The 68,111-nt window shown below is 63.1% G+C and overlaps 3 protein-coding genes across 5 annotated transcripts in view; 1 reads left to right on the top strand and 2 right to left on the bottom strand.

Annotated features, from left to right (window-relative positions):
• TMPRSS3 (transmembrane serine protease 3) overlaps positions 1-11,447 on the bottom strand; it is a 16,846-nt gene extending 5,399 nt beyond the window's left edge. The window contains exons 1-10 of the mRNA XM_051831501.2: positions 11,430-11,447; positions 10,134-10,272; positions 9,306-9,464; positions 8,414-8,530; positions 8,037-8,160; positions 4,825-4,950; positions 4,293-4,336; positions 3,672-3,837; positions 1,742-1,911; positions 312-407 (exon numbers count right to left, since the gene is read on the bottom strand). Coding sequence (XP_051687461.2) covers positions 312-407; positions 1,742-1,911; positions 3,672-3,837; positions 4,293-4,336; positions 4,825-4,950; positions 8,037-8,160; positions 8,414-8,530; positions 9,306-9,464; positions 10,134-10,272; positions 11,430-11,447 — 1,159 coding nt within the window. The remainder of the gene's footprint in view (positions 1-311; positions 408-1,741; positions 1,912-3,671; positions 3,838-4,292; positions 4,337-4,824; positions 4,951-8,036; positions 8,161-8,413; positions 8,531-9,305; positions 9,465-10,133; positions 10,273-11,429) is intronic.
• Positions 11,448-15,960: 4,513 nt separating this feature from the next.
• UBASH3A (ubiquitin associated and SH3 domain containing A) lies at positions 15,961-45,146 on the top strand. 2 transcript variants are annotated; one of them, XM_002724219.5, is made up of 14 exons: positions 16,086-16,389; positions 17,815-17,868; positions 21,331-21,517; positions 23,454-23,652; positions 25,578-25,747; positions 28,376-28,584; positions 34,916-35,042; positions 36,406-36,505; positions 37,828-37,950; positions 40,869-40,961; positions 42,039-42,183; positions 42,569-42,675; positions 43,486-43,595; positions 44,780-45,146. In XM_002724219.5, the coding sequence occupies exons 1-14, from the start codon at positions 16,277-16,279 to the stop codon at positions 44,915-44,917; spliced, it is 1,875 nt and encodes a 624-aa protein (XP_002724265.3). In that variant the 5' UTR covers positions 16,086-16,276; the 3' UTR covers positions 44,918-45,146. The 2 variants fall into 2 exon arrangements, with proteins under 2 accessions (XP_008251754.3, XP_002724265.3); XM_008253532.4 differs by lacking the exons at positions 42,569-42,675; positions 43,486-43,595 and having other exon boundaries at positions 15,961-16,389; positions 44,780-44,977.
• Positions 45,147-55,632: 10,486 nt separating this feature from the next.
• Positions 55,633-68,111, bottom strand: part of RSPH1 (radial spoke head component 1) — a 21,511-nt gene continuing 9,032 nt past the window's right edge. Inside the window, exons 4-9 of one of the 2 annotated variants that reach the window (XM_051831503.2) lie at positions 67,728-67,818; positions 67,112-67,247; positions 64,757-64,828; positions 58,734-58,893; positions 58,129-58,263; positions 55,633-55,769 (exon numbers count right to left, since the gene is read on the bottom strand). In XM_051831503.2, coding sequence (XP_051687463.1) covers positions 55,717-55,769; positions 58,129-58,263; positions 58,734-58,893; positions 64,757-64,828; positions 67,112-67,247; positions 67,728-67,818 — 647 coding nt within the window. In that variant the 3' untranslated portion in view covers positions 55,633-55,716. The remainder of the gene's footprint in view (positions 55,770-58,128; positions 58,264-58,733; positions 58,894-64,756; positions 64,829-67,111; positions 67,248-67,727; positions 67,819-68,111) is intronic. The other variant, XM_051831504.2, reaches the window with a different exon arrangement.

The following is a 68,111-nucleotide window of genomic DNA, read 5'->3' as shown; positions in this document are numbered from 1 at the left end:
ACCCCCCAAAGCGCCACAGGCAAAAATCTCACTGGCTGCCGGCTCTGCTCTGAATAACAGGGCGAGGGTCGGCCCCCGGTAACAGGGAAGGGAGCGGGGAGGTGGGCACCCCGGTGGATCAGCGAGGGTCTCCCCTCCTAGGGTGCCCACGGCTCCTCTGCCACCTCCTGCTGTCCTGAGGTGAGCAGAACCCCGGCCCCACAGCCCCTGGCCAGTTGTGTGTGCTGGGTGGTTGACCAGTTGGCCAGCTGCCCCACACCCCAGCTGGGACCCCTGGGTTTTGAGTTTGGCTCTGATCTGAGACCACTGACCTCCATCCTCCGTAGCCCCCCATCCCGACGTCCAGCACACTTTCCCATCCGGGAAGTTCTCCTCGGAGTTGGGCAGGCACACGGGCTGAACCAGCTCTGTGAAAGCAGGACCCTCAAGTCAGTGATGCAGCCGTCGGAGGGAACGCCTCCATGTCTCCCGGGAAGGCGGGGCCCTGGCTCGCAGAGGCTCCGCCCCCCAAGCCCCTAAGACCCTCAGACAGCCCTGCACTGCACGTGGCAGCCTGACTGTGGAGGCCCAGACAGGAGACGGCTGAGGCTTTGGGGGCCCCACGCTCTCGGCCGCAGGTGCAGGGAGACGATGGGGTCCAGCCAGGACTCAGTTGTATTTGCCCACCTGCAGGCAGGGGTCAGACATGGCCGTGGGCATGCTGGGCGCTGCACGGCTAGGCCAAGGGCATCTGTGCCGTCTCACAGGCCACACAGACACACGCCAGGGCACGGCTGTGACACAGAGTGCCGTGTGTGCCAGAGCTACGTGCGCCCTTGCTCTGAGACGTGCCAACCCGTCATGGGCAGGACCGGAATGTGGGTGCAGAGGGGATAAGGGGGCCCTGGGGTTTGTATCCCAGTCCACGTGCTGGCCCTCACTTGGTGACCACCGCCAAGCGCATGGACGGCCCAGCTCCGCCCTGACACACCTCTCTGGGGATGTCTGCTGTGAGGGTGTGCGAAGCGGCGGGCCAGAGCTCCAGCTGCTCCCGGGCCTGGCCGCTGCTCCAGGCAGAGGGGCGTCCACCCACGGAGCCCTCCCTGCCCCCCAGGCGCCTGCCTTCCTCGGGAAGGGAAGGGGGCTTTGGTTGACTTGGGAGGAGGCTTGTGGCCGCAAAGTGCTAGAAAGTTCTCTGATGTCACAGTGCTGGTGTCTGTCCAGGGGGCGGGATCTGACTTTTTCAAGAAGCAAAGCTGGACTCAGCTGCTGGCTGGCAGAGAACTTTCTGGAGGGCCGGCCTGGGAGGGCTCTGGCAGGCGTGTCCCATACTACAAGCACCTGGACAAGGGGGCACTTTGTCCACGTGGGCAGGTGACTTCCCACCTGAGACGGGGTGGGGGGGGGGCCTGGAGAACCCCTCACTGCCTGCAGGTGGCGCCAGCGGGGCACACATGGCAGACCAGGTGCAGGGAGGAAGACTAAAGGTGTCACTGTCCCCACAGCTCGGGGGCGGGGCCGGGATCCCCCAGCTGGTTCTAACCCGGGAGAGCCCCTGCCTCCGCAGGGCATTGTACGGGATTCGGTCTGCTCCCCAGGCAGCCACCACCGAGAGTCCCTCGTCACACAGAGCAGGGCAACCTCAACTCCAGGGAGAAGGGACAGCCGGACGCCGGGCGCCAGGACAAGCAGCTCCCCTAAGGGGCTCCCCCGAGGTGGTCCTGGGCTCCCCTGACGTGGACAAAGACAAGCATGGACGCACCGTCGAAGGTGAGGGGCCCGGCCAGCTTCATCAGGGCGATGTCATTGCCGAGCCTCTTGGGCTTGTACTTGCTGTGGTAGACGATTTTCTCCACCAGGTGGGAGGGGGCCGGGCTGTCCAGCAGGGAAACCAGACCCACCTGGACGGCCCAGGACGTGGGGAGGTTCAGGCTGCAATGAGAAGAGCCGGCCATGCAGCTCCTGGCCGCCCAGGCTGGGTGGGTGCTCGGCCCCCCAGGAGCACCGCCCCGGGGCCCACGGAGTCCTAGCCAGGCCCCGGCAGGACGCAGCGGCCCTCAGGCAACAAGCAGCCGGAGGAGGCTGGGACGACGGAGGCCGTCATGGCCATGTTCTCCGTGGCTTTCTTACATGCTAAGGCCCCATAGAGATGGCTCTGGGGAGACGGGGTGCCCGCCACGTACCCTCAGCTGGGGCTGGCAGTGTGGACTGGCGAGTTAAGCTGCCACCTGAGACACCCGCACTATATCAGAGTGCTGGTTCGAGTCCCAGTCACTCCACCTCAGCCCAGCTCCCTGCTAATGCAGCTGCGAAAGCAGCAGAAGATGGCCCGAGTGCTTGGACCTCTGCCACCCACCCCGACGGAGCTCCAGGCTCCTGGCCTCAGCCTGGTCCAGCCCTGGCTATGCAGCCATTCAGCCAGCTGGGATAAACTGGCTGATGAAAGATCTCTCCCCCCCTCCCTCCTTCTCCCTCTCTCCCTCCCTCCCTCCTTCTCCCTCTCTCCCTCCCTCCCTCCTTCTCCCTCTCTCTCTCCCTCCCTCCCTCCCTCTCCCTCTCTCCCTCCCTCCCTCCTTCTCCCTCTCTCTCTCCCTCCCTCCCTCCCTCCCTCTCCCTCTCTCTCTCCCTCCCTCTCTCTCTCTCTCCCTCCCTCTCCCTCTCCCTCTCCCTCTCTCCCTCCCTCCCTCCTTCTCCCTCTCTCTCTCCCTCCCTCCCTCCCTCCCTCTCCCTCTCTCTCTCCCTCCCTCTCTCTCTCTCTCCCTCCCTCTCCCTCTCCCTCTCCCTCTCTCCCTCCCTCCCTCTCCCTCTCCCTCTCTCTCCCTCTCCCCCTCCCCCTCCCTCTCCCCCTCCCCCTCCCTCTCCCCCTCCCCCTCCCTCCCCCTCCCTCTCTCTCCCTCTCCATCTCCCTCTCCCCCTCCCTCCCTCTCTCTCTCTCTCTCCCTCCCTTCCTCCCTCTCTCCCTCCCTCCCTCTCTCTCTCTCTCTCCCTCTCTCCCTCTATCCCTCTCTCTCCCTCTCTCCCTCTCTCTCTCCCTCTCTCCCTTCCTCTCTCTCTCCCTCTCCCTCTCTCCCTCCCTCTCTCTCCCTCTCTCCCTTCCTCTCTCTCTCCCTCTCCCTCTCTCCCTCCCTCTCTCTCCCTCTCCCTCCCCCTCCCTCTCCCCCTCCCCCTCCCTCTCCCTCTCCCCCTCCCCCTCCCTCTCCCCCTCCACCTCCCTCTCCCCCTTCCCCTCCCTCTCCCTCTCCCTCTCCCCCTCCCCCTCCCCCTGCCCCTCCCTCTCTCTCCCTCTCCCTCTCCCCCTCCCTCCCTCTCTCTCTCTCCCTCCCTCCCTCTCTCCCTTCCTCCCTCTCCCTCTCCCTCTCTCTCCCTCCCTCTCTCTCTCTCTCTGACTTTCAAATAAATAAGTGAACCTTTTATTAGAAACTGTGCCCCGCCCGCCGTGGCACCACTCCCTGAGTGTCGGTTGCAGGGTCCTCAGGGATGAGCCAGGGTCGCGCCCAGGGTCTTCTGCTTTGCTGGGCGTCTTCCTGCACAAAGCACCCCTCCTCCTCCCTCCCGCTTATCAAATGAGCCGCGGGGTCCCCAGTCACTCGCAGCCCCCAGTGCTGGGTCTGTGGCCGGGGGAGGGGGGGGGGACACTGCTCCCGCCTGCCGCCCGCGCCCCAGCTGACTCAGGTCGGGGTCGGGGTACTCACTCGTAGACACAGTGCGCGGCGGTGACCACCCACAGGGGCGTGATGACCGAGCCCCCGCACAGGTGGTAGCCCTGGAACTGGAGGCTGACCTGCCAGGGCCACTGCGCCAGCGCCGACGCGTTCCCGCCGACGATGCGCGCCCTGTAGCCCAGCCTCAGGCCGCAGGCTGTGGAGGGAGGGCAGGGGCTGTGGGGACTCCACAGGGCCTCGGCTGGAGGTGGAGACGTCCCAGAGACCAGAGGGCAAGCGGGGAGGAGCCCCGCGCAGCAGGGACCCCGCTGGTGGGTGGGGCCTGCCCCTGTCCGTCAGCCAGGTCCCCCAGTGCCCGGGGAGCGAGGACAGCACCAGGACTGCCTTGTGCTGCCCTGACCCCTCAGACCCTGTGCCCAAGCAGGACCCTGCCCTCTGCCAGCAGCCAGGGGCGCCCGCCCTGGGACGGCCCACAGTGACGGGAGGCCGTGGACCTTCATCCTGCGGCTGCTCAGAAGTCGCCCCAGCCGTGTCTGCTCCTGCAGGTGAGGCGGCCACGGCTCCCCTGCTCTCCCAGGTCAGGGCACCCGGTGGGAAGGGACTCGGAGCCTGGCAGGGGGAGGGCAGGGGCCTGGCTGCCCGAGGTCTCACCTGTGCACTTCAAGGCGACCACACGACCCGAGGCACATCCCTCCCTAGAGAGGGAAAAGCGGGCTTGGTGATGCCTGGCCGAGGCCCATGCAACGGCACCTCTTAAAACCCTAACCTTGGAGTAGAGGAAACGCAAACTCCGTCCACCTCGTCCTGACGCAGGCCACCAGTCTACGGGGTCCCGCGACTCATCGGAAGGCCGTGAGGCCCAGCTGAGCTCTGAAGGGCAAATGCATCGACAGCCGTGGGCAGGGGCGGCACCTGGCCCGTGCCAGCGGCACTTGCCAAGGGCTCATCCGTGCCGGGCACACCGATCCTGGAAACCCTCCTTCTCCCTCCCCCTCCCTGCCCCCCGCTCACCTGCTCCCGCCCCCAGGCATCCCTGCACCGCCCACTAGGTGTTCCTGTACCTGTCGCTAACTCTCTTCCCTTCTCTGGTGGGGCCATGAGGTTGGGTTCTCTCTGAGCCCCCACCCTGGTGTCCGCACCCTGAGCCGACCCCCGCCCGCCTCTCGCGTCCTCGCGGACTGACCTCACGTACACGGAGTGCTGCAGCGCCATCACCTTGTCATCCGGCAGGAGGTGATTGACGGACACGAAGTCCCCCTGGAACTGCTCCTCCAGCAGGTGCACGCTGAGGTCGTCGGAGCTCACGTAGCTGCGAGCACGAGGGGGACGGGCGGTGCTCAGCCGACCGCGGAAGCACTCAGGTGCCACGGCCCCAAGTCACCTTGTGCCAGGAGTCGCGCTTGGTGGAGGTCACTTTGTCCCCACCCCTTCCCCAGGCCATCAAAGGCCTCCTTCTGCTAATAGAGTGATATCCACACGCCTCAGCAAGGCCTCGGATGACCCACACCCTGCCCGCCCACCCAGCTGCAGCCACTTCCTCCTGGTGGGGCAGTGACCACGCCCTGACCACGCTCTGCCCACCCGGCTGCAGCCATGTGCAGGGGGTCCACCTCCTCCTGGTGGGGATAGGTGGCCACACTCTGCCTGCCCAGCTGCAGCCACGTGCTGGGGGTCCACCTCCTCCTGGTGGGGATAGGTGCCCACATTCTGCCTGCCCGCCCAGCTGCAGCCACGTGCAGGGGGTCCACCTCCTCCTGGTGGGGATAGGTGCCCACATTCTGCCTGCCCGCCCAGCTGCAGCCACGTGCAGGGGGTCCACCTCCTCCTGGTGGGGATAGGTGCCCACATTCTGCCTGCCCGCCCAGCTGCAGCCACGTGCAGGGGGTCCACCTCCTCCTGATGGGGGCAGTGACCACACTCTGCCCACCCACCCAGCAGCAGCCACGTGCAGGGGTCCACTTCCTCCAGGTGGGACAGTGACCACACCCTGCCCGCCCACCCAGCTGCAGCCACGTGCAGGGGTCCACCTCCTCCTGGTGAAGGTGGGAGGTCCCACCCCGAGGCAAATGCTCTTTGATGTGAAGCAACCCCGGGGGCAGCTGGCGGTGTGGAGGGAAGCAAACGTCCCAGTGGGAGGGAATGGGTCTTCTGGGGAGGGGCTGGGACGTGGGACAGGACATGTGGGAGGAGCCACACCAGGGTGGCCGGGAGTAGCTGCCACCTTCCGTTACTCTGCACGAGACCAGAAGGCGCCAGCGGGCACTCCTGGCAGACACAGCAGCCTGCGATCTAGGGTGTCACCCGACTCCAGCCAGTGCTGCGGGCAGAGCTGCAGGGAGCAGCCGGGGCCCGACTGGCCCTGGGCTGGAGGAAGACGTCCCCACGGCAGCAGCCATGGCCATCGCGGGGCCCCCTCCCCCTGGTGCTGTTCAGCCTGCGTGTGGGGCAGTCCTGGCATGGGAGAGCTGACCGTGGCTGCCACAGCCATATTGTGCGGGTGGCCAGGGCGATGGGTGGGGGCTCATAGACCCCGAGTGCCACAACTGGGGGCCCACACACGGCCCACGGCCCAGGGTGATGGTGACAATGAGCACAAGCTCTGACCGTGTGTCCCTCGAGCCAGGTCCACCCCCACACACCTCTGGTCACTGGGTCCTCACAGCCTCCCAGCTGGTGCTAGCACCGTCTCTACCACTTGGGGGAAACTGAGGCATGAGTACTAAAACTTGAGCCCAGGCCCTCTGTCTTCGGGAAGCAGGTGCCTGGCCCGTGACGTGGCTAAGCAGAGAGGGCTACACAGAGTCATGGAAGAGGAACGGGGCAGGCAGTGCCCCTGGGCCTCCCCCACAGGCCACGGAGGAACACGGGGCCACCAGGCTGGGGTGCAGGCCAGAGCTGACGAGGGGGCCCTGACACTGGCATAGGGGCGGAACTGAGGGCATCCGCTGACCACGGGGTCCTGACGGCTCCTGGGGAAGCGTGGAGCCCCTGCCTGGGGTCTGCTGGGTGGGGAGGGGGCAGGCCAAGCCCAGCTTCCCCGCCTCAAGGAAGAGAGGCCCTAGGGTGAGGATGGGTGGGGTGGGCGGTGGGGCAGGAGGAGAAAGGGGCGCTCCTGGTGGTGGGTCCCAGGAAGAGAGCAGCTCAGAGGGACCAGACATGCCCGTGGGGGAGCACTCGGCTGCTTGCCACAGGTGCAGGGGTGTGCGTGTGTCTGTGTCTGTGTCTTTGTGTGTCTGTGTGTCTCTGCTTGTGTCTGCGTGTGTCTGTGTCTGTGTTTCTGTGTCTATGTCACTGTGTCTGTGTCTCTGTGTCTGTGTGTGTTTGTGTCTCTGTGTGTGTGTCTGTGTGTGTTTGTGTCTCTGTGTGTGTGTCTGTGTGTGTTCGTGTGTGTCTGTGTCTGCATGTGTCTTTGTGTGTGTGTTTGTGTGTGTCTGTGTCTGTCTGTGTTTCTGTGTCTATGTCTCTGCGTCTGTGTATCTGTCTGTGTCTCTCTGTGTGTGTTCTGTGTGTCTCTGTGTCTGTGTGTGTCTGTGTCTCCGTCTATGTCTCTGTGTGTCTCTGTGTCTCTGTGTGTGTTTGTGTGTGTCTGTGTCTGTGTTTGTGTGTGTCTGTGTCTCTATGTGTCTGTGTGTGTCTCTGTGTCTGTGTGTGTATCTGTGTCTCCATCTATGTCTCTGTGTGTCTCTGTGTGTCTGTGTGTGTGTGTCTGTGTGTGTCTGTGTCTCTGTGTCTGTGTGTGTGTCTGTGTCTCTGTCTATGTCTCTGTGTGTCTGTGTGTGTGTGTCTGTGTGTGTTTGTGTGTCTGTGCTGTGTCCCTGTGTCTGTGTCTGTGTCTCTATGTGTCTGTGTGTGTGTTTGTGTCTCTGTGTCTGTGTGTGTGTCTGTGTCTCCATCTATGTCTCTGTGTTTCTCTGTTTCTCTGTGTCTCTGTGTCTGTGTCTCTATGTGTCTGTGTGTGTCTGTGTCTCTGTGTCTCTGTGTTTCTCTGTGTCTCTGTGTCTGTGTGTGTGTCTGTGTGTCTGTGTCTCTGTGTGTCTGTGCTGTGTCTCTGTGTGTCTGTGTGTGTCTCTGTGTCTCTGTGTCTCTGTGTCTCTGTGTCTCTGTGCTGTGTCTCTGTGTCTCTATGTCTCTGTGTGTCTCTGTGTCTCTGTGTGTGTGTTTGTGTGTGTCTGTGTCTGTGTCTCTATGTGTCTGTGTGTGTGTCTGTGTCTCTGTGTGTCTCTATGTCTCTGTGTCTGTGTCTCTGTGTGTCTGTGTGTCTGTGCTGTGTCTCTGTGTCTGTGTGTCTGTCTCTGTGTGTGCCGTGTCACCCCCTCCTCGGGGCCCGGGGCACCCGTGTCCTCCCACAGCTATCGTCCCCTCCACCTCGCCGTGGCTGGACATGCTCACGCTCACCTTGGGAAGCCCAGCTGGGCGCAGGCGACCTCGGCGTGGCGCGCTCTCCAGTCGTCGGAGCACACGGTCCTCCACGCAGAAGCCGTGAACACCTGCAGCGCCGCGTGCTGGCCGCTCACCCGGACTGGCCGACGGACAGGGCGTGTCCCACGAGTGGCCAGGCAGCGACTCCCAGCCCTCCTCCCCCACGGCCGACACCCGTCTGCACCCCCACCCCCAACGCCCACCCCGAGCTGAAGCTGAGCCCCTGGATGCCCCTCGGCCGGGGCCAGGGCCGCTGCGTCCCAGCTGGGCAGGTGGCCGACACCAGCAGTGACCATCTCCCAGCCGGGAAGCGCGAGGCTGCCTTCTGCCGGCTCCTCCGAGGGCGACCTTACCGCACCGGTACTCGTCCTCCCCTTGCTTGCAGTCCGAGACCCCGTCGCACCGCGCGGACAGCTCGATGCACCTGAACGAGGAGCGGCACCTGTACTTCCCAGAGCAGTCGAAGTGGACTGAGAGAGGCAAGGAGACGGGGCGTGAACCGACGGCTCTGGCAGTGCACGACCCTGACGGCTGGCCCCTGCCAGTGCGTGCCCTTGAACTTGCCTCCTACTACGGAAGCCTGTCCTGAAATGGCAGCCCTGCCCAGTGTCTGCTGAATTCCCGGGCGGGGGCTGGGGAGGGGGACTGCCACTCCCCGCTTTGTCTGCGGAGCCACAAGTTAGGGCTCAGGGTCAAGAGAGGGCCTGCAGGGCCGCGGGCTGACCAGCCGAGCCGGCCGAGCAAGGCGCCCCTGCCGAGACCTGCTCGGCGTCCTGCCCGCTCTCACTGGGGGCGGAGCAGGAGTGGACCGTGGACCCCGCCTCCAGGGAGGGGCCACGCAGTTATCTCAGAGAGACGGGGAGAGAGGACCCTCCGTCCAGACGCCCCCCTCTTCCCAAAAGCCACATGCACCTTGCGATAAACATCGCTGGCTTGCCTGGCACAGCGTGAATGGGGCTCTTTGTGGCTTCCACCCTGGTGGCTCCCCCGCCCCACCCCGCCCCCTCGAGATCCTGTTCCACTGCTGCCTCTGGGCGCTGCTACCTGGGCAGGTGACCTGGTGACGAAGCCCCGCGCCCGGCCAACAGAGCCCCTGCCTAACCCAAGGTCCGCAAGCCAGGACAGCTTGCCGCCAGTAATTAAGGCTGCGTGGCCGCGGGGCGCTCGTGAGAGCCGGGGAGCTCATGAAAGTTTGAGCTCCTGGCGCGGGCGTCCGAGGGCCTCTCAATAATGCATGGTACTCACTGCCCAGGCCGACGGCCAGCGCCAGAATCAGCGCGATGATCCCCACGACGAGGACTGGAAAAAACTTCAAGGGCAGCAGCGACAGGATCTGTGCAGCCACCGCGTCTGCGTCTGCGAACCAGAGAGGAGCAGGCGTGCAGGGCGCCGTGCAGCCTCGGGCTGAGGATCCAAAGCCTTCAAAGGCAGCCACTCGCCCCCACCCGCCTCTGTGCGGGGATCGTCCCAGAGGACTGTCCCCAGGGTAGGGGTGGTGCCCTGCCTTGGCAGCGTCCCCAGCACAGCTACCTGGTGGTCCCAGCCCCCAGGACCCCAGGTTGCCATCCCATCTGGGAACAGGTCGTTAAGACAAGGTCCAGTGTGTCAGGCGCTTGACAGGGGACATCAGCTCGCAGAGACGCGGGAGGGGGCGGGCACAGAGCCGCACGGTGCCCTTGCAAGCCGAGGCCCAGCCAAGACCGTCGGCCAACACCAGGAACCACGGCAGCATCGGCCGCTGCATTTTAATCCAGGGTCTCTCACTTCTGGTGACGTCAAGTTTAAGGTTCCTGGGAGGGTGGGTGGTCCGGTGGGGCTTAGGATGTCCTGGCCATGGTCCACCTCCCCGGGGACTGATGGGGGCGGTTACACCTCCCATGGGAGAATAAAACCCCCATCCCTGGAGTGCCAGTTAGGGGCTGCACCCAGTGGTCCCCTCTCAAGTGGCCTTGGGGTCCACAGTCGCGAGGGAGAGCAGATGTCCCTATGCTGGGAAGACATAGGGGAGACCCCGCCCTGCCTGCCGCCCGCAAGGCCGGGAGGGGGCTCTCAGAGCCGCCTGGGTCCACCTACCCGGCGCCACAGGACTTATCTTCAGGTCGTCAAGGCCAAAGAGCGAGCGGAAGGAGAAGGGAGCTTCGGCGGCCGGCGGGTCGTTCTCGCCCATGGTGACGATCTCAGGGCCTCTGAGCTCCGGCTCCAGCTCCGCCTCCTGCGCCCAGGAGGAACAGGCCACGTTTGTTCCCCGATCCCGGGGCTGGCATCGGGTGCAGATTGTAAACCTTTGAAATCCACCAGGCCACCCCCAAGCGCATTCAGCGCCCGCCAATCAGAAGCGCTCATCTGGTGGGAGCGCGGCCCGCGACACAGGAGCTGCTGGGTCAGCGAAAGAATTCACGCGGAGTTCTGGCCGAACGGGGCCTTGCCACTGCCCCCGAGCCGGCCTGGAGGCCCGCGGATAGCGCGTTCAGAGAGAGGCCCTTGAACCAAGGTGCCGGATATTAGTCTAGGGAAGATAAGTCACCCCCAGAGCACCTTCCTGGCTGGTTTTAACCGGTGCCACACAAGCTACGCCCTCCGTCCACGCACACATGCGGTCAAGCCTTGATGCCCACATAACCTCTGCACCCCCAAAACACAGATGCCGCCGGGGGAGGGACGGCACCAGCGGCTCCCATAAGCCCAGCCCTGGCCCCGCTCACACAGGCCTGACCTAATTCAGAACCGAAGTGACCGAGCGTCCGGGCCAGTCCTCCCTGACACAGACGAGGGAGGTGCTGCCGGGAGCCCCAAGGTTTCCCAGGGAGAATTGCACTCTTCCCTACGGCCGTGCCGAGGGGGGGGCGGGCCTCTGTCCCGGCGGAACAAGGAAAGCAGCACCTGTCCCCAGTGAAATCCCGGCTCCCTCTCCCGGGCATCAGGCCCGGCTTCCGTGGGAGCCTCGGAAGCCCCAGCAGGCGCGTAAACCTGAGTGCTGAAAGCGTCCGTTTCTATCTCCTTTGTGTCTGAAGCTCCGGGGGAAATCGCCAAGCCGCTGACTACAACACCTGCACAAAGCGTGCTGAGGTTCTAAGCAAACGTGGGTTCCAGCCCCACATGCGTGGCTTTGAGGAAAGTCAGAAAGCCCCAAGTCATGCTCAGCCGGTTTGGGCGTCCGCTTGCTATCACCAGGTGGCAAGTTACGTGGTTTAGCTAAGGAACGGAACAAGAGCGCTCTCTGGGCGCTGGGGCGAGAGACTCCCCTCCCAGGCAGGCCATGGCTGGAGGCCGGCCCACAGGACAGCACCTGCCCCCGGCCAGTGCCCCGGCCAGCGCCCCCGGCCAGCACCCCCAGCCAGCGCCAGCCCTCCCCAGGCCCACCGCACTCACCACATCTGGAGCCGCCATCGTTCGAGGCAGGGACGAGCCCCTTTCTCATGATATAGGTGAGCGTGGTGGGCAGCAGGCCGCCCACGGGTCAGTCCGATCGGGCAGTATTTCCCCGAGTCACTCGGCCCCGTCGCCTCGGCCGTGGCAGCCAATGGCATCAGTGTAACCCAATCTGGACACGGCTATCAGGTGGCCCTGGTGTGCGGCTCCGGGGGCCGGGGAGGGACGAACGTGGCTTCCCTTTAATTAGTAAGCAAGGTACACGCCTTGCAGGAGCCGCCAGCCCCCGCTCTATGTAAAACACCGGGGAGGTGGGAGCCCCGCGGGTTCCGCAGCCCACTGGGCTCCCGGCAGGGTCCCGAGCACCCTCTGCACACAGAACTCTTAAACCTTCCTGGAGGGCAGGGGCCCCTTGCTGCGGGGAAGGGGCCAGGAGCCTGCCGGGCTGGTGGGGACTCCACCGCTCTGGCTGAGTCGGGCGTCTGGGTGCCCGGGGGACAGCAGGGGGACAAAGGAGCAGTGTGGGCATGGTGGGGGAGGGGAGAAGCGCTAGGGAGGGGTCAGGTAGTGAGGGTGAGAGAGACGGACTCTGGGGACAAGTGACATCCTAGCCGAGCCCGCAGGGACGGCACACCGTGAGTCCTGGGCTCCCACCGCAGCCGCGGAGGCCCAGAGCAGAGGCCACACTGACGGTGTCTGGAGGGCCCCGGGAGGGCCCGTGTGCCTGGAGAGCAGCGAGGAGACACAGCAGCCGGGGTGCGCAGGTTTATTTGTTTCAAAGGCAAAGTTACAGAGGTGGGGTCAGGGAGGACCTTCCATCTGCTGGTTCACTCCCCAAATGGCCACAACAGCTGGGGCTGGGTCAGGCGAAAGCCAGGAGCCTGGAGCTTCTTCCAGGTCTCCCACGTGGCTGCAGGGGCCCAAGGACTTGGGCCATCCTCCACTGCTCTCCCAGGCCACAGCAGAGAGCTGGATGGGAAGTGCAGCAGCCAAGACTCAAACTGGTGCCCGTATGGGAGGCCGGCACTGCAGACAGCGGCCTTACCCACTGCACCACGACGCCGGCCCCTGCTCCATTTCCAGGCAGTGTCAAGGCAGTGCTCCCCAGGAACCTGGTGCCACATTAACCCTCACCTCCCCAGACTTGTCCCAATGTCCCAGAGTGGCACCACCACCTGCTCTTCTGAGATCCCAGGCAAGCAGAAAACCAGCAACCCCAAAACTGGCAAAGGGGGTACCGTTTAAAGAGGAAAGACCCATCCAGAAGCAGACAGCCAATGCAGACCCCAGATACAAAGTTTACAAAGATCAGAAAGGAGGAGAAGAGATGTCATTATTTGAATATTACATCATTATGGACACAGGAGATCCAAAAGAATCTACAAAATATTAGAATTATTAAGTGAATTTAGCAAGGTCATAGGCTGTGAGCTTGATAAATAAAATCAGCTGCATTTCTTTCTTTCTTTCTTTTTTTTTTTTTTTTTTTTTGACAGTCAGAGTGGACAGTGAGAGACAGAGAGAGAGAGAGAGAAAGGTCTTCCTTTTCCATTGGTTCACCCCCCCAGTGGCCGCTACAACCAGTGCACTGCGACCAGCGCACCACGATGACCTGAAGCCAGGAACCAGGTGCTTCCTCCTGGTCTCCCATGGGGTGCAGGGCCCAAGCACTTGGGCCATCCTCCACTGCACTCCCGGGCCACAGCAGAGAGCTGGACTGGAAGAGGGGCAACTGGGACAGAATCCGGTGCCCCGACCAGGACTAGAACCCGGGGTGCCGGCGCTGCAGGCAGAGGATTATCCTATTGAGCCGTGGCGCCAGCCAACTGCATTTCTATACATAACAATTAGAGATGAAATTATTTAAAATACCATTTACAGTAGCATCGAAAACATAAGTGAAAAACCTGTGAACACTGAAGCCTTACAGAGAGAAGCAGCATAGAGATATACCATGTTCATGGAGCGGAAGATCAAACATCGTTAAAATGCAGTCAGAAACTGTTGAAGTCCACGCAGTCACCTGATTTGTAAGAATGTTCTGCCACTCACTGGGTGTTCAATGGGAAAAAAAATTTAACTTCTTCCCACCTCACACCATACAGGTACTTAAAAAGTTGGTGGAAGGAGGGGTCAGCATTGTGGTGTTGCTAATAAAGCCACTGCCTGTGGCAACAGCATCCCACACAGGCACTGGTTCACGTCCCAGCAGCTCCACTTCCAATCCAGCTCCCTGCTGATGCACCTGGGAAAGCAGCAGAAGATGGTCCAAGTGTTGGGTTCCCTGCCACTCACCTGGGCGACCTGTAAGAAGCTCCTGGCTCCTGACTTTGGCCTGGCCCAGTGATGGCCATTGCAACCATCTGGAGAGTGAACCAACAGATGGAAGATCTTTCTGTCTGTCCCTCTCTCCCCCTCTCTGTCTAAAACTCTGACTTTCAAGTAAATAAATAAATCTTAAAAAAAATTGGTGGAAAAATTGAGTTAAAAGATAAATTTATTTTGTTCAAAAAAATTTTGAAATTCACTCGTAGTTTTTCATAATACACAATTCATGAAGTTTTTGAAGACCTTTCATACATAAAACTAACTCAAATGGATCACAGAGATGGACAGGAACAGTAAAAGCAAGAGAGTTTCCAGAATGAAACACGAGAGACCGTCTTCATCAGTTCTGGGTTAACGACGAGGTCTTCAGCAGGGGGCAGAAGGCTCTAACCGGAGCCCCCACCCGTCAGCAAGAAGCAGCGAGCAACCCAGCAAAAACGCGAGCAGGCACTCCCCAACATGCACCGCCACCGGGAGGCTCTGTCTTCCAGAGCAGGGCAGATTAGAAACACAGGGAGACCACTGCACCCCCCGGGCACGGCCGGAATGACACCACTGCTCCCCCCGGGCACGGCCAGAATGACACCACTGCACCCCCCGGGGATGGCCGGAATGGCACCACTGCTCCCCCCGGGCACGGCCGGAATGACACCACTGCTCCCCCTGGGCACGGCCGGAATGGCACCACTACACCCCCCGGGGACGGCTGGAATGACACCACTGCACCCCCGGGCACGGCCGGAATGACACCACTGCTCCCCCCGGGCACAGCCGGAATGAAAGGGGCTGAAACACCAAGCATGCACCAGGGCTGGGAGCCTGCACGCCCGTCCCCAGTGCCGCGTGTGCCTGCACTGGGCGGACAGAAGTGCACACCCATGTCCACCGGGACAGGGACGCCCTCGGCAGCACTCTTCCTGGTAGTCCAGCCACAGAAACCACCCAAATGCACACGGCTGAGAAGTGGACGATGGGAGGGCGGCGGGTTTGTCCCAGATGACACAGAGAGACCCCAACTGCGTGAGCGTCACAGAGTCGGACGGAAGCATCCAGACCCGAGCAGGCACCTGCTCCGTGGTTCTGCCAACACGAGGCTCAGGAGCAGCCTCGGTGAACACACAGCGGGGACAGCGGCTGCTTTGTGGCAGGGAGGGGTGACGGGGGGCTTGGCTGGGCAGGTGCCGTAGAGGCTCCGGGAAGGTGCTAGAGCCAGGGTCCTCCAACTTTGCTTTACTGTTCTTTGTAAAGTCATTTATTTTTAATTTTTAAGATTTATTTATTCTACGTATCTGAAAGGCAGAGAGAGAGCTGTTCCGTCTACTTCCTGTTTCCGGGCTGGGCTGAGACTGGGAGCTGGAAGAGACCCCACCCAGGTCTCCCACGTGGGTGGCAGGGACCCGAGTCGCTGAGCCATGCCCACTGCCCCCCAGGATGCAGAGTGGGGCCAGGGCTCAGACCTAGGCACTGGGATGTGGAGCCCAGCTGTGCCGAGCGGCGTCTTCCTGGCTGCCCCAGTCACCCACGCCAGTGTCACAGACGTCTGGGGCCGGATCACAGTCGTACAGTCCCCGCCCCTCGAGCTGTGACATCTAAAATGTCCCCAGCTCGCACCTGCTGGCAGATCAGCGCCACTGCGGGCCCTGGGAGCTTGGGGTGAGCTCACTTCGCAGAGAGCCTGGGGCTGCGTGCGTGTGTGTTTGTCAGCCTTTCTGAACGCCTGTTAAACTGCAGGCTTGTACAGCCGACAAACCGTCACTGGATAACTGAGAGAGCCACCAAGTCTTAGAGCGGGAGGGACAATGGAAATGGGGTTGTCCCAGGGTGGTGGGGATTAAGTCCAGTGCCCACGGCGGACGCCCAGACCTGCAGCGCTCCAGCCCCTGATACTTGCATAAACGGTGTGTTCTGCGCACAGACCCGCGCACATCCCGCCGTGAGCTGGGAGTCACCTGTGCGCTCACGCTACGTAAATCAGGCGAACGCTTTGTTAACGGTTGTTCTGCGCGGCAAGGGGCAAAGTCATCCTGCTCAGCACAGGCGCCCTCCTTCCATCTGAGCGGGTTGAGTTCTTGGACGCAGACCCCGTGGGGGTCGGGGGCTGAGGGCAGTGTGGCTGACGTCCCCTTGGCTAATGCCCAGACAGCTCTGTGTGGCTCGGGGGAGGCAGCGGGCGCAGGGGAGAGGCCCCAGCCCCGATGTCCTCTGCTCCCGCTTCCCTGGGCTCCCACGCATCCCTGCTCCCACTCCCGCGTCAGTGTGGGCGCCGGGCTCCCTCCAGGCCGTGGCTGGACTGCAGGGCCGGCCCCGCGGGGGGAGCAGGGCCGGTGGGCGCTGCACCCAGCCGTCTGCAGAATGATCCTGACGCCAGAGCTCATGCAAACAGGATATCGGTTTCTGTCAGAGAGATCACAAGCAGCTTGAGGTTTCTCTGCGGGCCTCAGCCTCCCCTCGCTCTCCTCCCTGGCTTTATCTGCTCGGCGCAGCGTGCCGACTGCCGCGTGCGCGGCCGGCAGGAAGCGATGGCAGCAGGAGAGACGCAGCTCTACGCCAAGGTCTCCGGCAAGCTCAAGGGCCGCAGCAGCCCCTCGCTCCTGGACCCCCTCCTGGCCATGGGCTTCCCGGTGCACACCGCGTGAGTACCACCTCCTGCAGGGCTGGGGCCCACCCCTGCGGCCCTCCGCCCCAGAGCGGCAGCCGCTCGGGCCCTGACTTCCTGTGCAAGCAGCCGCCCGGCAGAGCAAGATGGTGTCCCCCGCGGAGACCCCTCGTCCCTCTCTGGCTCTGGGAGGACGGCTCTGCAGGCTGCCCAACGGGGGGACTTGTGGACGGGCGAACGTTAGCAGCCGTGTGTGGCTCTGGGGCCTGGGGACGCTGCGGGTGACATTTCCAGGTCTAGGGAGAGCCCTGGTCCTCAGGGAGACTTCTGAGTGCCCAATGATGAAACAGAACAGTTGAGGAACTACATAGGCTGGTCCAGTACCGCCTGCTGGTCCCCAAGGCCAAGGCCAAGGCCTGCCGTGGACACGGGCGCCTCGGGGAGAAGTGATGAGCTATGGCTTCCCGAGCAAGCCGGCGTCACGTACCTGGCCTTGCTGTTGGACAAGCAGGGAAAATACGACAGAAATGCGCTGTGGGTAACCTCGGCTTTGAGAGGGCGCAAGACCTCCTGACCCCAGCTTCCTCCCTCCCCTGGGAGGCAGCACTGACGGCTCACGTGGCTGGGGTCCTGCCACTCACGGGGAAGCCTGGGGCGAGTTCCTGGGGCCTGGCTGTGGCCCCTTAGCTGCTGTAGCGTGGACCCAGACTCAAAACTCCGCTCGCTTAGAAATGTGTTCTAAGTTTCTCACCTACACCTCCGTTCGAGACTGCACGCCAGGCCTCTGCGGGCAGCCACGTCCTGTGGGTGTTCCCCAGATGGCAGCGTGGCCAGCACCGCAGTGTTCCTCACCGAGCCCACCCGTTTCCCCCTCTCCCGGGCTGGGCTCCCTCCGGTTCAGTCTCAGTTACATTCAATGCAACGCATCCACCTTTCTGGCCCAGGGACAGTGAGCAAAGAGACCCCCGGGCTCCCACACAGCGTGACGAGCCCATGGCGAGGGTCCCTGCAGGGGGGGCTCCAGGGGCTGAGGATGCACCTGCCTTAGGCAGAGACATCACCCAGAGAAGGGGGCGTGACTGAGCCGAGCCTGGAGGGTGAGTGCCGATCTGCTGAGGGAGACTGGCACAGGGCTGCGTGTGTCAGGGTCCCAGCCAGGGCCCTGTCCCATCGAGGCCACCCCGGCGTCCACCCAGGGCGGTTTTTCTTGGGTGCAGAGTGTGGGGCAGTGCAGGGGTCGGTGTCCAGAGCTTGGACCCAGTACCCAGGCTGGAGCTGGGATGACTGGGGGGAAGCCAGCAGGAGGATGGGAGCAGCCTCGGGGGAGGGTCCTGGAGGATGGGGGAGAGGTGCCTGGCGAGAGAGACCCCCGCCCGGGAGTCACGGGGGGCTCGGCCTGCTACGTCTGCTTCCGAAGGAGCGGAGGCCCAGCCCTGAGTCTGCTTTCTGCTGTGTCTCCAGGCTAAAAGCATTGGCAGCCACCGGGAGAAAGACGGCGGAGGAGGCCTGCAGCTGGTGAGTGGGGCCGCTGGGGGCGTGGGCGGAGCTGGCCCGAGCCTGTCGGACCTGGCTCTGCAGGGGTGGCCGGGAAGCGAGCCGACCTCCAGCCCCCCCCCCCCCAGCACACACCACACAGCCCCCATGAAATGGAAAAACGGAGACCTTGGGACATAAAATCTGATTTAATCGAACTCTGTCGACACCGACAAGGACCTGCAGCTCCTTGGAGACGCCCGGAGCAGCTCTTGTCTGCCCACAGGGGTGGGGGTGGGCGCCCCGAGGCCTGGGCACCACGAGTGGGCTCCCCGAAACCCCGCCCCCAGGAGGGTGCCGTGGAGTCTGGTGGGACAGTCGTCCCGCTGTGACCTAGGACAGCCACAGCGAGCACCAAACGGTGACAACAGGGCCCGTGGGGCACAGGCAGGGGGATTGTGAGACTGCGAGCCCTGTGTTCTTAGGGAGGTGCCTCCCCCCAAAAAAACTCCAAGCTAAGGGCGGCACTTCAAAGCCCCCACAGGGCTCTGGGAAGCCCCCAGCCCTGCAGGCTCCTGCACCCCTGAAACCTGTGGCCTGGAGCCACGCCCACCGCTGGGAGGGGCACAGCCCAGAGCTGCCAGTAAGGAGCCGGGTCCTAGGTCCCCCAGACTCAGCCAGAATGGGCCCCACTAGCCAGGGAGGCCCAAAATGACGCCACTGGCACAGAAGAGGTGTTTGGGGTAGCTGGGGTGGGGGCGGGACCCGAACTTCGCTGGCAGCCCCGGGGGAGGCAGCGGTGCCTGTGGGTCCCGAGAACACGGTGGCCTCAGCACTCGGCAGATCCATTCCCGGCATCCGCTGAGAGAAACTCACAGGGCCTGGAAGAGGTGAGCCAGCCTTGGGGGACTTTCGTGTTTTTAGGATCTATTTATTCATTTGAAAGGCAGAGTTACAGAGAGAGAGGATGAAATAGAGAGAGCGAGGTCTTCCATCTGCTGGTTCACTCCCCAGATGGCTGCAAAGCCAGGGCTGGGCCGGGCTGAAGCCAGGAGCCAGCAGCTTCTTCCAGGTCTCCCACGTGGGTGCAGGGCCCAAGGACTCGGGCATCTTCCTCTGCTTTCCCAGGCACAGCAGGGAGCTGGATCGGAAGCCGAGCAGTGGGAGCTCAAAGCGGCTCACCAGGATGAGATGCCGGTGACGTGAACAGGGGTTAGCTGGCTGCACCGAAACTCCAGCACCAGCCCCACGTTTTGTGTTTTGTTTTGTTCTTTGTTTTTAAAAAATAATGTAAATGTCCATTCCAGTGGGAATGACAAGTGCAATGTTATGTAGGAGAAGACTTAAAAAGTTTATGGAAAATGGAATTTCAAGATAAGCTTACTTCAAAGTGCGAAGAATTGTGAACCCCTGCGAAGAGGGCTTTCTAAGAAGTTCACAGAAGCGTGCAGTATGGAAAGTCGTGCATGGATTTCAAAGTGTTTGCACCAGAATAGATTCATCTCCCAACTCCATCTCCACGGGCTTTCTGAAGTGCTGTTGTGTGAAAGTAACGGGCTATGCTGCGGCCTTTGAAAGATCCACGCTGGGGCCGGCGCTGTGGTGTAGCAGGCAAAGCCACTGCCTGCAGTGCTGGCATCCCATATGGGCGCCAGTTCATGTCCCATCTGCTCCACTTCCCATCCAGCCCTCTGCTGCGGCCTGGGAAAGCAGTAGAAGATGCCCGAGTGCTGGGACCCTGCGTGTGCGTGGGAGACCTGGAAAAAGCTCCTGGCTCCTGGCTTTGGATCGACACAGCTCCGGCTTTTGCAGCCATCTGGGGAGTGAACCAGCAGATGGAAGACCTCTCTCTCTCTTTCTCTCTGTCTCTCCTCTCTCTGTGTAACTCTGACTTTCAAATAAAATAAACAAATTTAAAAAAGAAAAGATGCACGCTGACAAAGCTGAGCGGAGGGAAAGTTCAGGGGAACCGCAGATCCGCACTGAGGTCCAGGCGCACGAAGGCCGGACAGCAGTCTGCGGTTTGTGAGGCACACGGAGAGCTACCTACTGGCTTGTTACTTAAGTTTCTTTATTTTAATATTTATTTTATTTATTGGAAAGACAGAGTTACAAGGGGGAGGGGAGACAGAGACACACACACGCACACACACACACACACACACACACAGATCTACAATCTGCTGGTTCACTCACTGCTGGTTGCAACGGCCTGGGCTGAGCCAGGCCAAAGCCAGGAGCCAGGAGCTCCTTCCAGGTCTCCCGCATGGGTGGGTGGCGCAGCACTTGGGGCGTCGCCCGCGGGTGAGTGGCGCCACGTGGGCCGTCCTCCGTGCTTTCCCAGGGGCATTAGCCTGCAGCTGGGTCAGAGGCGGAGCAGCCGGGGCTCCACCTTGCACTGCTCCGTGGCCGCCGGCGTCGCAAGCCGCAGCCTAACCAGCGACACCACGACGTCGGACACCTTCCATCCCTTAGAAATACTGCTAGCTGGACAGGTGGAGAGGCTGTCTACACTGCTAGCTGGACAGGTGAGGAGGCTGTCTACACTGCTAGCTGGACAGGTGGGGAAACTGTCTACACTGCTAGCTGGGCAGGTGGGGAAGCTGTCTACACTGCTAGCTAGACAGGTGGGGAAACTGTCTACACTGCTAGCTGGACAGGTGGGGAAACTGTCTACACTGCTAGCTGGACAGGTGGGAAGCTGTCTACACTGCTAGCTGGACAGGTGGGGAAGCTGTCTACACTGCTAGCTGGGCAGGTGGGGAAGCTGTCTACACTGCTAGCTGGACAGGTGGGGAAGCTGTCTACACTGCTAGCTGGACGGGGAGGGAAGTTGTCTACACCGCTAGCTGGACGGGGGGGAAGCTGTCTACACTGCTAGCTGGACAGGTGGGGAAGCTGTCTACACCGCTAGCTGGACAGGTGGGAAGCTGTCTACACTGCTAGCTGGACAGGGGGGAAGCTGTCTACACTGCTAGCTGGACGGGGGGAAGCTGTCTACACTGCTAGCTGGACAGGGGGGAAGCTGTCTACACTGCTAGCTGGACAGGGGGGAAGCTGTGTCTCGTGGACGGTTCTGGTCCGTTTTTGTGACCAGTGGGAAGCAGCAGCTCCTGTGGGGTTTGTCGTTCTCCTTCGTATTCAAAATACCTTCCTGAATGGAAGGAAATGGAACAGCCACCTACACTTGGCCTAGTTTTATGGTTTGGGCTTTTACATTTAATTTCAAGTTTGCGGTAAAACGAAGACATGAATATTTTTCCACTAAATGTGTCAGCTCCAAGGCTTTGGCATCGGATAGGCACGGGCCTGAGTGCAGGTGCACAGGGACGGAGGCCACACACTGGCCCCGCTGGGTGCGGCTCAGCCAGGGCCGGCCGGACACTCGCTGCCGCCGCGCGTGCCCGTGACAGGCTCAGCACATCCCGCCAGGCTGGGCAGGGGTCCTGGCAGCTGTTGGTGCTCGGGGCAGACTCCCGGTTGATGGCCTGGTCTCTGTTGCAGGCTGCGCTGCCACTGTGACGACCCCTCGCTCGACGACCCCATTCCCCAGGAGTACGCCCTCTTCCTCTGCCCCACGGGGCCCCTGCTGGAGCGACTGCAGGACTTCTGGAAGGAGAGCAGGCGCCAGTGTGCCAGGAACAGGGCTCACGAGGTCTTCCCGCACGTGACCCTCTGCGACTTCTTCACGGTGAGCCGGCCCAGGGCGTCCCGGTGGTCCCTGGGCAACCAGGCCGTGGTATGGGGCTGGGCGTCCCAGCGGCCCCCGTGCAATGAGGCCAAAGCCGATTCGTCCTGTCGGGATGTAGGGGGGCTGCCTTTGCCGTCGCTCCCGCCTTCACCCGCTGGCTCCTGCTCGTCCTGACACCCAACTCACAGCCCCTCCCCCCAGCACCCAGAGACCAGGGTGGGGGGCTGCCCTCCTGCTCTTCCTCATGCCCAGCTCACAGTCCCTCCCCCCAGCACCCAGAGCTCATGGCCCCTCCCCCCAGCACCCAGAGCTCACAGCTCCTCCCCCCAGCACCCAGAGCTCACAGCCCCTCCCCCCAGCACTCAGAGCTCATGGCCCCTCCCCCCAGCACCCAGAGACCAGGGTGGGGGGGCTGCCCTCCTGCTCCTCCTCACGTCCAGCTCACGGCCCCTCCCCCCAGCACCCAGAGCTCACAACCCCTCCCCCCAGCACCCAGAGACTGGGGTGGGGGGTTCCCCCCATGCTCCAGCCTCCGTTCTGACTGCAGGACCCACAGGTGCTCCACCCACCTGTGCCCCGAGACCAGCACAGGGCCTGAAGCAGGGCGGGGCTTCCTCCTGCCGAGGTGCCGGGACTGTGGCTGGCACAAACCCAGGGCTTGTCCCAGAGAGTGCGCAGGGGTTGTGGAGCAGAGCATACCCCACCGTGTGCTACACTACCCACTACGAGTCAGACTGCAGGCTCAGGGCAGGCCATCACTGGACTGGGTGCTGATGCTTGGTACTCCGGATGCTACAGCAGGCTACACACTCTTCCCTACGCCACACTGTATACTTTCTTTTTTTTATTATTATTTTTTGACAGGCAGAGTGGACAGTGAGAGAGAGAGATAGAGAGAAAGGTTTTCCTTTGCCGTTGATTCACCCTCCAATGGCCGCCGCGGCTGGCGCACCGCGCTGATCCGAAGGCAGGAGCCAGGTGCTTCTCCTGGTCTCCCATGGGGTGCAGGGCCCAAGGACCTGGGCCATCCTCCACTGCACTCCTGGGCCACAGCAGAGAGCTGGCCTGGAAGAGGGGCAACCAGGACAGAATCCGGCGCCCCGACCGGGACTAGAACCCGGTGTGCCGGCGCTGCAAGGTGGAGGATTAGTCTAGTGAGGTCTCCTTGCTTTTTACTCCTCCTTATTTGGTAGAGCCGTTAATCCTTTCATCTGAATTCCGAATATGCTCTGTCACAAACATACCTAAAGCATCACACCCTAAAATAAAGGAGCCGGGGGTCTGGGGTGAGGCAGGGGCTGGCAGCCGCTTCCCTAAGCCCCGCTGGAGGGACCGGGAGAAGGCACAGCTGCCCTGCCCCGCACTGGCCCGGCCGCGCTCTGCTGGCAGCAAACCAGCCGCTCCCCCAGGGCAGGAGCCCCAGCCCTGCCCAGCTCGGTGCTCGACACCGAGGGGAAACCCAGCCTTGGCAAGGAAAAGCTCCGCAGGCCCCCAGCCATCACCGTCTCTCCGGCCTGAGTCTTCAGGACCCCGGGGACCCAGGGCTGATGACAAAGCCAGCAAAGCCCACTCCCCTGGGGCTCTGAGCCCCTCCGCCACCTCTGAGGCTGCCGGGAGCTTCCAACACCACGTCCGGCCACTGAGCAAAGCTGTGACCCGGGGGTGGGCAGGTGGGAGGGAGAGGCCTGGCCGGGCGGGGGTGGGGGGCACAGAGCAGGGTACAACACACAACAGTCACATGTCCATTGGCATCTCCAACGCAGGCGCCTCCAGGCGCTCTGTTCCTGGAAGCTCTCAGGATCCCAGTGCCAGACGGGGGCAGAGGCAGGGCCTGGCGCACGGGGTGGGGGGGGGGGTGCGTCCCTCCACCCGCTGCACGGCTTCTGTGGGAGACACTGAGCGGGGAGGAGACCCGAGCTCTGTCGCATGCCCACAGTGCGAAGACCAGAAGGTGGAGTGTCTGTACGAGGCCCTGAAGAAGGCCGGGGACCGGGCCCGCGCCTCCTTCCCGCCCGCCTTGCCCCTGGCTCTCCACTCCTCCGGCAGCTACCTGGGCTTCTTCATCAGCGACGGCCCCGCCGACCTCATCCGCGAGTTCGCCATGGTGTTCGCCTCCGAGGCCTCCGTCTTGGCAGGTGGGCGGCGAGCCCGGGGCGGGGGGCTGTGCGGTCTCCAGCCGCTGGGGCTCCTCGGGTGGGACACCTTTTTGGGATATTTACAACCTGGTTCGTGGGTTGCACAAAGTTGCTTAAAAATGAGCCCTCTGGTGCTTTGTTGAATTTCGGGTTCCGCCCGTGGCTGCTTAGCAGGGCCAGGCCAAGCGATTTTGTGGCCTTGTACGGCCTCTGGTGGCCAGGCAATGCCCACCCCAGAGGTCAGCGTGGCTCCTGCTGTCCCGAGGCCACACGTCCAGTGGCGTCTCGCCTACTCCTCCGGGGTCTCCTTGGCCTCTTGAAACAGAGGTCATGCCTGCCAAGGGTGAGGGACCTGCGTGGGGTCCCTGGGCTGGGCTCAGCCTGTCCCCCGAAACTGAAGTCCACCAGGGGCCTCAGCTGGCTCCCTCGCGTGGGGCCCTGCCCGGGTAGGCAGCAAGGCTGGGTTTGGTTTGGGTGATCATCACTGTGCAGTGCCTGGTGCCCGAGGAGGCGGCCCTGTGGCAACCCAGGCAGACTGCAGTGAGGCAGCCATGCCGGGGGCTCCTGGGGCCACAGGAGCTGGGAGGGGCAGGAGAGGACCCTCAGAGGGTGCATGGCCCTGCCCACGCCTTGGCTTGGGAGATCTGGGCTTGGAGGCTGGGAGCATCTAAATCTCCCTTGACCGCTGCAGAAGCCCTAGGGAGCCGCTGCCCTCACCAGCCCTAGTGGAACCTGAACTTGAACCCTGCTCTCGTCCACGGCCTGGGTTTCACACTGACCGGCCCCACTTCCTGGGAGCGCCGGCTTTGACCTCACATCCATGTCCCTGCCCTGCCCTTCTCCAGCCCGTGCCCTCGGCCTGACCCTGAGCGGATTAGGAGGGGTCCCCTTGGGGACAAGCTGCCAGTCACGGCTCAGGTCGTCTTGGGTCCCCCTCGGGGCCAGGGTAAGACAAGGGCCCGTTCAGAAGCGGGTGAGTCACCGAGCCGGCGAGGCTGGTTCTCTCCCAGGTCACGCTCTCTCACCTGGCAAGCCCGTCCTCTCGCGCCTGCTGGAAATGTCACAGCGGGAATTCCCTGCCGACCACGCGGGCCTCGGGCTGCGGCCAAGCGGCTCAGGGGCTGCGACCCAGCAGCCCGCCCACCCACGGCGGGCAGGCATCGGGAGCCCCCAACCTCCTGCTGGCCTCCTTCCAGGGCATCAGACCCCGCGTGTCTGCAAGGGACTTGCGTGGCCAGGCCCCCGGTCACAACTGCCGAGAGAACTCTGGAACGGGCAGCTGGCCAGGCCCCGGTGCTCGGCCATGGTCCCCCTGCCCACAGGGGCCGAACGAGGCGTCAGTCTGGTCCCCTGGGTGGTCGAGCCAGAGCAGCCTCCGCGAAGGCACCGACTGCCTCCCCCAGGGTAAAGCTGCTGACCCCAGGCCCAGGCTGCCCCCCGACCTGCAGGGAGCAGCTGGCTGGGCTCAGCGGCCCCAGGCTTCCTGCTTAACCAAAGCGAGGTGTCCATCAGAGGTGCTGGGTGCTCTCCGGGGACTCCACGGCCAACCATAAACTGTGGGATGGGAGCTCAGCCAGGGGTCCGGCCGCCAAGTCGTGTACACAGCCTGGGGTGGAGAAGCTTCCTGCTTTGCCCGTCCTAATCCTTTCTTTGGACAACTCACTGGCAAACGGTTGGGCCCGAGACCCTGACCAAAGCTCCACGCCTCCTCTTTCCTGCGTCTGGAGAAGCCTGCAGGATCCAGGCGTCGCCATGTGTGACCCCAAGATGCCGCAGACATCCAAGCGAGCTCACAGGGAGAGTGGGGCGGGGCGGGGCGGGTGGGGAAGGAGGTGCTGCCTCGCGGGGCTGAGGGGTCCCAGGCGAGCGGCCCTGGCTGTCTAGGAGAGGGCGCCCCTCACGCCTGTGCGCCCCTCACCCCACAGACTGCACCGTGAAGCCCTGCACCAAGCAGCTGCACCTGACCCTGGCTCACAAGTTCTACCCCCACCACCAGAGGACGCTGGAGCAGCTGGCCAGAGCCATCCCCCCGGACCCCAGCTGCCAGTGGACGGCGGCGCTCTACTCGCGAGACATGCGCTTCGTGCATTACCAGGTGGGACGTGGGCCCCGTGTGTGTGCTGCACTGGCCCAGGTGGGACGTGGGCCCATGCATGCGGCTCTGTCAGCCCAGATGGGGACGCGGGCCCCGTGTGTGTGGCTGTGCCGGCCCAGGTGGGGACGTGGGCCCATGTGTGTGGCTGTGCCGGCCCAGGTGGGGACGTGGGCCCGTGTGTACGGCTCCGTCAGCCCAGGTGGGGACGTGGGCCCATGTGTGCGGCTCCGTCAGCCCAGGTGGGGACGTGGGCCCATGTGTGTGGCTGTGCCGGCCCAGGTGGGGACGTGGGCCCGTGTGTACGGCTCCGTCAGCCCAGGTGGGGACGTGGGCCCGTGTGTGTGGCTCCATCAGCCCAGGTGGGGACATGGGCCCATGTGTACGGCTCCGTCAGCCCAGGTGGGGACGTGGGCCCGTGCATGCGGCTCCGTCAGCCCAGGTGGGACGTGAGCCCGTGTGTGTGGCTCCGTCAGCCCAGGTGGGACGTGAGCCCGTGTGTGTGCTGCACTGGCCCTGGTGGGATGTGGGCCCCGTGTGTGCGGCTCCGTCAGCTCTCACCATGGGAGGCGAGTAAGCGCACAGCCACCCCGACGGCACTGCCCTGGGCCCCCACGGGAGACGTTTGGGTAGAAGACAGGAGCTCTCTCTCTACAAGCATGACGTCCTCATGCAACTGCAAGTCAGCATCTCACACACACACACCACACACACGAGCCACAGGTGCACGGAGATCCCAGGACAAAGGGGGCACTTCCGGTTCAGAAAGCCCACTGGTGACGGAACCGAGCCGCGTGGTGGTGGGGTGCGTCTCCAGGACTTCTGCCCTGCGAACCGAGTGGCTGAGAAAGGAACCACATGGACCAGGGACTAGGACCGGAGAATCCACCATGCCCTGTGCACGGGAGAGCTGAGGGAGCCTGTTTAAAAAAATGTTTTTTGGCTGGCGCCGTGGCTCCCTAGGCTAATCCTCCGCCTTGCGGCGCCGGCACACCGGGTTCTAGTCCCGGTCGGGGCACCGGATTCTGTCCCGGTTGCCCCTCTTCCAGGCCAGCTCTCTGCTGTGGCCCGGGAGTACAGTGGAGGATGGCCCAGGTGCTTGGGCCCTGCACCTCATGGGAGACCAGGAGAAGCACCGGACTCCTGGCTTTGGAGCAGCACAGTGCACCGGCTGTGGCGGCCATTTGTGGGGTGAACCAACGGAAGGAAGACCTTTCTCTCTGTCTCTCTCTCTCACTATCCACTCTGCCTGTCACAAAAAATGTTAATTTATTTGTTTGAAAGGCAGAGTCAGAGAGAGCGAGCGAGCGAGAGCCCCTCCATCTGCTGGTTCTCTCCCTACATGGCACTGACAGCCAGGGCTGGGCCGGGCGGAAGCCAGGAGCTCGGGCTCCACCCAGACTCCCGCGTGGGTGGCCGGGGCTGGGCCGTCATCCATGCTTCCCAGATGCGTTAGCCGGGGGCTGGATGGGAAGTCAGCAGCTGGGAATTCAACCAGCGCTCACACGGCTGCGGGCAGTGCAGGTGGCGGCTTAACCGGCTGGGCCACCACGCCAGCCCCTGTGGACCTGTGGACGTGAACGCGCGTGAATGCCTGGTTACCCGAGCAGAGCCTTCATGTAAGAAACGGCCAAGTGCGTGGACGCAGGGCGCGGGACGCACAGCGAGCAGGCGCGGGGGTCTTCAGTATTCCTGAGAAATACGTGTGGCGAGGAAAGCGCGTGGTCATTTCGCACCAGAATCACCATCTTTTTGTACCATTTATTCACAAACTTTTTTTAAAAAGATTTTATTTATTTATTTCGGGGGCGGAGTTACAGACCGGGAGGGAGAGACAGAGAGAAACTCCCTAAATGGCCACAACGGCCGGAGCTGGGCCGATCTGGACCAGGAGCCAGGAGCTCCATCCGGGTCTCCCCCGTGGGTGCAGGGGCCCAGCTCCCAGGCCGTCTCCCACTGCCTTCCCAGGCCATTAGCAGGGATTGGGTCTGAAGTAGAGCAGCCAGGACTTGAACCAGCGCCCATATGGGATGCTGGCACCACAGGTGGAAGCTTAGCCTACGACGTCACAGCACTGGCCCCTTTTTCACAAACTTTTAAAAAAGATTTATTTATTTATTTGAAAGACAGAGTTTCAGAGAGGCAGAGAGAGAGAGGTCTTCCATCCACTGGTTCACTCCCCAGATGGCTGCAACGGCTGGAGCTGGGCTGATCCAAAGCCAGGAGCCAGGAGCTTCTTCCGGGTCTCCCACGTGGGTGCAGGGACCCAAGCACGTGGGCCATCTTCCACTGCTTTCCCAGGCCACAGCAGAGAGCTGGATCGGAACAGGAGCAGCCGGGACTCGAACCTGCGTCCATATGAGATGCAGGCCACAGCTTTACCTGCTACGCCACAGGGCTGGCTCCTTCTCACAGACTTCTCAAAGTGCCCTCATAGATACCAAAACTTATTTTTGAGTCTCCCCGGAGAGTTCCATGCCATCATCTCTGTCACGTGTCACTAGACAAAGGCACGCGTGGGGTCTCGGGGACCCCGGCCGAGCCCCGATGCCGGCCCCGAGCCGGCCTCCTGCCACGGAGGGCCCCACAGAGGCCCCGGCTCCAGACGTGAGCGCAGTCTCCACTTTCCAGACCCTGAGGGCGCTGTTCCGGTACGAACCGCAGAACGAGGACGAGCTGGCGCTCAGCCCCGGCGACTACATCTTCGTGGACCCCACGCAGCAGGAGGAGGCCAGCGAGGGCTGGGCCGTGGGGACGTCGCAGCGGACCGGCTGCCGCGGCTTCCTGCCGCAGAACTACACGGAGAGGGCCAGCGAGGCCGACACCTGGGTGAAGCACAGGTGAGCGCCGCCCCGCCCCCGGCCCCGCCCTCCCTGAGCCCCGGTCTGGCGGGGGCCACAGCGGCCACGCGCCCCAGACGCCCCGTCACTCACACAGCTGCCTTCTGGGTCCTAGGAACCCAGGGGCTTCCTCGATGGGTCTGAGGCTTCTGCCGATGGTGTTTAGAAAAAGCGAATGATTCCATGTTTACTGCCTAAGGCAGTCACCCCCACCCCCACGTCACTGCACAACCGCCGGCTCGTCCATCCCTCTGCCTGGCGTGTGAGCAGCGAAGCCCGGTGCACTGTGGGTTTTCTGTTGCCGTGGACAACTGACCACACGTGCAGCAGCTGAATCAGTCGGGACCCTTTCTCAGAGTGCTTGCGGGTCCGCAGCCAGGACGGGTTGAGCCGGTCCCCGGCTCAGGACCGCACGAGCCGTGACCGAGCTGTCGGCCGGGGCCAGGGTCTCACCTGTGGTGGTGGAAGTCATTCCTGGGAGCTGCCGATCCCTGGGGCGTCCTGCCCGGCCAGGGTCTCTCAGCCCGGCGCCTTTGGCATCAGCAGGGTTAAGTTTGGTCCCACAAGGAGGAAGAACCCAGGCGAGACTTGGTTGCTATGAGTAGAAGTATCCGTGGCTGCGTCACCAGCCTCACCACTTACAAGTTCCACCTCCTGGGGCTGGCGCTGTGGCTCACTTGGTTAATCCTCCGCCTGTGGCGCCGGAATCCCATATGGGCGCCGGTTCTAGTCCCGGCTGCTCCTCTTCCAGGCCAGCTCTCTGCTGTGGCCAGGGAGGGCAGTGGAGGATGGCCCAAGTGCTTGGGCCCTGCACCCTCATGGGAGACCAGGAGAAGCACCTGGCTCCTGGCTTTCAATCGGCACAGCACTGGCCATGGCGGCCATTTGGAGAGTAAACCAACGGAAGGAAGCCCTTTCTCTCTGTCTCTGTCTCTCACTGTCTAACTCTACCTGTCAAAAAAAAAAAAAAAAAGTTCCACTTCCCATGCCCACTCCCCGTCACTACATAATAAGGAACCCTTCCTCCAGTTTTTATATTTATTTTATTTATTTGAGAGACAGACACAGAGAGAGAGAGAGAGAGAGAGAGAGAGAGAGAGAATCTTCCATCCACCGGCTCACTCCCCAAATGGCCACAATGGTCAGCGCTGGGCCAGGCTGAAGCCAGGAGCCAGGAACTTCCTGCGGGTCTCCCACTGGGTGCAGGGGCCCGAGCACTTGGCCCATCTTCCGCTGCTTTCCCAGGTGCACTAACAGGGAGCTGGATGGGAAGTGGAGCAGTAGGACTTGAACCGGCGCCCATGTGGGACGCCAGGGTTGCAGATGGTGGCTTAACCAGCTGTGGCCTCCTCCAGCTTTCTGTAGCACGGGGCCCCTGCTTTCCGAGTGGCCCTGGCAGCACCTCCGACGTGCAGACTGCGCACGCTCACTGGGGTCCGCTCGGCCATGCTGCGTACATTCCTAGCCCCCCACTCCCGATACCGAAGTTAGTGTTGGCGAGGCTCTAGCCAGAGAGAAAGAACCAGAGTTCCACGCAGCTGTAAGGTTAATCCTCGGAAATATTTCACGTGTGTGTAAGATATTTTCTATCGCATGACACACAGCACACAACGAGTCTTTGGAAAATGCGTATTAGGGGAAAACTGCGTGGATTTCGAAGTCCTTTGCAGCAAAATGAATTTATCTCGTTCCATTGCTCATGCGCCTTTTGAAAACGGGGCTTTGCTACGACCGCTGTACATGTGACCTGTGCGGGTTCATGTCAGGGACTGTCTTGGCCGTTGTTGAGGTCCGCAGCCGGGCGCTCAGGTGGAGAGAGTCCCCCACAGGCTGGGGCGCGCTGTCCCCGTGGAGCCGATGAGGACAAACACCAGAGGTGGGACCTGCAGACAGGGCTCTGGGAGTCTGAGCTCAGGGAGTGCCTCCACCTTCCGGCAGTGACTCCTTCCTGGGCGCCGCTGCACCCTCGATGCCGGCCGAGCCGCTCCGTCCACATCAGAGGGCCGGCTCTGATGCTCCAGACCTGACTCGGCTTCCTACTACGCGGGCGCTGGGGGGCAGCGCTGACAGCTCAGGTCGTGGGGTTCCTGCCCCCACTCGGGACCCTGGACTGAGTTCCCAGCCCACCCCCTCCACTGCAGGCGTCTGGGAGTGGACCAGCAGAGGGGAGCACTTTCTCTCTGTCTCTCAAATAAATGTATAAATAAAATTAAGATGGCTCCCAACGGAGCCTCTGAGGCCCACTCGGGGAGTCCAGGGGATTCCCTGGAATCCAGTAGATCAGGGTGACAGGTCTCTGAGCCCCTCCCGCAGCGCCCACTTGCATTGCGCTGGACCTGGGAGAAGCCCAGTGCGACCCCAGGCCGCTGGCCCGGCTCCCTCTGCCCTCCGGCTCTCACGAGAGGCCCTGGTAGCCTGCCCTCATCAGAAACTTCTAGAAGGGGAGTTCTGGGGACCGTCGTTCAGCCTGGCCTCGATGACACAGGCGAAGCCACCCCAAGGTGCTAGTGCCGTTCTCCTGTGGGCGTTGGCACCTCCTCCCAGGTCTCAGCCAGGAGGGTGGGGGTGACCGCAGCAGGGCGGGGCATCCCCACAGCGGAGAGTGGGCGGGGCGGGGAACACACCCAGAAAAGCCCTTTGTTGTGGGCCAAGACTTCCTGGCGCCCTGGGAGCTGACACGGGCACGGCCGTGCCTCCGTCCCCAGGAAGGAGGCCCGAAAACTGTTCACTCATGGACTTGACCTGGGCTTGTCAACTAACCCACCAGTCACCCGTCCCCAGGCGGCCCCTCCCGCCCCGGCCCTTGTCTTTCACCCAGAAGATCAGGAACCACGTGGGGGCTGTGGGTGGCGGGAGCCTACTCAGCAACAGCGGCGGCTTCCCAGGCTCTGGGCAGGAAGCAGGTGCTGGGAGGTTGCAGAACTAAGGGTGCGAGTGTGGGAGCCCAGAGGACCGGTCACCTTCCAGCCAGGTCGGGGACGCGGCCGTCACTGCGGGCGCACCTGTCAACGGACGCTTCAGCAGCCACACGGCAAGTGGGTGACAAGGCTGAGCGACATCCCCTGAAGCCCCGGCCCCCACCAGCCGCACGTGTGTGGAGTGGGGTCTCTCGCAGGACCTGATGCCCTGTGAGTGTCGTCCTAGGAAGACAAGGGGCACACAGAGGGCCGGCCGCCACGTGCAGCCCTGCCCAGCCCTGACCTCGCACCCCAGCCTCCAGGGCCGTGAGGCCCCGTGCCTCCGTGGAAGCCCCAGCCTGTGCCCCGGGACACCTTGCAGAGCCCTGGAGAACCGAGTCACACGTCTGCCTGGGGTGTCATCAAAGAGGAAGACAGAAAGTTCCAGAAGCCGGCTCTCTCCTTTCTCTTCCCGTGGCCGACATTCCCCAGGTTCCCCGTCGCGTCTCGCCAGAAAGCTGGGCGTTCTCTCTGCCCACAGGCTGCTCAGGCTGCCGTGCACGGCAAAGCTCCATGTCGGTCCAGGGAGCAGGGCGGGGCGGGGCGGGCGCCCACCTGCCCTCCGGAGGAGGAAGGAACCAGGAGGTGGGGCTGTGCCCGGGTGCCCGGATGGGCTCGTGTGAAGGACTCGAGGCTGGGCTGCGGCCACCCGTGCCCTCCGCCTGCTCAGGACACGCCGGAGTTCGCGTCTCCCTTCCCTGCGCCTGGCCGTGGGGGAGGCACGACCCCCAGGAATCGCCTTGGCCGGGACCCTGCCACAGCCTGCAGGTGAAGACAAGACCGCACAGTGACGCGGGACGACAGCCACGGCCTCCAGGCAGCTCAGGGACTGAGCAAACTCAATCAAAACACCACCGGCGAGGAGGTCCAGGACCTTGACCGTGGGGTGCGAGGCCGGCGGCCGAGGCTGTGACCCGGACACCTCTCCTGGCTTGGGAGAGGGCTCAGAGCAGGAGCCCGGGGAGCAGCTGATGTTGTGTGGCACCGGGGGCCTCGGGGCTCCGAGGAAGAGGATGCCAGCATTACAGCCGGTGCAGCAGGTGGAACGCGTGCCACGCTCCTGCCTGGGAAAGATGAACCGGGAAACGTGCCGATTCCCCCGGAGTCACCCCCAGGCGAGACCCAGTGGCATCGGTCGTCTCAACGTCACGGGACACTCAAGCAGTGTAAGCAGGAGAGAAGACGTTGGGGAGCTTTGCCCACCAGACGTGAGCAACCCCTCGAAAGTCTGCCGGGGCCTGGCCAGAGGGCACGAGAAAGCTGCGGGCGGCCGTCCTCTTCCTCCACTGAAATCCGCTCACGGCAGAATCTAGAGTTCCACGGGAACCGTGGGAGGGAGCCGTGCTCCAGAGAGAAGCCGTCTCCCTCCTCCCCGCCTCCAGCCCCCAGGACAGGGGACGCGGGAGCCCGGGGGGTCGGAGCCACAGAGGAAGTCACAGAGCGCGATCGCAGCAGGGCTCCCCGAAGGATGCGTGAGAATGGCCCCTCCCGCCAAGTGGCCGCCTGCCTCCCTGGCCCTCCACGCAGGCCCACGGCACCCACACGGCGCCACTGCACCCTTCGGTAAAAAGGGATCTGCAACAGCTTCGCAGGAAACGCCTGCGTCTTTTAAGTCCATTTCCCACAGACTTTCAGAAGGACCCTCATTCACAATTGCAGGAGAAACACCTGGGGCCGGTGCATAGCGGTAAAGACACTGCCTGCAGTGCCGGCATCCCATGTGGCCGCCGGTTCGAGTCCCGGCTGCTCCACTTCCGATCCGGCTCCCTGCTAATGCACCTGGGAAAGCAGTGGAAGATGCCCAAGTCCTTGGGCCCCTGCGCCCGCGTGGGAGACCTGGAAGAAGCTCCTGGCTCCTGGCTTCAGATCAGCCCAGCTCTGGCTGTTGCAGCCATTAGGGGAGTGAACCAGCGGATGGAAGACCTCTCTGTCTCTCTCTCTCTCTCACTCTCTCTCTCTCACTCTCTCTCTCTCTCACTCTGCCTTTGAAATAAATAAATAAATAAATCTTTTTCAAAAGAAGAAGAAAAACGCAGACTCTCAGAGAAATACCCCGCGTGTGAGGAATGAGCAGAGGCGGAGCTGAGAGAACAGCGCGCGGGACGAGGGCCCCTCCCCCGTCTGGGATGAGAACAGCGCTGATGCTTCTGAGCTTAAAAACGCCCCCCCCCCCCCCCCGGCGAGGCATCGTGCGTCAGGTGCTTGCCGACAAAGCAGGCGGCACTGAAGCTCTCCACGAGGCAACCGGGCAAGACGCTCCAAGCACCTCAGCCGGAGCCCCCCGCCCTGTGGGCTCGGGACCCTGTGCTGCAGAGGAGGGCGTCGGGGTTCGGGTGCAGAGGGCGCCGAGACGAGCACACGCGGGACCCCCCCTGGAGAAGAGGAGCGTGGAGTTTGCACGCGCACAGCGGCGGCGGCGGCAGAGCACGGGAGGAGTTTTGGGAAGACAGGAGCAGCCCACAGTCCGGCCGCCAGGGAGATGGTCGTTCCGCTGATGAGATGCACAGACGTTAGACACTATACCCTCATGCAAATATAGCCAAGGCACTCTTTCTTTAAAATGTTCATTTGTTTATTTGAGAGACAGAGCTACAGAGAGGCAGAGGCAGAGAGAGAGAGAGAGAGAGAGAGAGAGAGAGAGAGAGGTCTTCCACCCGCCGGTTCACCCCCCAGATGGCCAAGTGCAGCGGGGCTGTCGTCTCGCTCCTGCTTCTGGGCGGAGGGGTGACAGCGGGTTCCCGTGGCGCCGCAGCCCGAGCCCCCCGGTTTTGACTTCTGGCCCGGGTTTCCGGGCCCCAAATAGCACTGATGTCTCAAATAGCATCGGAGCCACCGTCTAGGAGCAGTGGCCTCGCCGCCTGGACATGAAAGCGCCCATGGCAGGTGGCGACGAGGATCCCGAAACATTGTCCTCAGGGGCTGGTGTGGTGGCACAGCGGGTTAAGCCACCGTATGAGAAGCCGGCATCCCGTATGAGCGCCGGTTCAAGTCCCAGGGCTCTGCTTCGGAGCCAGCTCCCTGCTAGTGCCCGGGAGAGCAGTGGAAGACGGCCCAGGTGCTTGGACTCCTGTAACCACGTGGGAGACCCGGATGAATTCTGGGTTCCTGGCTCAGCACTGGCCATTGCAGCCTCTTGGGGAGTGAACCAGTGGATAGAAGATTCCTTCTCTATCTCTCTCTCTTTTTCTCTCTCTCTCTCTCTGACTTTCAAGTAAATAAATGAGTCTTTTACAAACCAGAACATCATTCTCATGGGCTGTGTGCCCGCAGTTCCACACCACCCTCTCTGTGTCCAGCTCAGGGCGTTCTCAAGCGCGTCCAGGACTGGACGCCCTGTCTCCATGGCAACCACAAGACGCTGCCTCTGTTTGCAGGACCTACACCTTCAGCCTGGCCGTGGAGCTGAGCTCCAGGAAGGACGGTGAAGCCAGCGGCCGGCAAGGCGGGGAGTTTGCCGCTGCGCAGCCAGCTCGGAGCGTTGGCACCTTACAGACCCTGCAGGTAACACAGCAGCCCACTCCCCAGTTTGTATCTACTTTTAAGATATGCAGAGCAACAGAGAGAGAGAGATCGTCCATCTGCCAACTCGCTCCCCGAATGGCTGCAGCAGCTGGGGCTGGACCAGACCGAACCAGGAGCCAGGAACTCTATCTGGGCTGAATCTTCCATGTGGGTGGCAGGGGCCATCACCTGCTCCCCCCCCCCAGGCTTGTTAGCAGGAAGTTGGGTCAGAAGCAGAGCAGACAGGATCAGAACTGACAATCGGCCGGCGCCACGGCTCACTAGGCTAATCCTCCGCCTGCGATGCCGGCATCCTGGGTTCTAGTCCCATTTGGGGCACCAGATTCTGTCCCGGTTGCCCCTCTTCCAGGCCATCTCTCTGCTGTGGCCAGGGAGTGCAGTGGAGGATGGCCCAAGTGCTTGGGCCCTGCACCCGCATGGGAGACCAGGAGAAGCACCTGGCTCCTGGCTTTGGATCGGCGCAGCGCCAGCCGCAGCGCCAGCCGTAGCGGCCGTTGGGGGGTGAACCAATGGAAGGAACACCTTTCTCTCTGTCTCTCTCTCTCTCTCTCACTGTCTAACTCTGCCTGTCAAAAAACAAACAAACAAACAAACAAAAAAAAAATCTGACACCCCAAACCGCAGCTGAACCCAGTGCTCCACAATGCCCTCCCCGGGGCGGGGCGGGGTGGGGGGAGAACTCCTGTCAGTTCATTCCCCAAACGCCAGCAACAGGCTGGGCTGGGCCAGGCTGGAGCTGGGCCAGGACGTGATCCGGGTCTCCGACGCTGCAGGAGCACGGAGCACTGTCGGGGCCCCCAGGCTGCAGGGGTCCGGCTTGCCTTGTGCGGCTCGCTGCACAGGGCCGGGCGGGGGCTGGCGGGAGCAGCCTCTGGTGTGGCCCCAGGAACTCCTGCAAAGCGGGCGGCCTGTGCCCCCAGCCCCTGCCACTTCCCAAGGAACAGAGACACCTGCTGGAGGAAGTGGCCAATGGCACAAGGCCTTGGGCAGGTGCAGGGGCACACGTGCTGGCTCCTGCGATGCCCTCCCCACCCTGTCCATCCTGGCTCCCAGCAGCCCCCACTGACCTCCCGTGGAGGACTCCGACTACTGTGCCCCCACCCTCCCCGTGACACAGCGTCCCTTGCTTGTCCCTTCGCCCCAGGGAGGTCTGCACCAGCCTAGGGACCACGGCAGGCACTGCAGCTCCGTGTCCCAGTGCCTAACACAGCCCCTCTCGGTGTCACCGGGGCCTGGTGGCCGGAACCCTGAATCGAGGGCCTGCGCTGAGGCTGGGGTGGGGCGGACTCACCATGCCACCCCTGGACGCTGAGCGGCTCGGGCCTCGCTTCCCTCCCCGCAGGCCGCCCTGGCGAGGAGACGCGTGCTGGTGGTGCGCCACGGGGAGCGAGTGGACCAGGTCTTCGGGAAGTCATGGCTGCAGCAGTGTTGCACCCCGGACGGTAGGTGGCGTCCAGGCGAAGCTCCAGACAGCAGTGCCCCGGCCTTTTAACACCAGAGATCCCCTCTGTGGTGCCCGACCCCGGGGCCCATCGTCTGTGACGACGATGACCACAGTGCCACGTGGGGTGCAGGCTGGGGTGCACCTGCACGTGCAGGACGTCTGTGCAGTGGGTGCAGGGAGCCAGCGAGTGCACGTGGAGCCACGACACCTTAGCAACCACAGCGGTGCCGCCCCTGAACCCCCCAGCTGCCACACGGCCCCCGGCCCCTGTCGCCTCTCTGGGTCTCTCCCAGCTAATCCTGACTGCCACTGCCACGATCCCACGACACCTGCTATGCAGCTTGACAGGCACACAGGGCTCTTGTTCTCAGCTCTGCGCTCCCAGCTGCCTGGGACTGAGGACCGTGCGGTGGACACAAGGTGGACCCTGTACGGGTGACCCATGCCCCTGGCAATGCTCACTCCAAAGGAGAGCCCTGAGTTACGCCACCAAGCCGCGGCTGACTGCATAAATTAAGGGATCGCCCCAGAGAGACAGAGTCCGTTCACAAGGGCGGGACTGGCCCAGAGGAGGGGCCGTGGGTGAACCAGGGGGTGCTCTGAGCTGTCACCAAGGGCTCGCAGGGCCCAGAACATGGCTGCCCCTAGGAAGTAAGGCCTAAGGGAGACAGAACCAGACAGCAGGGGGCAGTGACACTCACACACAGGGAGCCGGCTCAGCTGCCCTGTGCTGCAGAAGCCGACGCCTGGGCCACCTGGTGGCTGTGAGCCAAGCAGAGCGGGCTGGCGGCACCATCTGGTGAACAGAGCAGCCCACCTCCCGCTGTCCCTGAGCTCAGCACCAGGCTCTGGGCACTAGCTCCCTGGCCCTCCACGTCCTCACTTTTCCGAGGAGAGAGGTTAGGTCACCTGCTTCTAGACAGCACGCAGAGCAGCTAGGGCTGGGGTCTGCCGGCCCGAGGTCCAGCACAGGTGCCCCACGCAGCCTCCGGGCACCCCCAGGCTGAGCAGCCGTGGCTCTGGGCAGCCCCGGGGGCGGGGTCCAGCTTCACCCGATTAACTGAGGTCGACTTGAGATGACTGTCCAGGTAAGCCACGTCCATCACAGACACTCACAGGAAAAGTGGGGGCACCTCTGCAGAAGCCAGGGAGCACCGAGGGGCCGGAGCTCTGTCCCGGGACAGAACCCACGTCTGAGCACCCAGCCCCCGGGAAGCGACGCGGTGACCTTGCTCGCCACGGGGGTGCGGCCTGGGGTGCTGTGGGGCAAGTCCGCCCTGCGCGAGGACCCGGGGCCGCTGACACTCCTCTGTGCCCTAGGGAGGTACCACCGGCCCGACCTGAACTTTCCCGGCAGCCTGCCCCGGCGCAGCAGCGGCCTCAAGGCCTTCGAGAACGACCCGCCGCTGTCCTCCTGCGGGGTCTTCCAGGCCAGAATGGCAGGTAGGGGGTAACGGCCCTAGCAACTGGGCCCAGCTGCACGGAGGGAGCCCCTGCCGCCTGCCCTGGGCGTCAGTGTCAGCGTCAGCCTCACTCCCAGTCTAGGAGGAGGAGGAAGCCTGGCGGGGAGGGCCAGGTCTCACGCACAGTCACCGAGCGGGGAGGAGCGTGTCCCACCCAGCACCGGGCGGTGTGGGGAGCCGGGAGGAACGGAGGACGGGCAAGCGAGGGAGGAAAAATCAACCCCACCGGGTGCTGAGGAGGTGGCTCAGGTTAACAGCCCCGTCCCTCGCCGGCGTTGTTTCGAATTCTGTCACGCTGGGCCCTGCTTTCTGGCTGGGGTTCTGCTGTGTTCCACTCCGCTGTTGGCTCAGAGAGACCCCCGAGTGCGTCTGGACTTCGTTGTGTGGATTCGGAAACTCGAATCACAGAGGCCAGTGGGCATCCCTGGCCACACAGCTGCTCCCTGCAGGGAGCCCAGGGGCCGGCTGTCCTGCTGTCCACCCAGGGCCCGGCTGTCCTGCTGTCCACCCAGGGCCCGGCTGTCCTGCTGCCCACCCAGGGCCCAGCTGTCCTGCTGTCCACCCAGGGCCCGGCTGTCCTGCTGCCCACCCAGGGCCCAGCTGTCCTGCTGCCACCCAGGGCCCGGCTGTCCTGCTGCCCACCCAGGGCCGGCTGTCCTGCTGTCCACCCAGGGCCCAGCTGTCCTGCTGCCACCCAGGGCCCGGCTGTCCTGCTGCCCACCCAGGGCCGGCTGTCCTGCTGCCCACCCAGGGCCCAGCTGTCCTGCTGTCCACCCAGGGCCCGGCTGTCCTGCTGTCCACTCAGGGCCGGCTGTCCTGCTGCCCACCCAGGGCCCAGCTGTCCTGCTGCCACCCAGGGCCCGGCTGTCCTGCTGCCCACCCAGGGCCAGCTGGCCTGCTGCCCACCCAGGGCCTGGCCGGCCAGGTTGCCCTGCTCGCTGGCCCCAGTGTGGAGCGTTGGTTGATCTCCGAGTGAGAGTGCCGTCCTCACACCACGGCTGATCTCAGCTCCCAGGGAGAGGGCCCCGGACGCAGTCGGAAAGAGAAGGCATCAGCTGCCCGGGGCGGTGTGAGCTGTGGGCTCCGTGTGTGTGTGTGTGCACAGCAGTGTGGGCTCCGTGTGTGTGTGTGTGTGCACAGCAGTGTGGGCTCCATGGGGGGGGCTCCGTGTGTGTGTGTGTGTGTGTGTAGGTTCCGTGTGTGTGTGTGTGTGTGCACAGCAGTGTGGGCTCCGTGTGTGGGGGGCTCCGTGTGTGTGTGTGTGTGTAGGTTCCGTGTGTGTGTGTGTGTGTGTGTGTAGGTTCCGTGTGTGTGTATGTGCACAGCAGTGTGGGCTGACTCCCCACAGCTCTGTGTGTGTGTGTGTGCACAGCAGTGTGGGCTGACTCCCCACAGCCCTGTGTGCTCCGTGTGTGTGTATGTGTGTGTGTGCATGCGCACACAGCAGAGCAGCTGAGGGCCTTCCCAGGACCCAGAGCCGCCCTGTCACTCAGCTTTGCAGCCCCGAGCCTCACCCCTGACTCCCAGCCGGCTGCATGCCCCCAGCTCGTGTGTGTGTGTGTGTGTGTGTGTGTGTACGCTCCGTGTGTGTGTGTGTGAGCACCCACGCGTGGGCGTCTGTGTGGGCCCTTCCTGGCTGGCCTCTGCCCTCACTTGCTCAGGCTCCTGCAATATGGAGCCCACACTGGGTGGCTTAAACAGTGGACAAGCCTAGCCCCGCAGGGCTGGGGCCCCAAAGTCCAGGCGGCTGGGCCCCCGGGGCTGTGTGTCCCAGGCGTCTCTTGCTGGCTTGCGGGCAGCATCTTCTCCTCGTGTCCTGTGGGTGTCGCTGTGTCCACCCGTCACACGGGCTTAGACCTCCCTCCCTGTGACTTGGTGACGGCGTCCCTGGTGCCCAGGGCAGCCTGCAGAAGCCGGAGTCCCTGAGTGAAGTGACACAGGGGCCACAGAACCCACACACAGCCTCCCGACCCTTCAAGTCTTCTAGACCACTTGTGGTGCCGCACACAACACGAGCGCTGGGTGCGAAACTGTCACACGATACTATCCAGGGAGTAACCACAGGAGGAAACGGTACAGGCTTAGCACAGGTGCAGTCTTTTCCCAGATCTTTGGACCTGTGATTGGTTGAATACCGCGGCTGTGACCTCACAGCTGGGCCGGGTGCAGCCGCCCTCTAGAACCCCATTTCCCAAAAAGTGGCAGTCGGAGATGCCAGGGGCTAGGACCCAGGGAGACACAGCTCCACCCGTCACGGCCCCCACACCTCGCCTGTAGCTTGTGTGCCCCAGGACTCCCCGCTTCCCAGAGGGCGGGGCTCTGAGGCACAGGGGCAGCCTTGGGCTTCCTGATGCTGCAGAACAAGTGGCCGCGGCCCTACGGCCCCAGCTCTGCAGACCAGAAGCGCAGGCTCAGGGCACTGAGTCCCAGGGTTCCAGGGCCCTGAACCAGGAGTCAGCTGAGCTGAGGTCTCATCCCGAGCCGGGGCTCCTTCCAGACCCACGCAGGCTCCTGGCAGGATTCAGCCCTGTGGCTGTGGGCCTGGGCCTGCCTGGTGCTGGCTCTCAGCTCCTGAGGCCGCCACACTCCTCGGGCACCCAGGGCACTCCCCCGGGAAGCCGACAGCCGTCTTCAGAGCTCTCCGGCTTTCTCCGGGCCCACTTGGAGGGAATCTGTGCGTCTGGGGTGCTCCTGGCTTGGGCAGTCCCCCAGGATCAGCTCCCGCTGCCGCTTAGTGTACGGTCATCACGGGCTCCGCCTACACCCCAGGGAGGCAGGTGGGGTGCACAGACCACAGGGTGGGATCAGGCCGTCTCAGCACCGTTCCTGCCGCAGGGGGTGAGTCTCCCACTGCAGGCTGGAACTCCGAAGGGCCGTCTCCCACCTGCTCTCTCCCAGGGGACGCACTGCAGGCCAGCGGCATCCGAATCGCCGCTGTGTTCGCCTCGCCAGCCCTCCGCTGCGTGCAGACGGCAAAACACATCCTGGATGGTGGGTGACGGCGGTCGGGCTGCCCACGCTGCTTCCACCCCGCGGGAAGCGGGTGGAGGCGGAGCTGGCTGACGGGTGAGGGGTGGGCAAGAAACAATCACGCCAAGGCAGCTGCAGGCGGGCACACTGCTTCTGGAATGCCAGGTGTGTAATGCCGCTGGGAGCTGGGGCCGGCGAGTGCCTGGGTCTGTCATCGCACCCCGCACCTCTGGCCCCCTGTGGAGACCCCTGTGTCTGGAGCCAGGCAGTCAGACGCCTACGAGGCTGAGAGCTGCAATGCCGGCTCTGCCCAGGCAGGGGGCGCTGCGGGGAGCTGTCCAAGGTTCTGAAAGGCTGAGCCCAGGCAGCCGCCTGCAGACCCTGCCGCAGGGTCCGTCTACACGGCAGCCTGTTGGGAGGCCTGGGCTCTGCTCTCCAGTCTGAGTCCCACCTGCTCCTCCCTGGGGTGGGCATGGCCGGGAGCACGGGCCCTGTTCCTCACGGCGGTAATAGAGGGCAGAGCACGTGACAGGTACAGCAGGTGGGGAGATGTGGAGGGCACCTTGATCGGCCTCTCAGAGCCACAGGAAGTCAGGTCAGCAGCAGAAAGTGGACGAGGGGAGGGACCGCTGGGAGTCTGAGTGAGGCTGAAGCTATGAGACAGCTGCCAGGGACTGGGAGATGCCCATCCAAGGCAGCACCAAGGGGCCGCCTACGGCATCTCAGACCCCCGTCTCTGTGCCCAGAGCACTGGGACCCATCCGGCTTCAAGCTGGCCAAGTCCTCAGTGGTTCTCAGCCTTCACCAGGGCTGTGCTGTTGAAGCGGGGGCTGGGCATCGGCCTGCTGTCCACAGCCCCTCCCAGCCATCTTCCCCGTGGACAGAGGGTCCCCACTCCTCCAGCACCTGCCAACTGCCCAGCGATTTTGCTCTCAGAAAGAGAGAAATTCCACAGAGCAATATTTGCTAAGAAAAAAGCCACCTGTTTGAGAGGTGGTCCAGAGGTGTGTGTGAGAGTCTGAGTCCAGGCGGGGACCCATTTACTGGAAGCAAAAGTAGACGAGGAGGAGGACAAACCCCTGTGTTCTGTCGCACCAGAACTCCAGCTGGAGAGGAGGCTCAAGATAAGAGTGGAGCCCGGGATCTTTGAGTGGACAAAGTGGGAGGCCAGCAAAGCGCCCCCGGCCCTCATGACCTTGGAAGAGCTGAAAGAGGCAGGTCTCAGCGTGGACACTAATTACAGGTGCGTGGCCCTGAGCTCCCCGCCCCGGGGCGCTGACTCTTGTGGAAGGAAACGCTTACAGCCTGTGCTGGAGAGGGGGAGGATGGGTCCAGTCCGTGGGTGCAGAGCCAAGGGGTGGGGCTGGGTGGGGGCCAGGGCTCTCAAAAGCTGAGAGAAAAGAGGTCTGAGGAGCTGCCGGGAGCCTGGCCGAGGGCAGGGTCCTCGTCCTTTCCCTCCCATGCCTGCCTCTGCCACACAGAGGCCCCCCCGTGTTCCAAAGAACGCGTGATGGGCACCGCTGCCCGCCCTCAGCACGGAACCAGCGCCCCCTGCCGACCGCACCCCGCGGTCCTGAGCCTGTGTTCCGGGGTCCAGCATGGCCGCCCCACCTCTCTCCTCATTCCAGGCCTGCGTTTGCCCTCTCCTCCCTCACGCCAGCTGAGAGCTATGATGACTACGTGGACAGGTGCGCCGTGAGCGTGGCACAGATGGTCAGCGCCTGCCCACAGGACAGTAAGTGCCTTGCTGCCGTGGGGATGGGCTCACTTCCAGGGTGCACACTGGATCATCTCTGAGCCCCTGCGTGCTCCAGACTCCCCGACCCCCTTCTGCAGCCAGCTGAGTGCAATGTCACTGCTGCTGTCCTAACCGGGTGTGCCGTGCCCCCTAAGCCCTGGGGACCCCGTTCTGTCTGAGTGGCCAAAAAACCCAGGGCCAACACAATGCTGTCTATCCAAACACCCAGGTCAGCTCCCGGGATGCAAGGGGACCAGGCAGGAACAGTCAGATCTACCAGGTGTGGGCGGGGGCGGGCTTGGGCCGGGCTGGCCTCCCACCTCCTGGCTTCCACTGTCCCGGATGAAGCACCTGCAGATCTGGCTTCCCATTCTGTCCCCAAGCTGGCAGGGGTAACTTTGTCACCCCCGGGAGACTCACTGGGCCAGTGATCACTGGCTGTCTCTGTCGCAGCGGGAGTCACAGCAGGCTCATGGCTATAAACCCACCGACAGTTCTAAAGGGGACTGGATCCCGGCTGGGCGGCAGCCACTATCACATCACAGCCTGTGATTGACGGTGCCCGCGAGCTGGCCAGAGGGCGGTGGCTCGGTCACTCTCCCCCATCTCTGGGGCTGGCGGGCAGGGGCTGTCCCCAGGTCCCCGTGGGAGGTGAAGGATGCTGGGGTGGATGGAAGCCAGTGCCACGCGCACCTGCCCCTGCCCCTGCCCCTGCCCCTGCCCCTGCCCCTGCCCTGGGCCCTCTCGAGGCTCTGACACCGCGGGGGCCACGGACAGCCCTCACCCCCAGGTGTCTCTTTCCTGCAGTGGGCGTCATCCTCATTGTGAGCCATGGCTCTGCACTGGACTCCTGCACCCGGCCGCTCCTCGGACTGCCGCCCCGGAGCTGTGGGGACTTTGCCCAGCTGGTGAGAAAGGTGGGTGCCCGCTCCTGCCCCTTTGGGCCACAAAGTTGTGCCCTGCGAGGCACAGGGCCAACACACACCCCAGCGTCAATCCGAAGCCAGCAGCCAGGAGCTTCCTCCAGGTCTCCCAGGCGGGTGCAGGGGCCCAAGGACTTGGGTCATCTTCTACTGCTCTCCCAGGCCACAGCAGAGAGCTGGATGGAAAGTGGAGCAGCTGGGACTTGAACCTGCACCCATATGGGATGCCGGCACTGCAGGCAGCGGCTTTACCCGCTGAGCCACAGCACCGGCCCCATCTTTTTTATTATTATCTTTGAGAGGCAGAGAGACTCATCGCCAGCCGGCCAGACGTGGTTGACCCCCCAGATGTCCTCAGATCTGGGACCTCAGTCCAGGTCTCCCGCGTGGGTGGCAGGGATCCGCCACGCGGGCCATCAGCGCTGCCTCCTGGGAACTGGGAGCTGCCGTGGACACAGACCAGGGAGCTCTGACAGGGGTGTGGGCATCTTTTTCCTCAATGTGTGCTTATCTGAAAGGCAGAGTGACCGAGAGGGACAGACAGGGAGAGATAGGGCTCCTGTCCGCTGGTGCACTCCCCAGATGCCCGCAACAGCTGGGCCGCCTGGTCCACCCTGCGGGGTGTGGTAGTAGCCGCAGGCTGATTGGCCGGCGAGGAGTGACTGATGCGTAGTCCTACAGGTTGATTGGCTGGTGAGGAGTGACTGACGTGTAACCCTGCGGGCTGATTGGCTGGTGAGGAGTGACTGACGCATAGCCCTGCGGGCTGATTGGCTGGTGAGGAGTGACTGACGTGTAACCCTGCGGGCTGATTGGCTGGTGGAGTGACTGACGTGTAACCCTGCGGGCTGATTGGCTGGTGGAGTGACTGACGTGTAACCCTGAGGGCTGATTGGCTGGTGGAGTGACTGACGTGTAACCCTGTTGGCTGATTGGCTGGTGAGGAGTGACTGACGTGTAACCCTGTTGGCTGATTGGCTGGTGAGGAGTGACTGACGTGTAACCTTGTGGGCTGATTGGCTGGTGGAGTGACTGACGTGTAACCCTGCGGGCTGATTGGCTGGCGGAGTGACTGACGTGTAACCCTGCGGGCTGATTGGCTGGCGGAGTGACTGACGTGTAACCCTGCGGGCTGATTGGCTGGCAGAGTGACTGACGGCCACGTTTCCGTGTTCCAGATCCCATCCCTGGGCATGTGCTTCTGTGAAGAGAACAGAGAGGAGGGGCGGTGGGAGCTGGTGAGCCCGCCCGTGAAGGCGCTCACGCACGGCTCCAACGCGGCCTTCGACTGGCGGAGCTGGATCCTGGGCAGCTGAGCGGCCGCGCGTGGGCTCAAGCGCCCCGCGTGGGGAGCCGCAGACCGCGCGCCACGCCCGAGGCCTCCGTGTTCCAGAACATTCGCCTCTCGCTTCTGCCGCGCTCACCCCGGCGGGGGCTCCAGGGCCCACGGGCGCGGCTCTGACGGCGGCCCGGGTTCCCCTCGCGCGCACTGGCCGCCCGCGTGGCTGCGCTGCTCCCGCAGGGTCAGGTCCCAGCGCCTCCTCCCCCGCCTCACGCGGTCCTCCGCCGGGGCCCCGCCCTCCGCGGTCAGGAAGACCCCCACCCCACCCTGGGCACACCGGGCCTTGCGGTGTCCATGGCCCAGGCGTCCGGGCCGGCGCCGCCGTAATAAACGACCGCAGACTCGGTGAGGACAGCTCGCCCTGGGGCTGCGCTCCCGTGGGACCCCTCCCTGCACTGTCTCCCTCCCAGGGCGCCCACTCCCCGCCCCCCAAGGCCAGCAGCGCAGTGTCCACCCGTCCCCTCCTGTCCCTATACACGGACCCCCAAGTCCACCCGTCCCCTCTCTCCTCTGCACGGACCCCTGCCCCGCCCCTGCCTCCCTCGGGTGTCCCGGGGCCCCTAGCATCTTAGGGCCGGCTCTCGCCTCTTAGCCGCACCTGAGCCCCTGTGTGTCCCGGGCCCGGGGGCTGGGACAGGGACGACTGGGGGCTGGGGGCTGTCCTCCAACCCGCCCCGCTCACACCAGGGTCTGGGGTCCGCACGAGACCCCGCCCCCAGCAGGACCTGTCCACCTGCTCTCCTCCCTTCTGATGAATGTGGGGTCGGGATGCACCAGGAATTTGCCAGTGTGAGGGGTGGGTCCCTCAGAATGGGGGAGGCCGACCATGACCAGGAGCCGGGGCAGCCCCGAATCTGAAGGGGCCGGAACGGCAGTGGTGGGGCTTCCCGAGGGGGCTCTGCCCACGGTGTGGGACTGCAGGCCGGACCCCTCCCGGTGCAGCCAAAGCCCAGGGTCCGAGGTTTCTTCCTCCCCCCACCCCACCCCAGCTCACCCCACACTGCCACGACCCTTGCACCAGGCGAAGGCAGAACCAGGACCCAGCCCCCGAGGTACCTGTGTCCCTGGCTCATCCCACCAGACACAGCCAGGCCTCACGTGGAGGGAGCTTCGCCCGCGCTGGCTAACCCAGGGCTGCCTGCACCTCGGCCAGGTGTCGGGCCGTCCCAGGTGTCGGGCCGTCCCAGGTGTCGGGCCGTCCCAGGTGTCGGGGCCGTCCCAGGTGTCAGGGCCGTCCCAGGTGTCGGGGCTGGGCACAGGTGTTGGGGCTGGGCACAGGTGCGCTGTCCAGGCCCAGGTGTCGGGGCTGTCCCAGGTGTCGGGGCTGGGCACAGGTGTCGGGCCGTCCCAGGTGTCGGGGGCCAGGCCCAGGTGCGCTGTCCGGGCCCAGGTGTCGGGGCCAGGCACACGTGTCGGGACAAGGCACACGTGCGCTGGCTGGGCACAGGTGTCGGGACAAGGCAACGGTGCTGGCTGGGCACAGGTGTCAGGGCCGTCCCAGGTGTCGGGGCTGGGCACAGGTGTTGGGGCTGGGCACAGGTGCGCTGTCCAGGCCCAGGTGTCGGGGCTGTCCCAGGTGTCGGGGCTGGGCACAGGTGTCGGGGCCGGGCAGAATACAGGAAATATGTGCTGGATAAAACGAACAGCAAAGTTACGGTGAACAGCACAGAAGCAACCAGAAGAGCTCCGGGAGCCTGGACACCAAGCAGGGGCCCCTGAGGGACGGGGTCAGGGACAGGGTCAGGGACGGCCCCTGGAGGAGGTGTGTGGTTGGAAGCGGCTTCCTGAAACGCGAGCATGGGGTACAGTCGGGGCACAAATTCCCAGGGTTGGGCACGCACGAGGCAGCAGCAGAACCAAGGGGAGGCAGGGGGTGCAGACCCCAGCCTGTGGGGTGCCCGGCGACGCTGGGCTCTGCACAGAAGCTTCGGGGGACAGAGAAGGCAGGGGGTGCAGACCCCAGACTGTGGGGCGCCCGGCGACACTGGGCTCTGCACAGAGGCTTGGGGGGACAGAGAAGGCAGGGGGTGCAGACCCCAGCCTGTGGGGCGCCCGGCGACGCTGGGCTCTGCACAGAGGCTTGGGGGGACAGAGAAGGCAGGGGGTGCAGACCCCAGCCTGTGGGGCGCCTGGCGACACTGGGCTCTGCACAGAGGCTGTGGGAGACAGAGAAGGCAGGGGGTGCAGACCCCAGTCTGTGGGGTGCCCGGCGACGCTGGGCTCTGCACAGAGGCTGCGGGAGACAGAGAAGGCAGGGGGTGCAGACCCCAGTCTGTGGGGCGCCCGGTGACGCTGAGCTCTGCACAGAGGCTGCGGGGGACAGAGTGGGGGCCAGAGCACTGAATCATCCCCGCCCACCGGCACAGCCCCCAGACTCCCACAGCTCCGGAGAGGAGGGACCTGGCGGGAGGCAGCTGACCAGGTCACAAAGTCCCAGTGTTGCCTGCTGACTTGAGGTTTGGAAAGAGAAACATCTTTGTCCGCGTAGGTCCGTGATGTCGGCTGTTAATCGGCTGCTTCATTCGCCCTCCCCATCTTTCCCCAACCGCTTCCGCCTCTTCCCTTCCTGCCTCCCACACCCCCTTCTCCACTGTCCCTGGCCCACGGAAAACCACAACCAGCCACAAAGAAAGGCCGGCGTGCAGCCGGCAGGGAGCTGTGGTCTCGCAGTGTGGAGAGGAGTTGGGGTCCGGATGCCCCACCCCTGCCGGGCTTGGGGGGGGGGGGAAGGGGGAAGAGTCAAGGAGCGCCCCCAAGGCACAGGCCCCCACATCCCCACTCGGGAAGGTGCCAGGCCCGGGAGGGGCTGAAGGGCCCCAGGCCAGGCTCAACTAAGGGGGCACTGGAGCCAAGGAGATGAGAGCCGGTGGAGGCTGAGGGGCCCCCCAGGGGTGAGGAGCCCCCAGGGGGTGAGGGGCCCGAAGCCTGGATCGTCAAGATGAGGGACCCAGCCGCACGCCAGGCCCTGCGTCCACTCCAGGCTGCAGGCAATGCCCCCGACCCCAGAGAAGTCACCGGACAGGACTGGGGTGCCCTGCCACGTGCCATGGCCGTGGATGAGAGGCCACAGGCAGGAGTGCACCACGGTGAAGCCACAGCCGCCTTAGGGTGCGATGCTCGCACAGCGACAGCTCGCCCGGGGCCACGGTCCTCAGAACGTGACCCCGTGGCCGAGCGACAGACGCCTGACTCCACCTGGTCCAGCAGAGAGGGAGCCAAATGCGGCAGGTCCTGGAGGACGGCGGACCTGGGAAGGCAGGGACAGGAGGGCTGAGCCCCCGCTGGCGCAGCTGCGGCCTGTGGAGGCTGTCACTGCACGGGGGACGAGCCAGCTCTTGGGTCCCGAAAGCCGGAGGACTGAGCTCGTGGCAACCACAAGCGCCGGAAAGCAAGCGCGGAATCGATACGGAGAAAGCCGAGAGGGGCCCCGGCTTGGTCTGTCCAGGTGCATTCTTCAAAATCGCAGCTTCTTCTCAGGAAGGAACCGGGGAAACAGAGGGGCGTGGACAGAGCTTCCACAGCCGGACAGAAGACAGCCGGAGAGGAGCTGGGGGCCGGCGCTGCGGCGTAGCAGCTAAAGCCACCACCTGCAGGGCCGGCATCCCATGTGGGTGCCAATTCGAGTCCCGACTGCTCCACTTCCGATCCAGCTCTCTGCTGTGGCCTGGGGAAGCAGTGGAGGACGACCCAGGTGCTTGGGCCCCTGCACCCATGTGGGAGACCCGGAGGAAGCTCCTGGCTCCTGGCTTCGGATCAGCCAAGCTCAGCTCCTGCTGTTACAGCCATTGGGGGAGTGAACCAGCGGATGGAAGACCTCTCTCTGTCTCTCCCTCTCTCTGTAACTCTACCTCTCGAAATAAGTAAATAAAATTCTTTTTTAAAAAAGCAAAGCTGGGAGAACATTTCCCCAGACAGTCCATGAAGAATGAGAGGCGGAAATCCGGGCAGCACAGGAGTGAGCGCCCAGGGCCGCCAGTGTTAGCCATAGCGGCGCCTGCTGGGGACAGAGGCCAAGGTTCCTGCGCCTGGGGGTCGGCTGGGCTGGGGAATTGTAGCCCTCTGGCCTGTCTGAACCGCGACGGTTGACTGTGCTACCTAAGAGAATGGCCTTGGCTCCACAAGGCCTACACTGAGACACTTGGGCATGTGTTACACCCAAACGGCCGTGAAAACCGCTCCGGGTGCCTGGAGATGACGTACATACACACACACATCCACCTCGCTGCACACACTCACATCCACCTCCCTGTACACACGTCCACCTCCCTGTACACACACTCACGTCCACCTCCCTGTACACACTCACATCCACCTCCCTACACACTCACGTCCACCTCCCTGCACACACTCACATCCACCTCCCTGTACACACTCACGTCCACCTCCCTGCACACACTCACGTCCACCTCCCTGTACACACACTCACGTCCACCTCCCTACACACTCACGTCCACCTCCCTGCACACACTCACATCCACCTCCCTGTACACACTCACGTCCACCTCCCTGTACACACTCACATCCACCTCCCTGCACACACTCACGTCCACCTCCCTGCACACACTCACGTCCACCTCCCTACACACACTCACGTCCACCTCCCTGTACACACTCACATCCACCTCCCTGCACACACTCACGTCCACCTCCCTACACACACTCACGTCCACCTCCCTGCACACACTCACATCCACCTCCCTGTACACACTCACATCCACCTCCCTGTACACACACTCACGTCCACCTCCCTGTACACACTCACATCCACCTCCCTGCACACACTCACGTCCACCTCCCTGCACACACTCACGTCCACCTCCCTGTACACACTCACATCCACCTCCCTGCACACACTCACGTCCACCTCCCTGCACACACTCACGTCCACCTCCCTGTACACACTCACGTCCACCTCCCTGTACACACTCACATCCACCTCCCTGCACACACTCACGTCCACCTCCCTACACACACTCACGTCCACCTCCCTGCACACACTCACATCCACCTCCCTGTACACACTCACATCCACCTCCCTGCACACACTCACATCCACCTCCCTGTACACACTCACATCCACCTCCCTGCACACACTCATGTCCACCTCCCTGCACACACTCACATCCACCTCCCTGTACACACTCACGTCCACCTCCCTGCACACACACTCACGTCCACCTCCCTGTACACACACTCACGTCCACCTCCCTGCACACACTCACATCCACCTCCCTGTACACACACTCACGTCCACCTCCCTGTACACACTCACGTACACCTCCCTGCACACACTCACGTCCACCTCCCTGCACACACACTCACGTCCACCTCCCTGCACACACTCACGTCCACCTCCCTGTACACACACTCACGTCCACCTCCCTGTACACACTCACATCCACCTCCCTGTACACACTCACGTCCACCTCCCTGCACACACACTCACGTCCACCTCCCTGCACACACTCACGTCCACCTCCCTGTACACACTCACGTCCACCTCCCTGTACACACTCACATCCACCTCCCTGTACACACTCACGTCCACCTCCCTGCACACACTCACGTCCACCTCCCTGTACACACACTCACGTCCACCTCCCTGTACACACACTCACGTCCACCTCCCTGCACACACTCACGTCCACCTCCCTGTACACACACTCACGTCCACCTCCCTGCACACACTCACATACACCTCCCTGCACACACTCACGTCCACCTCCCTGTACACACTCACGTCCACCTCCCTGCACACACTCACATCCACCTCCCTGTACACACACTCACGTCCACCTCCCTGTACACACACTCACGTCCACCTCCCTGTACACACTCACATCCACCACCCTGCACACACTAACATCCACCTCCCTACACACACTCACGTCCACCTCCCTGCACACACTCACATCCACCTCCCTGTACACACTCACATCCACCTCCCTGCACACACTCACATCCACCTCCCTGCACACACTCACGTCCACCTCCCTGCACACACTCACGTCCACCTCCCTGTACACACTCACGTCCACCTCCCTGCACACACTCACATCCACCTCCCTACACACACTAACATCCACCTCCCTACACACACTCACATCCACCTCCCTGCACACACTCACGTCCACCTCCCTGCACACACTCACGTCCACCTCCCTGCACACACTCACATCCACCTCCCTACACACACTAACATCCACCTCCCTGCACACACTCACATCCACCTCCCTGGACACACTCACATCCACCTCCCTGTACACACTCACGTCCACCTCCCTGTACACACTCACATCCACCTCCCTGTACACACTCACATCCACCTCCCTGCACACACTCACATCCACCTCCCTGTACACACTCACGTCCACCTCCCTGCACACACTCACGTCTACCTCCCTGTACACACTCACATCCACCTCCCTGTACACACTCACGTCCACCTCCCTGTACACACTCACGTCCACCTCCCTGCACACACTCACGTCCACCTCCCTGTACACACTCACGTCCACCTCCCTGCACACACTCACGTCCACCTCCCTGCACACACTCACATCCACCTCCCTGTACACACTCACGTCCACCTCCCTGCACACACTCACATCCACCTCCCTGCACACACTCACGTCCACCTCCCTGCACACACTCACGTCCACCTCCCTGTACACACTCACATCCACCTCCCTGTACACACTCACGTCCACCTCCCTGCACACACTCACATCCACCTCCCTACACACACTAACATCCACCTCCCTACACACACTCACATCCACCTCCCTGTACACACTCACATCCACCTCCCTGTACACACTCACGTCCACCTCCCTGTACACACACTCACGTCCACCTCCCTGTACACACTCACGTCCACCTCCCTGTACACACTCACGTCCACCTCCCTGCACACACTCACATCCACCTCCCTGTACACACTCACGTCCACCTCCCTGCACACACACTCACGTCCACCTCCCTACACACACTAACATCCACCTCCCTGCACACACTCACGTCCACCTCCCTGCACACACTCACGTCCACCTCCCTGCACACACTCACATCCACCTCCCTGTACACACTCACGTCCACCTCCCTGCACACACTCACATCCACCTCCCTGCACACACTCACGTCCACCTCCCTGCACACACTCACGTCCACCTCCCTGTACACACTCACGTCCACCTCCCTGCACACACTCACATCCACCTCCCTGTACACACTCACATCCACCTCCCTGTACACACTCACGTCCACCTCCCTGTACACACTCACATCCACCTCCCTGTACACACTCACATCCACCTCCCTGTACACACTCACATCCACCTCCCTGCACACACTCACGTCCACCTCCCTGTACACACTCACGTCCACCTCCCTGCACACACTCACGTCCACCTCCCTGTACACACTCACATCCACCTCCCTGCACACACTCACATCCACCTCCCTGTACACACTCACGTCCACCTCCCTGCACACACTCACGTCCACCTCCCTGCACACACTCACGTCTACCTCCCTGTACACACTCACATCCACCTCCCTGTACACACTCACGTCCACCTCCCTGTACACACTCACATCCACCTCCCTGTACACACTCACATCCACCTCCCTGCACACACTCACGTCCACCTCCCTGTACACACTCACATCCACCTCCCTGTACACACTCACGTCCACCTCCCTGTACACACTCACATCCACCTCCCTGCACACACTCACGTCCACCTCCCTGTACACACTCACATCCACCTCCCTGTACACACTCACGTCCACCTCCCTGTACACACACTCACATCCACCTCCCTGTACACACTCACGTCCACCTCCCTGTACACACTCACATCCACCTCCCTGTACACACTCACATCCACCTCCCTGCACACACTCACGTCCACCTCCCTGTACACACTCACATCCACCTCCCTGCACACACTCACATCCACCTCCCTGCACACACTCACATCCACCTCCCTGCACACACTCACATCCACCTCCCTGCACACACTCACGTCCACCTCCCTGCACACACTCACGTCCACCTCCCTGTACACACTCACGTCCACCTCCCTGCACACACTCACGTCCACCTCCCTGTACACACACTCACGTCCACCTCCCTGTACACACTCACGTCCACCTCCCTGTACACACTCACATCCACCTCCCTGCACACACTCACATCCACCTCCCTGTACACACTCACGTCCACCTCCCTGTACACACTCACATCCACCTCCCTGTACACACACTCACATCCACCTCCCTGTACACACACTCACATCCACCTCCCTGCACACACTCACGTCCACCTCCCTGCACACACTCACATCCACCTCCCTGTACACACTCACGTCCACCTCCCTACACACACTCACGTCCACCTCCCTGCACACACTCACATCCACCTCCCTGTACACACTCACGTCCACCTCCCTGCACACACTCACATCCACCTCCCTACACACACTCACGTCCACCTCCCTGCACACACTCACGTCCACCTCCCTGCACACACTCACATCCACCTCCCTGTACACACTCACATCCACCTCCCTGTACACACTCACATCCACCTCCCTGTACACACTCACGTCCACCTCCCTGCACACACTCACATCCACCTCCCTGTACACACTCACGTCCACCTCCCTGCACACACTCACGTCCACCTCCCTGTACACACACTCACGTCCACCTCCCTGCACACGCTCACGTCCATCTCCCTTCCAAATAATAATGAACCATCTTTACAAGAGAAGAAGTCAAACCACGTCTCGTAAGATCGGAGTTCAAGGGCAAGAATTCAACCTCTCTCCCGCCTTCCTGAGCGGAACTTGCATTTCACGGGCACCGAGAGTCGGTTGTCGCTGGCCTCATGAAGTGAGAGAGAACCTGCTCGTCCCGACGCCCCGGGCTGAACCCGGCCCCGCCAGGCGCCCCCCCACGGCAGTGCATCCGCACGGCACACCGTTTCTTCCGCTGTAATGAAACAGGAAGGACCCCCCCCCCATGGTGGACCGTGAGTGCCTCGAGCCTGCCTGAGACTTCCTGAGCCGTAAGAAACAGGGGCGGGCGTGTGGTGCAGGGGTTGAGCTGCTGCGTGGAAGCCCTGCGTGTCCAAGCAGAGCGCAGGTTCGAGTCCCGGCTGCCCCACTTCCGATGCCGCCTGGGAAAGCAGCAGAAGACGGCCCAAGCGCTGGGCCCCTGCACCCACATGGAGGACCCGGATGGAGCTCCTGGCTCCTGGCTTCGACCTGGCCCAGATCTGGCTGTTGCAGCCACTTAGGGAGTGAACCAGCAGATGGAAGATCTGTCCTCTGCCTCTCAAGTAGATGAGAATAAATACACATGAGACAGGCAGGCCAGGACCCGGAAGACCAAGCAGGGAACCCGACAGGTGAGGACGGCGAGACGCCCCTCCCAGGAGCAGGCTCAGTCTCTCCGAAACCAGAGGTGTGAGGGAGGGCACCTGGGGGCGGGGGTGAGGGGCAGGGGCCTCTCCCAGGAGCCCTGGCCTCGGCCTCAGAGCGCCTTCCCAGGGGCCCCGCCAGGGTGTTTAACCGCGTGACGGAGGCGCCAGCTCTTCCCCCGGCTTCCCGTCCCTCACGAGTCCCTGCCCCAAACGGCGGCGAAGTGCTCGCGTGGCTGGGAGCGCCGACTGCCTGAGCGTGGGTGGACTTGGTTGGGCTCTGGCGGGCTTTCCGTGTCTGCTCCTGTTTCTGCCGTGACTTCTGCGTGTAGCTCAGTGGCCGCTGCAGGGAGGGCGGGCGGGGTGGGGGATGGGCGCGCACCGTGGCGTGGGAGCCTAGGAGCAGAGAGGTTTGCAGTGGGCAGTGTTGGGGGCCAGCCTCGGGGCCGTGGAAAGGGAGGGTCCCGGCTGATGCCTGGCCCGGACATGGGGGACAGCTGGGGGTCTAACGAGGCAGCCCATGCAGCCTTGGGGGAGAACGTAGGGGCGCCGGCCAGCAGTGCGGAATCCTGCAGGAGCCCGTGGGCCGCGCGGCGTCTGCGAATGGGGACAAGAGTTTTACACCCTCAGCCAGCGCCTCAGGGAACAAGAGAGGCTGGGGTGTGCTTGCAGGGCACACGGCCCCCGTGGCTGCTGGCTTCTTATGAGGCCGTGTTTTCCCAGAGTTGCACACAGTAAACCTTAGTTTCTGGGGCTTTCCTAGCTCTCTCCAAGGAAGGAGGGGAGAGAAGTCCGCGTCCACACCGGCGCCCGTGCCGGCACAGATGTGGCTGTCTTTACCCTGGAAGAAACTCCACTGAGAAACAGCAGTGGGGCGGGACTGTGGCGTAGCGGGTAAAGCCGCCACCTGCAGGGCCGGCATCCCATATGGGCACCAGTTCCAGTCCCGGCTGCTCCACTTCCGATCCAGCTCTCTGCTGTGGCCTGGGAAAGCAGTAGAAGATGCCCTAGTCCTCGGGCCCCTGCACCCGCGTGGGAGACCTGGAAGAAGCTCCTGGCTCCTGACTTCGGATCAGCACAGCTCCGGCCATTGCCGCCTTTGGGGGAGTGAACCAGTGGATGGAAGACCTATTTCTTCCTCTCTCTGTCTCTGTCTGTAACTCTACCTCTCAAGTAAATAAACAGAATTTAAAAATAAATAAAAGAAACAGTGGCAAAACAAGCCGGCGACCTTTAGTCCACAGAACGAGAAGCGAAACCAAGGATAAGGGAGTTTATTTGCGACTGCAAACCAGCCTCACAAGGGACAGGCGATGCGAGCCAGCAGGCCCCGCCCGCGCCCCTCACTCCTGCAGGTCCGACTGTCTGCCCTCCTCTTCTTCGAAGCTGGCGTTGGCTGTGGAGAAAAGCCAAGCGTGAGCTGCCCCGCGGTCACCTGGTTCTGAAAGTCTTGGTTCACTAACAGCTCCTTTGCAACAAGGACGCTGTAATGATTAATCGTTTATCGGCAGCAACGGAGTGCTACATTTTCTCTCATTCATTCAGACTTCTCCAGGGTGCCTTTGGGTGCTACAGTCAGCAGGCAAAAGGGCTGTGGCGCAGTGGGTAAGGCTGCGGCCTGCGGCGCCGACATCCCATGTAGGCACCAGTCCGAGTCCCGGCTGCTCCACTTCCAAACCAGCTCCCTGCTAATGCGCCTGGGAAAGCAGTGGAAGATGCCCAAGTGCTTGGGCCCCTGCACCCACATGGGAGACCTGGAAGAAGCTCCCGGCCATTTGGGGAGTGAACCAGCAGATGGAAGACCCCTCTCTCTCTCTCCCTCCCTCTCTCTCTCTCTCTCTCTCTTTGTAACTCTGACTTTCAAATAAATCAATAAAAATTAACAAGGAAAAAAAGGCACATTCAGAGGCGATGCTAGGGCACGGGCCTTCACGCCGCGTCAGGAACTCTCTCGTGCCTGCACACAGCACCCAAAGCAGGCAGCTTCGTGGGCAGCGCGTTGTCTTGGCCCTCGCACTGTACCGTGCAGGTGAAGTCTGCAGCGCCCACTGCCGGCTGTGTTGGAGGAGAAACCCCGGGCGTGGGGCAGGTGTTGTGGCTCAGTGGGCGACGCCACCGCTGGGGACACTCAAGTCCCACATCAGAGTGCGTGGGATCAAGTCCCGCCCCCACCCCAGTCCAGCTTCCCAAGGGTCCCTGCCCCTGCCATGGGAGACCCCGAGGGAGTCGGGCTCCTGGCTTCAGCCTGGCCCAGCCCTGGCTGCTGTGCACACAGGGGCATGAGCCAGTGGGGTTCTCTCCTTGTCCCTCTTTCTCTGTCTTTCTCCCTCTCTCTTTGCACCCCTCTCTTTCAAACAAACAAATATATATTTTAAGAGAAGCCGCAGGGGGCTCTCGGGTGTAATGTGGGGGCTGTGATGAGCACATTTTCTGTTTCTATGTTTGCATGGGACGCTTTGCCTCCAAGCCCACTTCTTCCTTGCTCAGGTTTCGTGGGAGGCCCTGGGGACCCTGGGGCTGGGGAACCCCTGCTGTGGGGCTGCCCTGTGCCCTGTGGGGTGTTTGTGTCCCCAGCGGGGACGATATGAGGAGCACCCCCCTCCCTGGCCCTCAAGTCTCCCACACTGCTGGTGTCCCTGTGGGCCATGGCTGGGTGACGGCGACACTCTCTGACCGGGGCGGTGTCGGGAAGCTGCAGTGGCAGGGGCTGGCTGGCCCCAGATGGCATCAGCTCAGGACCAGGGACTCTCGCCCTCACTTGGGTCCCCTCCCTTCTCTATGCACATATCCCGGCCCATCCTCCCCCGGCCCCAGAGAAACTGGGGAAGCCAGGCCTGAATGGCGCCCCCCAGAGCTCCCCCAGGGCCTTTCCCCACGGCGCCCAGGATCAAATCGCAGCAAGAAAGGGCCAGGGCGGGGCTGTCATCCTCACCCCCACACACCCTGGGGTGCAGGGTCTCCTTCCTGGTCTCACCCATCCCGGTCCCCTCAGCGCCCCCCCCCCCCCCATCTTGAGACTCCTTCCCGGCAGGGCCACGGGCCGTGGTGACTTCACAGATTCCGGGGTGGGCCGTGCCTCGCCCCTGCACACCCTGAGGTCAAACCCAGCATCTCCCGGGCCGCCCACGGGTCTGCAGAGCAGCTGAGCGAGGCCCTGGACGCTGCGCCGGCTCCTGGGCTCCCCTGTGGGCCTGGGCCTGCAGGCACCCTTGTCGCCCACCTTACACGAATGGGACAGAAGCAGGATGCACCGTCCTGGCTACCGACTCCCAAGCCAGGTTTCCACTCAGTCAGGTGGGGCCCTGGATCGGGGGGCTGAGTCTGGGGGGGAGGGCAGCAGGTGACCCCCAGCCCCAAGCCCTTCCCAGGTGACCTTCCCCCTACAACAAGGAGCAGCCTCCATCGGACGGGAGACACTGGGAGAAGATCCTCCAGGCTCTCTGGCCGTGCACAAGTCTGGAAGCTTCTGTCTAGGCCAGCCCATGGGTGCGGATTTGCCCTCAGCTCTGACCGAGGTGCCTGGACTCAGCGCTACCCCCAACGCGGGGGGGGCCTGGGCTGTACACCTGTGACTCTGCAGGGTAAAGGTCACGGGACAAAACCACGCGTCCACTTCTCCAGCGGGCGGCCCCCCGCGGGAGCGGACGTGAGCGCCACCGCGGCCGGGGGCGGCACCCGGCAAGGCTTGCCGGAGGCCCTGAGCCGGGGTGACCTCCCCACAGGGGCTCCCGGCGCTGCGGGGGGCGTGTCCTCACCCTGGTCCACGTCGTAGCCGAACTCCCGGTTGTCGTCCCTGAACACGTCGGCGTCCTCGTCCCCCGGCCGCATCTCCATCTCGCCCTCGAACCCCTCCAGGAGGCCCTGGCTCTCCTCCGTGTCCTCGCCGATGCCTGGGGGGCGACAGAGGACGCGAGGGCTGAGGGCGGGGGAACGCAGGGGACCGTGTGGGGGTGCGGGGGGCGGCGGCCTCCCCTGGCCTGGCCAGCGCCTGCCCCCGCCTCCTGGGCACACACGTATCACACAGGCGTCACCACCAGGGGCCGAGACCCGAGCACGAGCTGGCCACAGGCACCCGAGCCGGCTTTCCGGCGTGGCAGAGCACGGGACCACCCCCCGCGCCGTGTGGCCGCCGTGGAGAAGGGCTGCCCGGTCCTTCTCGTCACAGCCGGGGTCACGCCCACAGCCAGGCTCTGCCCCGGGCGAGGGGCGGAAGGGCCCGCCTCCCGCTCACGTCTCCCTGTGTGCTCCGTCCACCTCCTCTCCCTCGCTGGGGGTGTCTGGTCCCAAAGGCTCCCCGGCCCCACCTCCACCCTCCACCAGCCGGAGAAGAGGGAGTCGACCACCCGCAGCGGCTCCGCACCCTCGGTCCGCGGGGTCTCCTCCTGGCCAGGTCCCTCCGACGGGGCCTGCTCCTTGGGGAGCGTCGGCGTCCACAGGGCCAGTTCCGTGATCTTGGTGGCTTTCCATTTCGGGACGACCGCTACCAAAGCCTCCTCCTCCTCCTCCTCTTCTCCTCTCTCCTGGGCCAAAGCAGAAGCGAGAACTTAACGTCGTCTGTGCAGCCTTGCTCTGCAGTATCAGAAGTGAAGGGACGAACAGCACGGGTCCCGCAGTGCGTCTGAGCCTTTGCCCGGCACCGCTCAGGGTTCGGACGTCAGCCGGCTCCTCCCAGAATCCCTGACGGTTGCAAACAGCTCCCCGGGGGCCGGGGTGAGAGCAGGAGCCGGCAGCGAGGCTCGTGGGCTCTGCACTGTCGGCAGCCGTCAAGGAGGGGCCCAGGCTAAGCGGCCTTTGTCTCCCGGCTCCACGTTTAGTTAAACAAACAGCATGACAACCTCGGGGTAAGAAAGTTCTAGAAAGCTCTAAAGGGTTCGATCCGTGAGGCTCCGGGGTGCAGGGCGATGGACGCCAGGTCGGGCAGAGCAGCGCCTGGCCCTGAGCGTGGACCACGATGACGACGTCCACGCGCGTCCACGCGCGTCCACCACGGCCAGCACATCTTCCTGCCTCTTGGTTTGGCGACTCCCACAATTCCCTGCACCTGTGGAAGCTTCTCTGTGACGCAGTGACAGCACCCAGGACAGAACACGGCAGGTGTCGCCCCCCCAGCCTCCACCGGAACCCCCAGAGGGCCCCGCCAGACTGCAGGGGCTCTGGCTTGGCAGTCCGGGGTGGGGCTCCAGCATTTGTGAGTTTATCAGAGTGCGGGGGGCGCTGGCGGAGCAGCCTCTGCCCCCACCACGAACCAGCAGATCTGCCAGAACCCGACAGGCGCCCTCCCCCGGGGAAGCTGCGGCCCCAGCTCCCACAGCCTGTCCGCCCAGTTACACCCACTGCCGGGTCCAGCTGAGGTCAAGGGTCATTCCTTCCACGGGAGAGACCTTGAGGGGCTGTGGGGTCGTGTCCCAGGTCAGCAATGGGCCCCAGGGCCCCTGTGTGCCCGCCTCAGCGTCCTGGCACAGCTGCCTCGGGGCTGGGAGCTGAACCGTGTCACCCACCCCACAGAAACGAACGCATGCTGGACCCCTAAGCTCAGGCCAGGGCTCACAGCCAAGTTCAAATGAAGTTAAGAAGAGGGGCCCAGTCCAAAACGGCTGTGGTTCACCCACAGAGCAGGGATCTGGACCCAGAGACACAGTGGCACAGGGGAGACGGCCATCAGCCGCCTGGGAGAGCGGCCTGGGGCCAAGCAGCTGGCCCACACCTTGACTCTGCCTGCCGGAGCCGCCCACGGAGCGGCCCTCACATGTCATATATCACGGAGAGGTGAAAGCAGCCGACATTGCCGAGAAGGGACCAGGCCAGGGAGCTGCAATGGACTGGCTTCTGTCTGTCGAGTGGTTACCAGTAAGATGGCTTAGTACTTAACCGCCGCAGAGGGCCAGCTCGGGCTCAGGGGCGCAGGCGGCCCAAGCAGGGGACGGTGCGGTCGCCCCAAGCCCACCGCCGTGGAGGGAAGGCAGTTCCCAGCCCACGTCCGGCGCGAGACACCCACAAACCTGGAGCGAGCTCACCGTTCGTCTCCGGGACCAGGCCCACTGCAGGGCTGCTGCCGCCGAATTCCTGTTTTTTGTTTGGTTTTTGCAGTGCTGCTCACAACCCACTGGAGCGAGTTCACACTTCACTGACGGCCGCAGCACACGCGTGGGACAGCAGTGCCCTGGGGCCAGCCTCAGCACAGGCTCCCGTCCACTGCCCTACACTTGGCCGCCAGAGGGCGTCGCTCGGCAGGGCTGCGTGCCAATAAAGCTTTATTTACAGAAACCAGAGTGGACGCTCCCGCACAGCCCGAGGTGGAGTTGAGGGAGGGCGGGGCGTAGAACCGTGCAGCCACTGCAGAGAAGGTGACCGCGCAGAATGGCCGGTCACGTGACCCAGCCGTCCACACCCAGGCACGCGCCCCAGAGACTTCAAAGCGGACGGCCACTCTCTGTAGCCCAGGTTAAGCTGCCACCTGGAACACCCCCAGGCCACGTCTGACGCCTTGTCGGTGTCCCGCCTACTCCACACCTCCAATCCAGCTTCCTGCTAATGCACCCGGCAGGCAACAGGTGGCGGCCCTGGTCCAGGGCCCCCGATGGACCCTGGATGGAGCTCCTGGCTCGTGGCTGCAGCCGGCTCAGCCTCAGCTGCTGCGGGCATTTGGGGAGTGAACCAGCTGATGGGAAAGTCTCTCTCTCTCTCTCTGCATTTCAAATAGATAAGCTTTGAAAAAGAATAAAAAAGCAAGACACACACATGTGCGCATGCACACACGCACACACACACACACACGTGTTCACTGTGGTAGCTTAAAGGTGGAAGCCACCCCAGTGTCCACCAGGAGGAGGACGGATGAGCAAAGCGTGGTCCAGCCACACAACGGAGCATCACTCAGCCACGTGAAGAAGGTGCTGCCGGCACGGCCGCACACGGATGAACTCGGGACACACGCTTAGTGCAGCAAGCCGGACACGGGAGCGCGGAGGCGGCGCCATGCCAGCCGTAGGCAGAATCTGGGGCGGGCAAGCCAGGTAAGGCGACGGCGCCGGGAGAGGGCAGCCGGGGCTGCTGCGGGGTTTCTGTCCCGGGAGCGAGCCAGGCTCAGAGCTGCGCGGCGCTGACGGCTGAGCCACACTAAGTCATTCAGTACTTACAAGTGGCTGGCTTCGTGACGCGTGCCCGCGCGACCTCACTAACAAACGAAGGAGACTCCCAGACATGGGACAGACTCCGGAGCACACACTGGGCATGGCCAAAGGAGCCTGGGGGCGTGGCCGGGGGGGGGAGGCGAGGGCCCTCCGAGGTCGCACACGGTGCCTCCAGACAGCGTCCCGGCCACGAGGGCCAGTGACGAGGGCGGCGTCAGCCCAGGGACTGCTGGGCGCAGAAGTTTCCTGGCTGAGGCTGGGTGGGCTTTGCACAGTTCTTGTCATCAGGCCAACACGCGTGAGCTCACAACTCCCAGCTGCGTTTCCTCGCTTCTGTTAGCGCTTGACACACGTGACTCCACACTGACTCTGCATGGGTGTGGGTGTGAGTGTGCGTGTCCATGGGTGAGCCCTGCGCACACGTATGTGTGCATGTATGTCTGTCTGAGTGTGCATTTCTGTGTGTGTGTGAGTGTAAGTGTGCAGGTCCATGTGTGAGCCCTGCGCACACGTATGTGTGCATGTATGTCTGTGTGAGTGTGCATTTATGTGCGTGTGAGTGCAAGTGGGCTCTGTGTAGGTGTGCATGTCTGTGCATGTGCAAGTCTGCGTGTGTGTCTGTCTCTATGTGTGTGTGTCAGTGTACATGTATGGTTGTGTGCATCAAGTTAATTCAAGCAGGTGGAGAGCCAGGTTTGGCGGTGACCGTGGTCCGCCAGCCCCTGCTCTGGAGGGCGTGCATCCCCTTACGGGGGGGGGCGTCTCTCGGGCAGCACAGCCCACGCATGCCCAGGGGACAGGAGCGGCCTGGCGTCGTGGGTGGTTTCCTGCACCGCGGCAGTGCAGCCGTGACCGGCGACAGAGGACGAAAGCCCCTCCCCCAGCAGTAGCCGGGGACAGCGCTGCTCCCCGTTAGCCCAGAGGCAGCTGTGCCGGTCACCTCGGCCAGGGAGGGACGGTGCCCCAGGCTCTGCTTCCGGACTCCAGCCAGCAGTCGGCCCTGCGAATCTGCCCCATCTCTGACAAACACTGGAGTGTGGTCCTGAGTCACGCGGGCTGCGATTTGAGCCCAGCAGGGCCGTGACGGCCAGGGTGCGATGCTGATGAACCAAGAAACAGTGGGAGACACTTGAGTGTGGCTCGGCTCTCGGGAAATGGGCCCCGCTGAGCCCGCAGGCGTGATCAACTGCCTGATCTCCCATGGTCTCCGGGGCCTGTTTGAATGCAGGGGCTTTCCCTGCCCGGGTGTCTGTGACAGCACAGCACCGGCTCCCCATCAGCACCGCCCCCTCCCATGTACTCCTGCCCTTTCCACTCCCCCCACCCTGAAACGCCGCCTTCTCCAGTTTCCCCAGCAGAGGCTCAGCACACACAGCACAGGTGAGCCCTGCTGTCTGTCTCCCCACCAGGCACAAGAACTGCTCCGCAGGATGGCAGGCCAGATGCACCCCCCAGGGGTGGCAGGGACAATGGGGTCTGCCCAGGGCACAGGGAGGGGCCTCCCCACACGAGGAGGAGTCCAGGGAGAGCCCCAGACCCGTCACCGCCACAGTCGCACATCGCACAGCGAGGCCAGCTCACGGCGGGTGGCCTCATGGGCAGACATGAACGCGGCGAGCGTGGGCCGCGTGGTCGAGGCTACGTCACGCTCCTCCGTGCTCTGTTAGGGGCAGGTGGCTTACGGGAAGCCGCCTGAAACCCAGGCTGTGGCATCCGGGCTTCAGGAAGAAGCCGTGCTCAGGCTGGGGTGGGGGGGTTGGGGGTGTCTCGTTGCAGGCAACGAAATCAAGCGCTCCAGTCACTTTCAGACCCTGCTCTGCCTGCGCGGCTCCCTCTTAAAATGCAAAGCTCCTTCCAGGGATCGCAAGTAAACAAAGAAGCCCAAGGCTCGAAGCTCGGAGCAAGGGCTGGTGCTGTGGCATAGCTGGTGAAGCTGCCACCTGCAATGCCGGCATCCGCTGGTTCAAGTCCCAGCTGCTCCTCTTCTGATCCAGCTCTCTGCTGTGGCCTGGGAAAGCAGTGGAGGATGGCCCAGGTCCTTGGGCCCCTGCACCCACATGGGAGACCTGGAAGAAGCTCCTGGCTCCTGGCTTTGGATCAGCGCCGCTCTGGCCATTGTGGCCAGTTGGGGAGTGAACCATCGGATGGAAGACCTCTCTCTCTCTCTCTCTCTCTCTGTCTCTCTCTCTCTGTAACTCTTTCAAATAAATAAATAAATCTTAAAAAAACTAGAAGCAAGGAAATCTAACTAAAGGCAGACATCAGCCCGACGTTAGCAGCGACAGGACCCAGAAGACACGCACAGAACCCCCTCCCCACCTCCCCGAGAACACGCCTGCACCTGGACGTCTTGAATGCCTGCATCAGTCGCCCAATGCTATGAGCCAGGGAAGGTCAGTGCAGGTCTCGTCCTCGCGTTTTCACAGGTGCAAGTCACTCACCCGGCACCCTGACTGTCGCCAGACACGCTGGTGACACGGCCACGGGTTCCGGGACCTAACCCTGTCCAGAACTCCCTGGCTCAGGACGGGCTGCTTCCTGGCCACAAAAGCCAGGTCTAGATGGCCATGGTAAAGTGAAAAAAATGGGGACCAGCACTGTGGCAAAATGACTTAAGCCAGTGCCGCAGTGCCAGCATCCCACATGGGCTCCGGTACGAGTCCCGGCTGCTCCGCTTCCGATCCAGCTCCCTGCTAATGAGCTGGGAAAGCAGCAGAAGATGCCCAAGTGCTTGGGCCCCTGTGCCCGTGTGGGAGACCCGGATGGAGCTCCAGGCTCCTGGCTCTGGCCTGGCCCATCCCTGGCCGTTGCAGCCATTTGGGGAGCGAACCAGCAGATGGAAGCTTGCACGCTTGCGTGCTGTCTCTCTCTCTCTCTCTCTCTCTCTCTCTCTCTCTCTCTGCCTGCACCTCGTCTCTCTGCAATTCTGCCTTTCAAATCTATAAATAAACTTCGATAATAATAATAATGTGAAGTGACGCCATTTGCTTCTGGCAACTTGACTGTGCACAGACGCGAGATTTCCCGGGGGTGGGCTGGGCTCGCGAGGTCAGCATGGTTGGCAGCTCCTTGGCCGAGGATCGGAGAGGAAGAGCTCGGTGTCCCGCACTTCCCACGTGCATCCCGCACTTCCCACATGTGTCCTGCACTTACCACGCGTGTTCCGCACTTCCCACGTGCGTCCCACACTTCCCACGTGTGTCCCACACTTACCATGTGTGCCCCGCACTTCCCACGTGTGTCCCACACTTACCACGTCTGTCAGGCGGTACTCTCCATGCTGCTCACACCCGATGTCAAACACGAACTTCCCAGGCCCCACGGGCTGCAGGCGAAGAGAAGGCAGAGGCTGCCGCGGTGCCACCCGCCCCACCCGCCCCAGCTCGCCTCCCCGGGCCGCGCACAGCCATCAGTGCACCACAGCCATCCGTGCGCCACAGCCGTCCATGCACCACAGCCGTTCCTGCACTACAGCTGTCCGTGCACACAGCCGTCCCTGCACCACAGCAGTCCATGCACACAGTTGTCCATGCACCACAGCCGTCCGTGCACACAACCATCCGTGCACATAGCCATCCGTGCACACAGCCGTCCGTGCACCACAGCCGTTCCTGCACCACAGCTGTCCGTGCACACAGCCGTCCCTGCACCACAGCAGTCCATGCACACAGTCGTCCATGCACCACAGCCGTCCGTGCACACAACCGTCCGTGCACATAGCCATCCGTGCACACAGCCGTCCATGCACCACAGCCGTCCGTGCACACAGCTGTCCATGCACCACAGCCATCCATGCACCACAGCCGTCCGTGCACACAGCCATCCGTGCACACAGCCGTCCGTGCACACAGCCGTCCGTGCAGAGCTCCGTGCTATTCACCCCCTAGAGCCCTCACACAGGTGAACCCATGAAGGGAAATTCTTACGCAGCTATACCACTGCTTTCCCTTATCGCTCTAGAATTCCTCACTCCTAAGCTAACAAACGTCCACATGGACCACATGGACTCTTCCTGGCCATATTCAAACATCTGCATCTTCTGGAAAGTTCCGCGGTCTGTAGCGGGAGCACAGACTCTGGTTCTTCCCCGACTCCCTGCCCCGCATCCCTCAGGGCTTGCAATGACTCCTGTATGGAGTGTGGCGCTGTCCCGGCCACCGGCGCCTGTCTGCACACTTCTCATCTATACGCCGCTAGCTGCCATCCCACGGCTCCAGTTAGTGCAACTTGTGTTTGTCAGCCAAACACTCCCCCAGGAGCTAGAAGCCAGCAGTAAAAATGTGGGGAAAAGACTGACCTCACCAACGGTCAGGGAGAGGCACCCTGGGAGGGGGGCGGGACAGTCACTCCCAGCAGATTTGAAGGACAAATAACAAAAGTTATTGGCTGGTCATCGCTGGCGCTGAGGCCACTTCGCGGCCAAGAGGCGCAGACCAGCGGGCGAGAGGCTGAGCCATCTGCCAGGGCAGCGCCAGTGTGGCTCAAGACGCCAGCACCGTGTGCCAGCACCTCCATCCCTTAACCTCACAAACGCTCCTGTCGGACGGCCAAACCACAACTATTCAATGCACCGGTCTTCAGTGGCCGTCAGCTCACCCCAGAACCGGGCGACGCGTCTGTAACGCGGGAGCGTTCAGGTGCACGGGGTGGGAGGGGCACGGAGGGGGCTGAGGACAACAGAACCCGAGGACACGGAGTGGACGGGTCACTTCGGAGGCCCTCCCCCTGTGAGGGATAACGTGGAGGTGACCGCTGGCCTCGTGCCTCTCTCCCGGGCCCCCTGGAAGGCCCAACACAGCTCACTTCCAGGTCGGTGATGGGATCTTTAGCGCGTGTGGCCCCAGCTGGACCTGGTGCAGGAGCTCGGTCCAAACCAAAGGCCTCCTACACATTTAACCCTCACAAACACACAGGGTGACAGGAGGTGTAGCTCTGTGTAGACTTTCGTGTCCCGACACGGTGCAATCCACTCAAGAAATCAAAACCCCCAAGCCATGCCCCGGTCAGCCGTCTGCACAGGACACGTGTGCACGTGACGCCCACGGGGTGTGTGCAAGGAGACCCCCTGGAGCCGGGGAGGCAGCGGGCGGCTTGGTCACCATTGCCGACACCAACTTCTGACGCTGTTGCGGCTCCACACACTCCTCCTCCCGGGACGCCCCACCCGGCGTGGGAGCCCCCGAGTCACACAGGGCTTCTCTGCATCCCAGAGGGTCCTGCCCACAAAGGGGTCCTCCAGACACAAGCGGGCAGCAGTGGGCACCGGGCATCGGAAGCCCCCGGCCCAGGCAGGGTGCTCAGGGCAGCCCTGACGTCCCTGCGGGGCGGGGGGAGCTGGGGGTCTTCCTCTCCCCAGCAGGAAACGGTTCTCTGCTGGTGCACGTAGAAAGAACACCCCCATCCCACAGGACAATGCCAAAGACCCCAGGGCTTTGCGCTGAGGCAGAGGAGGGGCTGCGCGTCTGCCCCAGCCCTCCCCCACCCCACTGTGGGTGTGAGAGGCCGCGTGCCCCCAGCTGTAGGCAGCGGGAGTTCAGCGCTCTCCATCCACACCCCCCGGGAGGAGGCCCCGCCCACCACGCCGCAAGCTGGTTTCCCAGCGACTTACGTTTTTGTTCAGGAACTTGCCCTGGTACCTGTGGTTCAGGTGGATGAGCTCGGCCGCGCCCTCCTGCTGTCCATTCACCCAGGTACCGACGTACTTACTGCCCGTCTCCGCGTAGAAATAGGTGCCTTGCCCGTGCCTGGTCACAACAAGGGGCACAGGGCAGTCTGTCCCAGCCTCGGGGGAAGCCCCCCAGGTTGTCACCCGCACTGTGGACGTGAGGGTGGCCCAGGGTGGCCCAGCAGGGGGCAGGTGCATGACTAAGGGGGCTCAGGGACAGTAAGGGGACGCAGAGGTCAGCATCACCAGGGGCAGCCGCCTCCTGCCTTCCCCGGGAGGAGGCAGAGACCCCGAGAGCCGTGCTCCCATCCCCCAGACAGCCCCTCGGTGCTCCCCACCCCCGGGGGCTCGCGGCTGAAGGCTCCACGTGTTCCGGGGGAGACGGCCGCTGCTGAAGCTGCACCTGGCCAGCCAGGCTTCCCACCGCGAGCTGCCCTGGCCCCCATGGAAAGCCTGGAGCCGGCAGAGCTGCTGAGGGGCTTTGTTGTGACGAGAGACATTTCTTAGGGAGTGAAACGGCCCAGAGACATCCCCGCAAGACGGAAGACCCCCAGCGCACCTTTGGTGAGCGAACCACTCTCCGGTGTAGGTGTCGTTGTTGACGTAATAGTACACGCCGTGGCCGTGCCTCTGGTCGTCGGCCCACTCCCCTGGAGGGTGACACAGGGCAGGCCCGGGTGAGGGGCAGTGGCTGGGAGGGCCTGGCACCGCGCCCCACAGAGCTCTGCCCGCGGCTCCTCCCGCTTCCCCCCATGCTCCATCGTCTTGCGCCAGGGGACCTGGCCTGGCCGAGCCATTTGGCAGGCTGACAGGGGAGGGCTCGGCGAGGATGGAGAAGCCACCTGTGCAGACCAGGGCCCACGGCTGACCTCAGCCAGGGCGACACAGGCCTCTCACCGATGACCCCAACACTGCATTCACCCCGCGGCTGCTCAGTGGCCCA

Source organism: Oryctolagus cuniculus, chromosome 4, assembly GCF_964237555.1.
Source record: "Oryctolagus cuniculus chromosome 4, mOryCun1.1, whole genome shotgun sequence".
Classification (NCBI taxonomy): domain Eukaryota; kingdom Metazoa; phylum Chordata; class Mammalia; order Lagomorpha; family Leporidae; genus Oryctolagus; species Oryctolagus cuniculus.
This window is presented reverse-complemented; position numbering and strand designations above follow the sequence as displayed.

Coding starts and splice junctions, on each gene's coding strand:
- UBASH3A (XM_002724219.5), top strand. CDS start 16,277: ATGGCAGCAGGAGAGACGCAGCTCTACGCCAAGGTCTCCGGCAAGCTC. Junction 35,043..36,405: donor GCACCTTACAGACCCTGCAG/GTAACACAGCAG, acceptor CCCTCCCCGCAG/GCCGCCCTGGCGAGGAGACG. Junction 42,676..43,485: donor CAGCGCCTGCCCACAGGACA/GTAAGTGCCTTG, acceptor TCTTTCCTGCAG/TGGGCGTCATCCTCATTGTG.